The sequence below is a fragment of the Bufo bufo genome, chromosome 4 (assembly GCF_905171765.1).
Source record: "Bufo bufo chromosome 4, aBufBuf1.1, whole genome shotgun sequence".
Classification (NCBI taxonomy): domain Eukaryota; kingdom Metazoa; phylum Chordata; class Amphibia; order Anura; family Bufonidae; genus Bufo; species Bufo bufo.
In genome coordinates, this window is record NC_053392.1 from 528,669,147 (window position 1) to 528,741,235 (window position 72,089).

Here is a 72,089-nt window from a genome sequence, read left to right on the forward strand (position 1 = left end):
CCTGTCCACAGCTCTTGCGCAGTGTGGGGTTTGTCCCCCAAACAGATACGTTTTAAAACTGCCTGCTGTCGTTTACCCCTGGCTGTGCTGAAGTTGGTGGTGAAAGTGTTACGCTGACCGGATGAGGAGCTGGTAGAGGATGAGAAAGCAGAGTAGGAGGAGGAAGCAACAGGAGGCAAACTGAAGCGCCCTGCAATTCTCGGTGGTGGAAGGACATGCGCCAAACTTCTATCCGCCTCAGGCCCAGCCGCCACTGCATTTACCCAGTGTGCTGTTATGGAGATATAACGGCCCTGACCGTGCTTACTGGTCCACGTATCCGTAGTCAGGTGCACCTTGCCACAGATGGCGTTGCGCAGTGCACACCTGATTTTGTCCCCTACTTGGTTGTGCAGGGAAGGGATGGTTCGCCTTGAAAAGTAGTGGTGGCTGGGCACGACGTACTGTGGGACAGCCACCACCATAAGGCCTTTAAAACTATCAGTCTCCACCAGACAGAATGACAGCATTTCAAAGGCCAGTAATTTAGAAATGCTGGCATTCAGGGCTAGGGATCGCGGGTGGGTAGGGGGGGTACTTCCTCTTCCTCTCCAGCGTTTGGGAGATGGAGAGCTGAACACTTCCATGGGACATTGTGGAGATGCTTGATGACCCAGGTGTTGGTGTTGCTGGCAGATCCTCTGTTTGTGGGGTGGCAGGTGGCACTGTCACTCCAGAGGTGGATGAAGAGGTCGAGACTGCAGCAGAAGAGGGAGCAGGAGGAGCCAGAGACCTTTCTTGGTTTTTGAGGTTTCTACTCTACTGCAGCTCGTGCTTTGCACTTAAATGCCTGGTCATGCAGGTTGTGCTCATGTTGAGAACGTTTATGCCTCGCTTCAGGTTCTGATTGCACAGCGTGCAAACCACTCGTGTCTTGTCGTCTGAAGAACTGCCATGCCAGGGAACTCCTTGGAGCTGGCTTTTGTGTGCTCGGTCCCTTGCTGCGGTGGGCAGTAGGAGGCGTACTGTCTAGAGGACGGCCGCTCCGCTTTTGCACCCTGCTCCCTCTTCTGCTGTGCTGGTGGCTCTGTGCGACCTCCGCCTCTTCCTCCGAACTACATAGGTCACTCGCATGACCTTGATTCCATGTGGGGTCGAGGACCTCATTGTCCTCCACATTATCTTCCACCCAGTGTTCACCCCTGCCTTCCTTGTCGGTCTGCTCACTTTCGAAAGCCCCAGCAGTTGGCACCTGTGTTTCGTCATCATCCGAGACGTGCTGGTGGTTGGGCATCGGTGCACTCAATCTCTTCCACTTCTGGGGCAGGGCTAGGTGGATGGCCCTGGGAAACCCTGCTAACAGAGTCATCAAAAAGCAGAAGAGACTGCTGCATAACTTGGGGCTTAGACTGCTTGGCTGATTTGCAAGGGGGTGAGGTGAAAGACTGATGAACATCGGCTGCAGGTGCCAACTGTGGTCTTTCAGCAGGAGACTGGGTGGGAGACAATGTGAAGGAACTGGATCCACTGTCAGCAACCCAATCTATTATCGCCTGTACTTGTTCAGGCCTCACCATTCGTAGAGCAGCATTAGGTCCGACCAAATACCGCTGCAGCTTTTGTCGCCTACTCGCACCTGAGGAAGGTGTTTCACCTGTGCATGTAGCTGGCACAGATCGACCACGTCCTCTCCCTGCAACAGGAGCTCCACCAGCAGCACCACGACTGGGGCCACGTCCCTTATTTGACGCTCTCCTCATATTTCTCAAATTTAGGATCTTGCCCTAAATGGGTGTTTAATTAATAGAAGAATAGAACGACAGTATGTACAGGGTGTATCTCACACAGCCTGAACCAGACTAGGCCTCAATAAAAGATTTGTTTGCCCAAAATGGCTGTATTTCAAATACCTGAATCAAACCCCTGTATTTAAAGGGTGTATCTCACACGGCCTGAACCAGGCTAGGCCTCAATTGAAGATTTGTTTGCCCAAAATGGCTGTATTTAAAATACCTGAATTAAACCCCTGTATTTAAAGGGTGTATCTAACACGGCCTGAACCAGACTAGGCCTCAATTAAAGATTTGTTTGCCCAAAATGGCTGTATTTCAAATACCTGAATCAAACCCCTGTATTTAAAGGGTGTATCTCACACGGCCTGAACCAGACTAGGCCTCAATTAAAGATTTGTGCACCAAATGGCGTTATTTCAAACATCTGAATATAACCTAAATATATAAAGGGTGTATCTCACAATGACATATGCAGCAAAGGCTGCCAAAAAAACTTTTTTTGCCCAAACTGTTGTTTGTTTAATAACTGAATATGGCAGCAGTAAATAACTCTGGAATTTCAAACGTCAAGATGCTGCAAGGCCTGAAATATTGTGTATTTTGCCCCAAAAAGGGTGTTTTATTAATAGAAGAATATAAGCTCTGTATATACAGGGTGTATCTCACTAGGCCTCAATTAAAGATTTGTGCACCAAATGGCGGTATTTCAAACATCTGAATATAACCTAAATATATAAAGGGAGTATCTCACAATGACATATGCAGCAAAGGCTGCCAAATAAACTTTTTTTGCCCAAATGGGTGTTTGTTTAATAACTGAATATGGCAGCAGTATATAATCCTGGCATTTCAAACGTCTTGATGCTGCAAGGCCTGAAAAATTGTGTATTTTGCACAAAAAAAGGTGTTTTATTAATAAAAGAATCAAACCCCTGTATTTAAACTGTGTATCTCACACGCCCTGAACCAGACTAAACTTTTAATTTTGTTTGCCCAAAATGGCTGTATTTCAAATACCTGATTAGAACCCCTGTATATACAGGGTGTATCTCACACGGCCTGATCCACACTAGGCCACAATTAAATTTGTTGGCCCAAAATGGCTGTATTTCAAATACCTGAATAGAACCCCTGTATTTAAAGGGTGTATCTCACACGCCCTGATCCACACTAGGACGCTATCAAAGAATTGTGCCCAAAATGGCTTTGTTCAGGGGAGGGCTGGCAGCCTTAGTCCTGGGGGGCAAATCCAGTCAAGTGGCCCATAGCACCACTTAATCAGCTCGCCGTCCACGCCCACCTTTTCCTTGTTTTATCAGTGCTCTGGGCAGCTGGGCTCAGGGATGGAAGTGGGCACCGCTCTGCAGTTCAGGACGGAGACCGGGGCTCACCCTAGCGTTGCAGTGCCTCCTTGTGATGTCACGGCGCACGGTGTACACAAAGGGCGGGGGAGATCGTGAGGAGGAGCAAGGAAGTACCGTATTTTTCGCCCTATAAGACGCTCTAGGTTTTAGAGTGGGACAATGAGAAAAACATATTTTTTATTATACCTCGGGTCAGACCACCAATCAGACCCCCAATGTTAACCATACCTCAGCTAACAGCCCCAATAAGATCCCCAATGTTAATAAGACCCCAATAAGACCTCAAATCAGACCCCCAATCAGACCTCAGCTCAGACCCAAATATTAATGACACCCAATCAGACCTCAGAGCCCCATGCCTCTCATCAGCCCCCAGCAGCCTTTCATGATCATCAGCCGCTCATCTGCCCCCAGCAGCCACTCCATCTGCCCCTAATACCTCCCATCTCCCCCAGTGCCTCCCATCTCCCCCAGCAGCCTCTTCATCAGCCGTCAGTGCCTCTAATCTGCCCCAGCAGCCTCTCATCTGCCCCCAGTGCCTCTCATCTGCCCCCAGTGCCTCTCATCTGCCCCCAGCAGCCACTCATCCGCCCCCAGCAGCCACTCATCTGCCCCCAGCAACCACTCCATCTGCCCCCAGTGCCTCTCATTTGCCCTCAGCAGCGTTTCATCTGCCCCAGTGCCTCTCATCAGCCCCCAGCAGCCTCTCATGATCATCAGCCCCTCATCTGCCCCCAGAAGCCACTCCATCTGCCCCAATGCCTCTCATCTCCCCCCCCCCAGAGCCTCCATCTGCCCCCAATGCCTCTCATCTCCCCCCCAGTGCCTCTATCTGCCCCAGCAGCCTCCATCTGTCCCCAATGCCTCTCATCTCCCCCCCCCCAGTGCCTCTATCTGCCCCAGCAGCCTCCATCTGCCCTCAATGCCTCTCATCTGCCCCCCCCAGTGCCTCTATATGCCCCAGCAGCCTCCATCTGCCCCCAATGCCTCTCATCTCCCCCCAGTGCCTCTATCTGCCCCAGCAGCCTCCATCTGCCCCCAATGCCTCTCATCTCCCCCCCAGTGCCTCTATCTGCCCCAGCAGCCTTTATATGCCCCCAATGCCTCTCATCTCCCCCAGTGCCTCCATCTGCCCCCAGCAGCCACTCAATCTGCCCCCCAGTGCCTCTCATGATCTCATCAGCCTCCCAGTCCCAGTGCGGCAGTGCCTCAGTCTCATCAGCCCCTGCCCCCCCCCCTCACCAAAGCAACCTCTCCTCTCCACAGTCATCAATTCATCAGCCCCCCCCCAAGTAACCTCTCCTCTCCACAGTCATCAATTCATCATCATATGAACAAAGGATCCCAGCAGTCGCGTCTTTGTGAATCAAATGTCTTTTATTCCATAGACCAGGACCAGGTTTCGGCAATGTGCCTTCATCAACAGGTAATCCAAATACAAACTTAACAGACTATATATGCTCTACAGTCACCGCCCACAGGAGCAAAAGTCCATCCCATAAAGGGAATGGCCAGAAAGTAACAGGTGTAATCAATTTAATAATAAACAAACCAAAGCAGAGAAAAAAGCATCTAGATAGATATTTCATCTTACATTTGTAGATAATACTCTTGTATAACTTTCAAATTTTCAATACCTGAGAAATAAACAGCAAAATATTATAAATATATAACAAAATTATTATATTACAGATACATAACCTCATATTCCCTATTGAGGCCTCTAGGGTGCAATGTGTCCAGTGTATGGATCCAAAAGGCTTCCCTCCGTAGCAACATCTTATTAATGTCACCCCCCCCCTCCGTGGTCTAATCACCTGCTCTATAACCTGGAATTTCAGTTGGGCAATAGAATGTCTGCACTTTTCAAAGTGGCTTGGAATGGGTAATAATAAATTTTTAGTTCTAATGGTCGATTTGTGTTTGTTAATTCTGTCCCTCACTGCCTGCATTGTCTGACCAATGTACAACAGACCACAAGGGCATTTAATCAGATAAACAACATTTGAAGACTCGCATGTAAAAAAACCTTTTACTTCAAACGGATTCCCGGTGTGTGGATGATAAAATGTAGGGCCCTTTATGATGTGTGAACACTGGAGACAATGCAGGCAGGGGAACGTCCCTTTACGCGGTGTTGATAATACACTTTGACGTAACCGATGTTTAGTGCCCCCTAAATCCGCTTTCACTAGCATATCCCTGTAACTGGGGTTCTTCCTATTACAAATCAGGGGTAAACTTTTAAATTCTGAGACCTCTGGATAGGCCTTACCCAATAAATGCCAGTGTTTTCTTACAATATTGTCAATATATGCATTAAAGGGGTGAAATTTATGGACAAATGCTATCCTGGCATCATCCTTTTTCTTATGTTTAACCCTCACTTGACAAGCACCACTGTTCGTTAATACATCTAAGGGATATCCTCTTTCTCTGAATCTAATAGTCATTTCCCCCAGCCTCTGATCCTGTAAGAGCGGATCCGTAACAATCCGCCTTACCCGCTGATATTGAGATTTAGGTATAGACCTTTTTAAGGAAGGGGGGTGTGCACTCGAATAATGCAAAATACTGTTTCGATCCGTTTCCTTCCTATAGAGGTCAGTGGATAATTCACCTTCCTTGTTTTTTTTAACCAATGTATCCAAAAAACTGACTTTATCTCTATCGCATGTCATTGTAAACTGTAGACCTTCACATGCTGAATTCAGATGATCCATAAACGCCACCAGGGTCTCACGTGGCCCCGCCCATATGCAAAAAATATCATCAATAAACCTTTTCCAAATCAAAATGTTCTCAATATATAATTCATTGGTATATACATATGTTTCCTCAAATGAAGCCATGAATATATTTGCATAGGGCGGGGCCACGTTTGACCCCATCGCGGTCCCACGCTTCTGGAGATAATAATTATCCCCAAATAAAAAATAATTCTCTATCAGAACAATGTTCAACAGATGCAGAAAAAAATCACGTAAAGATGCAGTGTATTCACTAGTCTCCAAAATCTTAGATACCGCCTGGATCCCCTCCCTGTGGCTAATCGACGTGTAAAGACTCACAACGTCGATAGTCACAAGGAGGCTATCCTCAGGAATATGGCCCAAATCATTAATCAGTCGTAGAAAATGAGAAGTATCTAATAGAAAAGATTTAGTATTCCTAACAAATGGTGTCAGGGCTTTTTCTAATACTATGGCCAATGGACTAAGAATAGAATCTACTGAGGACACAATAGGGCGTCCAGGGGGATCTATAAGGGTCTTGTGCACTTTAGGTAAAATGTATAATACCGGGGTGATGGGGGATTGCTTAATCAAGAATCTACTCATGTCTGAGTCGATCGTACCGGCTGTTTCAATATGCTTAACCATAGTGACAATTTTCTCTTTAATTCTCCAAACTGGATCTCTATCAAGTAGTTGGTATGTTTGAACATCAGACAGCTGTCTCAAGACTTCATTAATATATTTCTCCCTATCCATCACCACAATCGAACCCCCCTTATCAGCAGGTTTTATCATAAGAGTATTGTCCTCCATAAGAGCCCTGATCGCTCTTTTTTCTTCCATAGTAATGTTTGGAGTCATGAATAGTCCACCATGCTTTACCTTGTCACAATGCTCTCTTATTTCTTTAAGTATTAATTGTGCATATGTCTCCACCGGATGGTACGTCTTCGGCGGCATGAATGTGGACTTATTACTGAGTCCCAGATCTTTCAAATGCAGGCATGTATCAGCTGGTACAATGTCAGTGCGTTGAACAGGCAGAGACGATTGCGCAAAATGTGCTTTCAGCCTCACTTTTCGAAGAAATTGTTGTACATCTATGTCCATTTGAAAACTGTCAAATCTGGGTGAGGGACTAAACGACAGGCCTTTTTGCAATGCCTCTACTTGCTGGCTATTGAGACATCGGGACGATAAATTTATAATCAAAGATTGACTCTTACCTGAGACCGAGTCTGTACTTGATGCGGTCCCGTCTCCGATACGATGCCGACGGTGTTTGCGGCCTGCTCGCCTGTGTCTCCTCCGCCGCGCGGACGCCGTCTGCCTTTCTGAAAAGGGCGCATCTCGCGTGCGCCTGTTGATTCGTTGCCAGAACTTGACGTGAAAGATCCTGATCTCGCGGGTCTTCTGAAACCTGATCGCTGACGAAATGACGTGTCCTGCCATCTGTAAACCTTGTTCAGGTGATAATCCTCGCAATCTCGTAGGAACTTGGATCGTTTCCTATCTTCTGTCTCTCTTTTATAAGTTGCAATGTGAGTGTCGACAGTTTCTTTTAATTTATTAAATTCCTCAGAGGTTAATGAATCTCGCAACTGTTGCTCCGTAGTTGCTACTTGCTCAGTGATGTCACCAATCGCCTTTTGAATGCGATTAATCGCGAGTAAGATCAAGTCATATGAACATTTATTAATGATACGTTCAAAGTCCTTGCAATATTCACTGTCCTCAGCAAAGAAGGTTGGACACAAATGCACTCTGAGACCTCTTGGAATTCTATTCACTTTATAGTATTCGGCTAGTGTGGCCGCATAAAGTTCATAAGAGGTCAATCTTCTAAGTTCTCTCTCTAAATGACGTTTTTTCAATTCGCTTGTAGGAATATTAAGAAAATCCGATGTTGATGTTACCTGTGAGAGGATCCTGTCTGCTTCAGCAGTATCAAAGCTCAATGTAGAAGCTGTAGAACTCATTTGGAAATGGTGGTGCACGGTTCCAAAAAATTCAAATTTAGATGTGGGGAAACCAGCACTCACTCAAATGCACGCTGCACGGGAGAGGACGTCAATCCACAGTAATATGAACAAAGGATCCCAGCAGTCGCGTCTTTGTGAATCAAATGTCTTTTATTCCATAGACCAGGACCAGGTTTCGGCAATGTGCCTTCATCAACAGGTAATCCAAATACAAACTTAACAGACTATATATGCTCTACAGTCACCGCCCACAGGAGCAAAAGTCCATCCCATAAAGGGAATGGCCAGAAAGTAACAGGTGTAATCAATTTAATAATAAACAAACCAAAGCAGAGAAAAAAGCATCTAGATAGATATTTCATCTTACATTTGTAGATAATACTCTTGTATAACTTTCAAATTTTCAATACCTGAGAAATAAACAGCAAAATATTATAAATATATAACAAAATTATTATATTACAGATACATAACCTCATATTCCCTATTGAGGCCTCTAGGGTGCAATGTGTCCAGTGTATGGATCCAAAAGGCTTCCCTCCGTAGCAACATCTTATTAATGTCACCCCCCCCTCCGTGGTCTAATCACCTGCTCTATAACCTGGAATTTCAGTTGGGCAATAGAATGTCTGCACTTTTCAAAGTGGCTTGGAATGGGTAATAATAAATTTTTAGTTCTAATGGTCGATTTGTGTTTGTTAATTCTGTCCCTCACTGCCTGCATTGTCTGACCAATGTACAACAGACCACAAGGGCATTTAATCAGATAAACAACATTTGAAGACTCGCATGTAAAAAAACCTTTTACTTCAAACGGATTCCCGGTGTGTGGATGATAAAATGTAGGGCCCTTTATGATGTGTGAACACTGGAGACAATGCAGGCAGGGGAACGTCCCTTTACGCGGTGTTGATAATACACTTTGATCTTTGATTATAAATTTATCGTCCCGATGTCTCAATAGCCAGCAAGTAGAGGCATTGCAAAAAGGCCTGTCGTTTAGTCCCTCACCCAGATTTGACAGTTTTCAAATGGACATAGATGTACAACAATTTCTTCGAAAAGTGAGGATGAAAGCACATTTTGCGCAATCGTCTCTGCCTGTTCAACGCACTGACATTGTACCAGCTGATACATGCCTGCATTTGAAAGATCTGGGACTCAGTAATAAGTCCACATTCATGCCGCCGAAGACGTACCATCCGGTGGAGACATATGCACAATTAATACTTAAAGAAATAAGAGAGCATTGTGACAAGGTAAAGCATGGTGGACTATTCATGACTCCAAACATTACTATGGAAGAAAAAAGAGCGATCAGGGCTCTTATGGAGGACAATACTCTTATGATAAAACCTGCTGATAAGGGGGGTTCGATTGTGGTGATGGATAGGGAGAAATATATTAATGAAGTCTTGAGACAGCTGTCTGATGTTCAAACATACCAACTACTTGATAGAGATCCAGTTTGGAGAATTAAAGAGAAAATTGTCACTATGGTTAAGCATTTTGAAACAGCCGGTACGATCGACTCAGACATGAGTAGATTCTTGATTAAGCAATCCCCCATCACCCCGGTATTATACATTTTACCTAAAGTGCACAAGACCCTTATAGATCCCCCTGGACGCCCTATTGTGTCCTCAGTAGATTCTATTCTTAGTCCATTGGCCATAGTATTAGAAAAAGCCCTGACACCATTTGTTAGGAATACTAAATCTTTTCTATTAGATACTTCTCATTTTCTACGACTGATTAATGATTTGGGCCATATTCCTGAGGATAGCCTCCTTGTGACTATCGACGTTGTGAGTCTTTACACGTCGATTAGCCACAGGGAGGGGATCCAGGCGGTATCTAAGATTTTGGAGACTAGTGAATACACTGCATCTTTACGTGATTTTTTTCTGCATCTGTTGAACATTGTTCTGATAGAGAATTATTTTTTATTTGGGGATAATTATTATCTCCAGAAGCGTGGGACCGCGATGGGGTCAAACGTGGCCCCGCCCTATGCAAATATATTCATGGCTTCATTTGAGGAAACATATGTATATACCAATGAATTATATATTGAGAACATTTTGATTTGGAAAAGGTTTATTGATGATATTTTTTGCATATGGGCGGGGCCACGTGAGACCCTGGTGGCGTTTATGGATCATCTGAATTCAGCATGTGAAGGTCTACAGTTTACAATGACATGCGATAGAGATAAAGTCAGTTTTTTGGATACATTGGTTAAAAAAAACAAGGAAGGTGAATTATCCACTGACCTCTATAGGAAGGAAACGGATCGAAACAGTATTTTGCATTATTCGAGTGCACACCCCCCTTCCTTAAAAAGGTCTATACCTAAATCTCAATATCAGCGGGTAAGGCGGATTGTTACGGATCCGCTCTTACAGGATCAGAGGCTGGGGGAAATGACTATTAGATTCAGAGAAAGAGGATATCCCTTAGATGTATTAACGAACAGTGGTGCTTGTCAAGTGAGGGTTAAACATAAGAAAAAGGATGATGCCAGGATAGCATTTGTCCATAAATTTCACCCCTTTAATGCATATATTGACAATATTGTAAGAAAACACTGGCATTTATTGGGTAAGGCCTATCCAGAGGTCTCAGAATTTAAAAGTTTACCCCTGATTTGTAATAGGAAGAACCCCAGTTACAGGGATATGCTAGTGAAAGCGGATTTAGGGGGCACTAAACATCGGTTACGTCAAAGTGTATTATCAACACCGCGTAAAGGGACGTTCCCCTGCCTGCATTGTCTCCAGTGTTCACACATCATAAAGGGCCCTACATTTTATCATCCACACACCGGGAATCCGTTTGAAGTAAAAGGTTTTTTTACATGCGAGTCTTCAAATGTTGTTTATCTGATTAAATGCCCTTGTGGTCTGTTGTACATTGGTCAGACAATGCAGGCAGTGAGGGACAGAATTAACAAACACAAATCGACCATTAGAACTAAAAATTTATTATTACCCATTCCAAGCCACTTTGAAAAGTGCAGACATTCTATTGCCCAACTGAAATTCCAGGTTATAGAGCAGGTGATTAGACCACGGAGGGGGGGTGACATTAATAAGATGTTGCTACGGAGGGAAGCCTTTTGGATCCATACACTGGACACATTGCACCCTAGAGGCCTCAATAGGGAATATGAGGTTATGTATCTGTAATATAATAATTTTGTTATATATTTATAATATTTTGCTGTTTATTTCTCAGGTATTGAAAATTTGAAAGTTATACAAGAGTATTATCTACAAATGTAAGATGAAATATCTATCTAGATGCTTTTTTCTCTGCTTTGGTTTGTTTATTATTAAATTGATTACACCTGTTACTTTCTGGCCATTCCCTTTATGGGATGGACTTTTGCTCCTGTGGGCGGTGACTGTAGAGCATATATAGTCTGTTAAGTTTGTATTTGGATTACCTGTTGATGAAGGCACATTGCCGAAACCTGGTCCTGGTCTATGGAATAAAAGACATTTGATTCACAAAGACGCGACTGCTGGGATCCTTTGTTCATATTACTGTGGATTGACGTCCTCTCCCGTGCAGCGTGCATTTGAGTGAGTGCTGGTTTCCCCACATCTAAATATCAATTCATCATCAGCCCTCCCCAAGCAACCTCTCCTCTCCACAGTCATCAATTCATCAGCCCCCCCCCCCCCAAACCTCTCCTCTCCACAGTCATCAATTCATCAGCCCCCCCCCCCCCAAAGCAACCTCTCCTCCCCTGGCTCCAGTCTCCTGTAGTGATCAATTCATCAGACAGCCAGACAGCCCCCACCCCACCATTGAGTCTGTCTTCCCAACAAAACATCCTACAAAAACCCACTTTTCCTTCTGCAGAAGTTCTGCTCCTGGGCTGGAAGTTCTGGAACTGGGAAGAACGCTGCCTGGCCGGGCTCCGCCTCCTCCACTCTGTCTGTCTGCTCCTCGGTCCTCTCTCCAGCTATCTGCTGTCGGCAGCAAGGCTGCGCACAGCTGTGTGACGTCACTCACACAGAGAGCAGCTCTGCCCTGCACACACAGCCGAGGACCAGGAAGTGCCGGTGAGTAAACTTTAAAGCCTTCACCGCGGCTTCCTGGTCCCGGCCGGACCGGTGCCTGCGCTCTGTGCTGCTCAGATAGCGCAGCGGCAGCGGCCGTTTTAAGTGCGGCCGTCCGTCCCTGCCCGCCCCTGATGTCTGTTGAAAAAATAAATAAAAATAATAATAATAATTTGTTGAAGACGGCCCAGCGGCCGTTTTTTTAGGGCAGCCTGCCGGCCTGGGGGGCAATTGCCTCTCTGCCCCCCGACCCAGCCCGCCCCTGGCTTTGTTTCAAATAACTGAATAGAAGGACAGTATGTAAAGGCGGTATCTCACAATGACATCTGCAGCAAAGGCTACCAACAATTTTTTTTTTGCCCAAACGGGTGTTTGTTTAATAACTGAATTTGACAGCAGTATATAACCCTGGAATTTCACACGTGCTGATGCCGCAAGGCCAGAGAAATAGTGGAATCTGGCAAAAAAATTTGCTTTTAAAAATCAAGAAAATGATGGCTGTATTTCTAGCTTAAATTGCACACTGACTAATCCAGATGTCGTATATTGCCAAAACAGTGTTTTTTTGGTAACAGACTATGAAAGCTGTATATATTAAACTTGAATTTAACACTTGCAGATCAGGAAAATAGTGTTTTTTGGCAAAAAAGGGTTTTTAAAAATCAAGAAAATAATGGCTGTATTTCTAGCTTAAATTGCACACTGACTAATCCAGATGTTGTATATTGCCCAAAATAGTTATTTTTTAGTAACAGAATATGAAAGCTGTATACATTAACCCCTTCACGACTGCAATCCGTTTAAATACATGCTATTTGCACATGCCCCGTGCAGCTAGCACTTGTATAAACGTTGAGCCAGCTCTTTAATCCAAGCGCTGCAAAACGATTGGATTAAAGCTTCTGCCCCTGCACTGCTGCTGTCACGTACAGCATACAGTGCAGTAATACCGGCAAGGGACCAATCAGAGTGGTCCCTTGCCGGCAATCGATCCGATTGGTTAGTCTGTGCAGACTTAACAATCAGATCGCGGCAGTGTTAAAATGCCGGTTTCAGGCTCTGAACTGCACTCTGCAGATCAGAGCCTGAAATCAGGTAGTGTCCTGAAGCCCCCCGATCTGTGCCCCCTTCCTGTGCGCCTCCAACCCCCCACCACCACCGTGAGCCCTGCCTCTGCCTGCCCCTGATGCGGTCCCCGCCTCCCCATCCATGTATCGTGCCCCTGATGCGGTCCGCCCCCTCCCCGCCCAATACATTCATCCTGCCCCGATCTGTGCCCCCTCCATGCTGGCCGTACCCCCGTTTCCAGCCCTGCCCCATTTGTGCCTCCTGCCCCATTCCTGAGCCGCCGGCATCAGCAGCGAGTGTCAACTCTATGCTGACACTCTGCTGTAACCCCTTAGATGCCACAACAACGGCATCCATAGGGTTAATAGAGGGAGGAGGCTCCCTCTCTCCACCATCGGGGCTGCTGCGCTGCGATTGCAGGGCCCGATGGTTGCCATGGCAAACGGACGCTTTGCAAAGGCGTCTGGTGTTGCCACCTACAGGAAATCTGGTAGTATTATACGTTGCAATGCAAGAGCATTGCAAAGTATAGTACAGCCATCAGCCTGACTGGATCTTCAAGAAAATAATAAAAGTATAAATAAATAAAAAAGTTAATTAAAAAAATTAATTGCCTTTTCCTATAAAAAATGGGAAAAAAACACACATATTAGGTATCACCGCGTCCGTAACAACCGTCTATATATATATATATTACAATATCACAAATATATCACAAAAAATAAAAATAAAAACTGTGTAAAAAAAAGTCACGTTACATCACAAAAAGTGCAACACCAAGTACCAAAATAGTACCAATCAAACCGTCACCTCATCCCACAAAAAATGATACCCTATTTAAGACAATCGCCCAAAAAATAAAAAAGCTATGGCTCTCAGACTTTGGAGACACTAAAACATAATTTTATTGGTTTCAGAAATGCTATTATTGTGTAAAACTTAAATAAATAAGAAAAAGTATACATATTGGGTATTACCACGTCCGTTACGATCTGCTCTATAAAACTGTCACATAACCTAACCCCTCAGATGAACGCTGTAAAAATAAATAAATAAAAACTGTTCCAAAACAGCGAATTTTTTGGTCACCTTGCCCCATAAAGTGTAATAATGAATGATCAAAAAATCATGTGTACCCAAAAATGGTACCAATAAAAACCTCAACTCTTTCTGCAAAAAACGAGCCCCTGCACAAGACGATCGGCAGAAAAAAAAAAAACATATGGCGTTCAGAATATGGACACACAAAAACATAATTTATTTTTCTAAAATGCTTTATTATGTAAAACTGAAACAAACAAAGTAGGCATATTTGATATCACTGCGTCCGTAACAACCTGCTCTATAAAAATAGCACATGATCTACCCTGTCAGATGAAAGTTGTAAAAATCTAAACAAAACGGTGCCAAAACAGCAATTTTTTTGTTACCTTGCCTCACAAAAAACGTAATATAGAGCAATTAAAAATCATATGTACCCCAAAATAGTATCAATAAAACTGACACCTTGTCCCCTAGTTTCCAAAATGGGGTCACTTTTTGTGAGTTTCTACTGTAAGGGTGCATCGGGGGGCTTTAAATGGGACATGACATCTACAAACCAGTCCAGCAAAATCTGCCTTCCAAAAACCATGCTGCAGTCCTTTCCTTCTGCTCCGTGCCGTGTGTCCTTACATCAGTTTACGACAACATGTGGGGTGTTTATGTAAACCGCAGAATCAGGGTAATAAATATTGAGTTTTGTTTGGCTGTTAACCCTCAATGTGTTAAAAAAAAATGAATAAAATAGAAAATCTGCCAAAAAAGTGAAATTTTATCTCCATTTCCCTTTAATTCTTGTGGAACACCTAAAGGGTTAACAACGTTTGTAAAATCAGTTTTGAGTAACTTGAGGGGTGTAGTTTCTACTATGTACCCACTATGTAAGCCCCACAAAGTGACTTCAGACCTGAACTGGTCTTTAAAAAGTGGGTTTTGGAAATTTTCTTAAAAATTTTAAGAATTGCTTCTAAACTTCTAAGCCTTGTAACGTCCTAAAAAAATAAAATGAAATTTTCAAAATTATGCAAACATAAAGTATACATATGGGAAATGTTAAGTAATAAATATTTTATGAGGTATCACTTTCTGTTTTAGAAGCAGAGAAATTGAAATTTAGAAAATTTAGAATTTTGAAAATTTTGGGGTAAATTTGGGATTTTTTCATAAATAAAGGGGAAATATATTGACTCAAATTTATGACTGTCATGAAGTACAATGTGTCACGAGAAAACAATCTCAGAATGGCTTGGATAAATAAAAGTGTTCCAAAGCTATTACCACATAAAGTGACGCATGTCAGATTTGTAAATTTTGACCTGGACACTGGGGCATCAATGACCTTTGGTCATGAAAGGGTTAAACTTGAATTTAACACTTGCAGATGAGGAAAATATGTGGTTTTTGGCAAAAAAAAGTGTGTTTTTAAAAACCCAGAAAATGATGGCTGTATTTCTAGCTTAAATTGCACACTGACTAATCCAGATGTTGTATATTGCCAAAAAAGTGTTTTTTTGGTAACAGAATATGAAAGCTGTATATATTAAACTTGAATTTAACACTTGCATATCTGGAAAATAGTGTTTTTTGGCAAAAAATGTGTTTTTTAAAACCCAGAAAATGATGGCTATATTTCTAGCTTAAATTGCACACTGATTAATCCAGATGTTGTATATTGCCAAAAAAGTGTTTTTTTGGTAACAGAATATGAAAGCTGTATATATTAAACTTGAATTTAACATTTGCAGATCTGGAAAATAGTGTTTTTTGGCAAAAAATGTGTTTTAAAAAACCCAGAAAATGATGGCTGTATTTCTAGCTTAAATTGCACACTAAGCCTGCAAATGCACCAGATGTTGTAAATTGCCCAAAAATTTTGATTTTCAATATCCCAAAAGCTCAGATGCAGTGCTAGTGCATTGAGCTTGCATAAAATGGCCACCGCCCACCTAACTGACTTAGGCTACTTTCACACTAGCGTTCGGAGCGGATCCGTTTGATGTTTCAACTTTACATTGAAAGTCAATGGGGAACGGATCCGCTTGAAGATTGAGCCATATGGTGTCATCTTCAAGCGGATCCGTCCCCATTGACTTACATTGTAAGTCTGGACGGATCCGCTCGCCTCCGCACGGCCAGGCGGACACCCGAACGCTGCAAGCAGCGTTCAGGTGTCCGCTCACTGAGCGGAGCGGAGGCTGAGCGCTGGCAGGCGGATGCATTCTCAGTGGATCCGCCTCCACTGAGAATGCATTGGGGCCAGATGGATGCGTTCGGGGCCGCTCGTGAGCCCCTTCAAACGGAGCGCACGAGCGGACACCCGAACGCTAGTGTGAAAGTAGCCTTATAAAAGTTATTTGTTTTCGGTCACTGGGCTCAGGGCAGGATAAAAAAAATTGTGCCCTGCACCCACAAAACACAATGTATGTAGATCGCTGAGTTAGATTCAGGTTTTGAGCAAAGATTCAGTCCTATTCTTTCCCTAAAATCACCAGCAGCATCCTCTCCCTAAGGTCAGACAGTTAAACGCTTGTTGATTGGCTGCTCTGCAGCCTTTCAAAAAGTGCCAAGAAAGTGCCGAACACCGAACCCAAACTTTTACTGAAATGTTCGGGTTCGGGGTCCAAAAATCCTAAAGTTCGGTACGAACCCGAACTTTACAGTTCAGGTTTGCTCAACCCTAATTGGGACTGAACAGCTGTGTAGCCGTAGGAAAACCACTAATCAGTGAGGCAAACCAGAAAAAAAGGCTTCAATTTGCTAGGGAGCATAAAGATTGGACTCTGGAGCAATGGACGAAGGTCATGTGGTCTGATGAGTCCAGATTTACCCTGTTCCAGAGTGATGGGCGCATCAGGGTAGGAAGAGAGGCAGATGAAGTGCCTACTGTACAAGCCTGTGGGGGCAGTGCTATGATCTGGGGTTGCTGCAGTTGGTCAGGTCTAGGTTCAGCAACAGTATATGCTCCAAGAATGAGGTCAGCTGACTACCTGAACATACTGAATGACCAGGTTATTCCATCAATGGATTTGTTCTTCCCTGATGGCACGGGCATATTCCAAGATGACAATGCCAGGATTAATCGGGCTCAAATTGTAAAAGAGTGGTTCAGGCATGAGCATGAGACATCATTTTCACACATGGATTGGCCACCACAGAGTCCAGAACTTAACCTCATTGAGAATCTTTGGGATGTGCTGGAGAAGGCTTTGCACAGCAGTCAGACTCTACCATCATCAATGCACGATCTTGCTGAAAAATGAATGCAACACTGGATGGAAATAAATCTTGTGACATTGCATAAGCTTATGCGTGCCGTAATCAAAGCTAAAGGCGGTCAAACAAAATATTAGAGTGTGTGACTTTTTTTTGGGTGACAACTTTTTTTTTGGGCAGGCAGTGTATAATATATCTCAATTATTTAAGATGTTACTATGTAATATAATATATTTGGAAAATAGTAGGAGGCAGTAGAAATCCTCAAATATTCTAAGGTCAGTGTCTTACTACCCCATTTAAATCGTTTCTTTAATTCACCAGAGTAATATGATGGACTATTTTACCATTAGTCCAATACAAATAACTGCATTGTATCAAATTATAACTTTTCAGCTCTGCTACATTGACAGACTCTTCCGTGTTATATCTAGCAATGAATCCATAATTTAGATCACAAGGATGTAGAGTTATATAATATTATATAATTTATAGTTGATTCATTTTGACTGCCTCTTGTGCCATGGAAAAACTAAGTCAAGGCTGCAGGGGTGGTGATGTTTAATTTTTTTGTTAAAGGAAATTCAGAGGTCAGTTGACTTGGGAGTTGAGAGGCAATTGCCTAGATATCTTTCATGTTTTTACAGATGTGATGTGACTCACACTCTGACACCAATAACTGCTATGCAAGATTGGAATAGCTGAACGTATTCTGACCATTTAGAAGAATTATGACTCTTATGAAGAATTTAGAGTCTGCCCAATTTTCAAAAAGCACCTTGCAAGGCGAGCGGTCCATGATTATTAAAAAGCCAGCATTTTCTCCCATAAATAGCGCCACTACTGTTCATAGGATGTGTCTGGTATTGCCACCATGTACAAAGTAGTGCTATTTTTAGGTAGCGTCTATCATACAAAGTATACATTTTACCTAGCCTTGTATTATCTCTAGCCCAGTTGGTGAAGGTTGATTTCTTTTGTGAAGAATACATTTACACCTGGCTGCTATTGGTATAGCCAGCATTGAATTTATTTAGGTTCTGGCGACATGTATCAGATAATATATCAATTATGCTCCCCCCCCCCTTCCCGAGTCATTTGTGCAGGTAAGGATTAAGTACAGTAATATACTTTATTATACATGTACCTCTAATTTCCCCCATGCTGTTTACAGTATACCGTACTGTGCACCTGCGTCTTGTCAAGAGTACATTATAAACTCCTGCTGATTACTGCTGCATTTGTTATGAACTAAGCCAGACATACCAGAGGACACATTCTTCCCAGAAATGAAAAGGATTCCAGGTCCAAGCTTGATGAGTCCTCCGAAACATACCGCCGTATGATGTTATGATTTCTCATTCTTTGCACGCTCCCAGTCGCCACTCAGAAATAGCTCCATTATTTGGACTATAATTCTCCACTGGTACATTCCTAGAGATTTTAGACATGAACATGTCATAAAGAATTAAAGTTTGTTACAATGATAATTTTTTTTTGTAGAAGTTCAGGTCCCTTGACTATGGAATAGATGATTCTGGAGCTTCTATATTTTATGAGACTGAGGAGGGGTAGGTGAGGGGTAGGCAGAAGAGGCATTTGCCTAGGGCGCTACTAAGGGAAGGTGATGCAATTTATGGAATTTAAACAAAAACAGGAACCATGTTCTTCTTTTTGAAATATTCACCAATCAGTGGGTCGCAGTCTTGGAGGAGTGGAGTGGAGGATAGGAATGATAGTGGCTCTGGCTGCAACAATTATTCAAATAAATCACTGTGGCTGTCCCCACACAGATGCTCACTAAGGCCGGGCAGTGAAAGGAGGGTGCAGTCTTTCTTCTCTCAGGACACACCCTGATGTTGAGGCTCCTGCATGATGGTAGTTGCAGTATCCTTGGTGTTATATGTTTGGTAGTTGTGCAAGGAAGGAGATTCAGGTGCAATGCCCAGCCAATGGTGCTGAAGTCAGTAACCAGTGTGAGGGATTACCTCTATCTCCAGGGTCTCAGTCGCAATATTCTCGCTGACAACCGTGTGGAAAGTCCAAACTGTGGATTTATTTTAACACAAGCACACACAAAACAATAAAAATGAACACCTGCCAGTCTAGGCTGTAGCTAAACATAAACAAAGTATCCCTGACTCACCTATAAGACATAGTTCATACATGGAGCCAGATGCACCTTTCCCAGCCAGTCAGTCCAAAAGCCTCCTTGCTGTAACAAGCTCAATGTCTCTTGTGGGGGATTGATGCTCAGTAGTCTGCCTGACTATGGCCCTGCAACCCACTTCTCAGGCGTAGTTTTGTCCCCCAACTCCAGGCTATCTCCCAGCCTCGTGGTCTCTCAGCCAAGCCCGGCTGAAATCACACATCCAGAGCCTCACCCGGCATCTGTTTGCAACCACGCCCCCGACTGACAGTCTGGGATGGGCTTTTACTTGCCAGTAATGATCCCAGGTGACTACACCTGGGGATCCCTCATGCTAGGGAAAATCTGCCCTGGAATGGGAGGGGTGGATTGGGAGATCCCATTACCAACCTAGCTACCAATCCAAGTAAAATCCAGCCCTAAAATACTAAACAAAATAGTTCCAGCAACTATGCCTTGCTGAAGACAGCACCACTCTGGAACTTTACTTATCTCACCCAGTTGAGGAACCTGGGTGAGATATACCCCTCTTCCGGGATCCTTTTACACTTTAGCGTTCACATCACCACACCAGGCTTAAAAAACACTTAAGAACAGAATAGGAGTTGTAGTACGTCCAGCGGTATCAAAACACAGTTTCAAACAATTCACAGTTCAAATCTTGCCTGATAGCAATGTATAAATGTAAGCATGGATAGGGGTTGTAGTACTACTCCCTTTATCTCTTCACTGTCTCTATCTTTTTCTCTGAAGAATCTAAGGCTGGAAATACAGTACTTGAACGCTTGTCTGTAATTTACAGCTGAGGGGTTCACGGTTACGATACGACTGGCCAGCACTCTGTCAAAATGTGAAGGGTGTTTTAGCAATGTTCCTCTCACTGCAGTAGTCTTTTTTAGCCTTAAACAGTGAATACCTTACTGACTGACTCCAATGCTCAGTCAGCCATGCAGATTCTGGACCCCCTAGTTCTTTCTTTCAATCTCTTTCTGGAGTATTGTAAAGAAGAGATGGCTTTGTTGATTAAAAGCTCCAAGGAATGTATAGCACCTATCACTTCCTCAGCTAACAAAGACTTCACCGAACTAGGGGTGGACCTAAGTCTATCTCCTTAGCTTCCTACAAGGCCAGAGTCAGGATTATTATTGACTGATCCATACACAGCTATAGTGACACCGAAATAAGTATCTATAAGATAAAATAATGCAGCTCCCATTGCACAGCTTCCAAGTCCAAAATTTGTTGTGGCTTGTATCCAGCTGGAAAGGACATTTGAGATAATAATCACAGACGAGTCAGTTTACTATTGTACTGTTTCCTAGTTGCTAAATTTCAGTTTGCTCAGGCTACACGGTCATGTCTGGATTACAGACCCATATTTTTTTTTCCATGTGGTGCTATTTCCTAGCATGTCACTAATGTTACTAAATACTTTTATGTGTCCATTTCATGTTATAATTTTACACAAAGTGTTTGTGGTGTAGTTTAAGCACCTATACTTTACCTATTGTCATATGGTACAATATTGTTCATACCTATCTGTATATGACATTATGTTTAATTTTATCTTCTATAAAAATGTTTATAATAATCAAGTTTAAATAAAAAATCATATAAAAATGAAATAGTAATATTAATAGAAAAATTTACTTTATAAAAATATTACGCAAATAATATAAGAAAGTTATAGTATTTCCAAAAGAAAATCACATTTCCATTTAATGTTACAAGAGAACTGAAAACAAGTGATAATGTAGGCTATTAACACCGCAATGCTTACTACAAGATACTACTGTCTATGCTCCTGAAGAAGGGGATTTTATATACATTCCCCGAAACGCGTTGAGCTTGTTTCTAATAAAGCACCTTATGTTTGGAAGTACCCCGGGTCATCATCCTTGTGGGCGTGGTGTTTTTAACATGCTACAGGCGATCTTGACGAGGGAGGAGAGGGTGTCAAGTGTCTTGAGTTTATCTTGTACACCCCCCTCCCTAGTGATGTAAGTGACAAATTCAATTTAACTGACCTATTATGATTTTTAGCGTATGTTTTAGGGTTGTAATTCTAATTATTGTGTATACCTCCTATGTGTATACTTTTTATGAGCGAAAAGATAAGATTGCTCTTTTTTACACCAATTGTGCCGTTTGATTCTATTCACTTGGAAAACATACTGTGGCTGCCCCATACACTTGTTGTTTTTAATGTTCAGACAAACAGTCCACCATACCTGGTGAGTCCGTGCCACTCTTTTAGTTCTGTGGGTTGCAGCTCAACATCTTCCTGATCTCTGATTGCCTCTTTTAGGTGTTCCATTGGCGCCCTTCCTTATCCTCTATCACCACTTGTCTTTCTATTCCAACACTATTCCCTTCCTATTTTTTTATTTTTTTATTTATTTTTTTCATTCCTCTCCTTTTGTGTCTCACTCCGTTTTTTGCTCTCTGGTCTTACTCCGAGATAAGCTTGTGAATCTATGAGAACAGATGTCACACTGATAGATTTATTTTTCCAAAATGTTCATATAAATTGTCCGGCAAATATAGTAATTCATTTTTTAAAGCTTTTAATTAAATCCACTCTTGTAAACAAAGTTTGTTCTCTGTACACGTAGCTCTCACGTAGATGAATAAAAGTAATTTACTTAATGCCAGAGAAGGAGAATGGATTAGAGAGCTTTTGTGGCTATGATTTGTTGCCAGACACAATTTACTTATTATATGCCACAATTTTATCACTTGGTAGAACATTTTCATTACAGGAAAGTATAGACTGATTAGTGTGAGTACAAATGTTACAAATCAGCAGAGCGCACAGGAAAACAGAAGTTCAAGGATTTCTGATGAGCTAAAAAGGGAAAGCTGGAGATATCTGCTACTGATAGGATTACAAGTTTCACTTGAAGTGACCTTCCAGTTAAAAAAAAAAAATATTACATTAACTGGAGAACGAGCAGAACACTTACATGGTGACCTCCTTTTCATCTTTTCAACTTCAGATCCACTGATTCCCAGACTCCTCTTCTGCCATGCAAGATAATGGCACTACTTCTCAGACTATATGATGCACACTGTGCATTGGTAGCACAAGACATTGCCTACTTGTCCAGCCCTGCTCTTGGATTACCACACCGCTGGCTACACGTGCAGAAGCGCTACCACAGGAGGACACTCACGTCCGCATCACTAAGCAGTGCGGACCGCCATACACCCCCTAAAAAGGGATCTCCAACAAGAGTGACCTCCAATTAGCCTACGGTGACAAGGATACAGACTTGATAAAGGGGTCTGCGTACCCCGAAACGCGCCGTCTTTGCTAACCAGAAAAATTAATAAAAAATAATTTGTATCCTCAACTGGGTTGTGAATTGCGCCTTGTGTCCATCCGCTCACTGCACGAACCCAGTGCAGACGAGCTCCCCCCCATATACCACAATTCGCACCAAAGTGGCGGCTTGGCTCCCGCCCATGGTCAACTTGGACGATAATTGGCTGCACCAACCCATATCACCCCTACGATTTTACCTCCACCCGAAGTGTACTACCAAAAGTACAACCAAACCAAGGTGAGTAGAACCCACTCACCCTGGCTAGGAGCAAACAACAACATAACTTGTCAACCACCACCTATGAGCGCCTTCTCCCCTTTTCTCTTTGGCCATTTAATCACTGCTCTTGGATTAGTCAGCACCAGGGGCGGCGGGGGGCCGCAAGTGCTTTCAGCCAATCCCCTCTGCTTTGCCTTATAAAAGCCAGTGCGACTGTGCATAACCCCATACCCTCTCCTGCGCCACCGCCACATTATCATGTCATGCCGGCGAGACCCGGTGCTGGAGTTCATGGATCTCGCGGGATGACGTGATGATGCGGCACAGCAGAGGGTATAACGGGATGTGTTCGCAACTGATTGTGCAAGCAGAGACGGAGCGGCACAGAACAGAGGTAAGTATTTTTTTTATGTATGCCCACCCCATTCTGGGGGGGCACCCGGCATTATGAACTTTTTAGAATTTAGAAAGGGCTGGCTATATATATAGCAGAGGGGGCAAAAAAATCAAATATATAAAGAGTGAGAGGGGGAAAAATCAAATATATACAGAGTATAAGGGGCAAAATCAAATATATATACAGAGTGAAAAGGGGTAAAATCAAATATATACAGAGTGAGAGGGGGCAATTATTCAACTATATACAGAGCTGGCAAAATGATATATATAGAGTCAGGTGGCAAAAAGAAATATATACACTGTTGAAGGGGGCAAAATTCAAACCTATAATGGGGGGCCCAATCCAAAGTTTGCCCTGGGGCAGAAGAATTCTAATTACGCAACTGGTGAGCACTGCTCATGTAAAGGCAGAAGATGAGCCTGGGAACTTCTGAATCAGCAGCTAAAAAGATGAAAATAAGGAAAGTAAGTGATGTTTTCATACACCAGTTAATGTGATTTTTTTTTTCTTGAATTGAAGAGTTACCTTAACATAGTTTATAAAACATCCAGTTCGGCCTGTCATCCTGCATGTTTATTCAGAGGAAGGCAAAAAACCTCTGTGAGGTAGATGCCAATTTTCCCCACTTAAAAGGGAAAAAATTCCTTCCCAACTCCAATCAGACTAACTCCCTGGATCAACGACCCCTCTCTAGTAGCTATAGCCTGTAATATTATTACACTCCAGAAATACATCCAAGCCCCTCTTGAACTCTTTTAGTTTACTCACCATCACCACCTCCTCAGGCAGAGAGTTCCATAGTCTCACTGCTCTTACCGTAAAGAATCCTCTTCTATGTTTGTACTGTCTTCTCTTCACTAACTATTGCATAGTTTGTTCATGTGTGTGCCTTCAGCACCATCTAGTGACCTTTAGCTGTAAGTGCATCTTTTGCCTTGTTAAGTTATGCATATTCATTAGGTCACCTGACTTCCTGCTCACAGTGCTTTCTGGGAAAGAGACAGGCACCTTCTTCCTTTTCCCTTCACCTCATGGAAGGAGCAGCTGCACATTGTGTGTCTCTTACTAAAGCATCGTCGGTAAGGGATTAATTAATGTTTTTGCATAAGTTTTGTGTACATTGTGTTGTATATATTTAGTTCTTGTATGTTCATTTTCTTATAGTTTACCTTATCTATTGCCGGTTAATAAAAAACACAGACTACAGAAACAAGTCTTATCTTATTAACTAGTAGAATGGTGATATCTGCCTGTTGAACTGCATATAGACCCTGGGGGTACATGTTGTGAGAACAGGACAGTAAACGACGACTTCCAGTGAGAGAGACGCACCTGACTACACAGAAGCCTGTTACGGTCCACGCAATATCTGCAAACTGACACCACAGCGACTTCTATACAGTCCAGTGCTGCAAGGAGATAGCCGCTTCAAGCAATGTAGAAACATTTGATTGCATACTGTGACCGGCATTCCACAGCACAGTAGTCTCCACGCAGTTAAGTGTCTTCACCAACAACATGTCACGTAGCACAGTATCAAGCTACAAGACAAGATCAGGGAAGGATGGTTCCACCAAGTCGTCTTCCGTTAGCAATGAAGTTGTCATTGCCCGCGCAAAGGCAGAAGCCGCGAAGGTCAAAGCAGCCTTTGCCGAACAAGAAATGAAGATGAAAGAAGAAAAGGCGCAGCTGGAAATGAAGATGAAAGAAGAAAAGGCACAGCTAGAGTCTTCAATAGACATGCAAAAGGTCCTCTTAGATGTGAAGCTAGAGAAACTCGCTGTAGAGAAAGAAACGGCAGCCTCCATAGCTGAAGCAGAGTTCTTGGAAGCAATGGAATAACCGAAAACCGGAAGTCACCGCAGTGTGCTTAGCCCAGAACTCGGCCAGCAAGATCCTGTACAACGCACTTCAGAGTACGTCCGTCAACACTCTAGACCAAACAGCAATGCTGATCCATTCCCAGGAACCGAAGACGTCACCTATGCCACAGAAGAATCATACCGTACAAAAGAAAGAGTCACGCTCGGAACCCAGTCCTACAATCAAGAGAGCCCAGAGCCACGTGACAAAACTCCAGCTAACTACCCTGCACACCGAGGAAGCCAGCTTCCAGTCCAGCCTGCAGAGCCACCTTATCCCACATGACGGTATGACATGGGCTGGCCTAAGTCAGAGACTCCATACAGGTATGATCACCCACCGCACTGTCACCGTGACTTTCCACCTCCAACTAACCTTAGTAGTAACCATAGCACAATAGACTTTGCCAGGTTCTTTACTAAACGAGAGCTAGTTACAAAGGGACTGGCGAAGTTCAGTGATCGCCCTGAAAACTATAGAGCATGGCGGGCCTCCTTTTTAACATTACAAAAGACTTGGGTCTGTCATACAGTGAGGAGATAGACTTCCTTGTAGATCGGCTTGGAAAAGACTCTGTAAAACATGCTAAGAGAATCAGGTATATTAATATAAACTACCCAGAGATTGGCCTAAAAATGATCTGGGATAGACTTGATGAATGTTATGGTTCTGCAGAGGTCATAGAGGATGCGTTGTTTAAAAGAATTTACGAATTCCCTAAAATATCTAGCAAAGGGTTCCAGAAACTTAGGGATTTAAGTGATCTACTGATGGAATTACAGGTTGCCAAAGCTGAAGGGGATTTACCGGGGCTTGCCTTCCTCGACACTGCCAGAGGTGTCAAACCTATTGTATTAAAGCTTCCCCACAACCTGCAGGAGAAATGGGTCTCCCACGGGTCAACGTGCAAACATACCTACAATGTTCCATTCCCTTCCTTCAGTGTGTTTGTTGACTTTGTAAGGCTAGAAGCTAATATTCGTAATGACCCTAGCTTTGATCTATCACAGTCTTGAGCCACTCTCTGCTCATCAATATCACAAGTGCTGCTCATCAACATCACATATTGACAAAGACTGTCAGGTTAGTGTAAAATGCACAGAATGCAACAACTCAGATCACAACACGGCCCTACATCCTGGGCCTTTCCCATGGACCTCATCACAGAGTAACAGTGCCAGAGAGCATGGTTGGGAGGAAAGTACCTCTGAAGCTAACCCACCAGCAGTTTCTTCACAATGCACTGAAGTCTGTAAAGGACTCATAGGCGGCAGGTCCTGCTCAGAAATCTGCCTAACAAAAGTATACCCAAAGGGCTGCCGAGACAAAGCTATCAATGTTTACGCCATCCTAGATGACCAAAGTAATGCGTCCCTAGCCAAATCTACTTTCTTTGACATTTTCAACATCAAAGGGCCCAACACTCCTTATTCTCTAAAGACTTGTGCAGGTACTGTAGAAACAGCGGGGAGGAGAGCTAGTGGCTACCTAATTGAATCCATAGATGGTAAAACGTGTCTTTCCTTACCAACTATTACTGAATGTAACCAAATCCCTGATAATAGACACGAGATCCCTACACCAGAGGTAGCCATACATCACCCCCATTTACAGCGTATAGCCCGTCTCTTACCAAAACTCGATCCTAACGCTCAGATAATCCTACTCCTAGGGAGAGATATCTTACAAGTTCATAAAACTAGAGAACATATTAATGGCCCACATCATGCTCCTTATGCCCAAAGGCATGACCTAGGATGGGTCATAGTAGGAGATGTCTGCTTAGGAAGCATACACAAACCAACCTCCATTAATAGCATGCATACAAGCACATTAGATAATAGACGTCCCTCTATCTTCCAACCATGTAAAAACAGCTTCCTCATAAAGGAATTGCCACATAGTACTCAACTACCTTGTTCTTTCGTAGACTCTGTAGACCACGACATAGCTTGTGACAGTGACAAAGACCACTTAGGTTGCTCAGTGTTCCAAAGGACCAAGTAGGACAATCAGGTAGCAATGTCCCACGAAGACAGATTGTTTTTAGAAACCATGCAAAAGGAAATCACTAAGGATGAAACAAATAGTTGGGTCGCACCCCTTTCCTTCAGGCCTCAAAGGCAACGTTTGCCTAACAACAGAGAGCAAGTCTACAGACGTTTTGTCTCTCTAAGACGTAGCTTCCACAAGAAACCAGAAATGAAAGACCACTTCTTTACTTTCATGAGGAAAATATTTGAAAATGGTCATGCTGAGGTAGCTCCCACCCTTACAAACTCGGAAGAATGTTGGTATTTACCCATATTCAGGGTTTACCATCCAAAGAAACCAGGTCAAATTAAAGTAGTATCTGTTACGACTAAGGGTCAAGTACCCGAAACGCGTCAACTTGTCTCGTGTACCAAGTGGCTGTGTCTGCTGTAAATTAATTTATTAATAAAGAAGAAGTTTTAAGAGGATCTCCATCTGAATCCGAAACCGTTCTTTTTCTCAAGTTTCATGCTGATTGCAACGGGGAGACACCCCTAAGGTTTCAGGAGTCGGGAGCATACATTGACCAGGAAGGTGAGCTGGATAAAGTGTGTCTGTTATAAGAGTGGAGAAACTCCCTAAAGACTTTATCTAACCTGCATGTTCCATGTTCTTACGCTCCTGTGCCATCCACAGAAGTAAAAACACAAAGACTTTATGTATTCTCTGACGCGTCCGTCAAAGCAATTGCCGCTGTAGCTTACCTTAAAACTATAGACAACAAAGGTCAGTGCCACACAGGGTTTGTCATGGGCAAAGCAAAACTCGCACCACTTCTCGAACATACAATACCCAAGTTAGAACTCTGTGCCGCTGTACTAGCCGTTGAACTAGCTGAATTAATTACATCAGGGATAAACCTAGAGATTCGAGACACCGAGTTTTATACAGACAGTAAAGTGGTCCTGGGCTACATTTACAACCAAACTAGGCATTTTTACGTTTACGTTAACAACCGAGTGTTAAGAATCAGGAGGTCCACTTTCCCAAAGCAATGGCACTTTGTACCTACTGACCATAACCCAGCAGACTTAGCAACCAGGTCAGTTGCTGCCAGTCACCTTAAGGACACAGTTTGGTTCAGGGGTCCTGCTTTTCTATGCAACTCAGAACATTCTTCTGCCTGTTACTCATATAAGCTGTTAGATGCAGATTCTGACAAAGAAATCCGCCCCCAGGTATCTGTGCTACTTACTGTAAATTCGTACAATCAGCTCGGTAGCCACCGTTTCATCAGGTTTTCCACCTGGAAGTCACTTGTGCGAGCTATCACCTGCTTAGCACACGTAGCCCGTTCCTTCAAGCATGCCCCATTTGTTATTGAATGTAACTGCAAAGGTTGGCACCATTGTAAGAATGGAAACTCAGTAAGTGAGCTAGAACAATCGAAAAATCTAATTATTTGTTCCATGCAACAAGAGACACTTACCAAGGAACTCTACTGCATCAACGACAAAAAACCTGTGTCAAAAGACAGTGTGTTAGTGAAGCTCGATCCAGTCCTTGATGAGAATGATCTGCTAAGAGTGGGAGGGCGGCTTAAAGAGGCCAAATTAGGGTTTAATGAGAAACATCCTATCATAATACCTGGTCATCATCATTTAGCTTCCTTGCTTGTAGAGCACTACCACAGTAAGATAAAACACCAGGGCCGACTATTCACCGAAGGGGCGTTATGTGCTGCTGGGCTGTGGGTCGTTGGTGCAAAAAGGTGTATTAACAAATGTATATTCAAATGTATCACTTGCCGCAAGCTACGCAGGGGTTTACAAACGCAAAAAATGGCCAATCTCCCATCCGACAGGGTTAGCATGGACCCTCCATTTACTAATGTGGGCCTTGACGTGTTTGGTCCCTGGTCCGTTATCACACGCCAAACAAGAAGTAGCCACGCTAGCTCCAAGCGATGGGCAGTCATTTTCAGTTGTATGTCAATTCGAGCCGTCCACATTGAAGTTATTGAGTCTATAGACACTTCTAGCTTCATAAATGCCCTCAGGCGCTTTATAGCAATCAGAGGTCCTGTAAAAAAAATCCGCTCTGACAGAGGCACAAACTTTGTTGGAGCTGCTAATGAGCTAAAGATTCTCTCCAACTTGGATAATAACAGTGTAAAAAGATTCCTTAGTGAGCAAGGATGCACTTGGATTTTCAATTTCCCTCATTCTTCTCACATGGGAGGAGCCTGGGAAAGAATGATTGGCATAGCCCGCAGAATCTTGAACTCTATTTTCTTACAAGTAGGCAATGCTAGACTCTCTCATGAATGCCTTACAACCTTTATGGCTGAAGTTATAAAGCTCCGATATCAAATGACCCAGGAGATCCAATACTGCTTACGCCTGCCTCTCTACTTACCCAAAAGACTGGTATAGTGAGTGCTCCTTCTGGAGAGTTTGGCACCAAAGATCTCTACAAACGCGAATGGAGACAAGTGCAAAGCCTTGCCGATACCTTCTGGAATAGGTGGAAGAAGCAATATCTTCCCACCTTACAGACAAGAACCAAATGGCACACAGTTAAACCCAACCTGAAACCCGATGATATTGTTCTTGTTAAAGACTCTCAGGCTCAAAGAAATCATTGGCCTTTGGGCCTCATTACTAAAGTGTTCCCAAGTGAAGACGGACATGTCCGTAAAGTTGAGGTCAAGATTTTCAAACAAAAGGAGACCAAGCTGTTTATCAGACCTACTTCCGAACTAATCCTACTGTTATCTGTTCAGGACTCTAATAGTGACATCGGCTGATGTCAAGCGGGGAGTGTACTGTCTTCTCTTCACTAACTATTGCATAGTTTGTTCATGTGTGTGCCTTCAGCACCATCTAGTGACCTTTAGCTGTAAGTGCATCTTTTGCCTTGTTAAGTTATGCATATTCATTAGGTCACCTGACTTCCTGCTCACAGTGCTTTCTGGGAAAGAGACAGGCTCCTGCTTCCTTTTCTCCTCACCTCTTGCAAGGAGCAGCTGCACATTGTGTGTCTCTTACTAAAGCATCGTCGGTAAGGGATTAATTCATGTTTTTGTATTGGTTTTGTGTACATTGTGCTGTATATTCAGTTCTTGTATGTTCATTTTCTTATAGTTTACCTTATCTACTGCCGGTTAATAAAAACCACAGAGTACAGAAACAAGTCTCATCTTATTAACTAGTAGAATGGTGATATCTGCCTGTTGAACTGCATACAGACCCCGGGGGTACATGTTGTGAGAACAGGACAATGTTTGTGTACAAACCTTTTTTCCTCCAGACGCAGAGGATGTCCCCTCATCACAGTCACAGTCCTAGGGAAAAATAGATGATGGGAGAGATCTCTGTACTGACCCCTGATATATTTATACATAGTTATTAGATCTCCCCTCAGTCATCTTTTTTCTAAAGTTAATTACCCTAATTTTGATAATCTTTCAGGGTACTGTAGTTGCCCCATTCCAGTTATTACTTTATTTGCCCTCCTCTGAACCCTCTCCAGCTCTGCTATGTCTGTCTTGTTCACAGGAGCCGAGAACTGTACACAGTACTCCATGTGTGGTCTGACTAGTGATTTGTAAAGTGGCAGGACTATGTTCTCATCACTGGCATCTATTCCCCTTTTGATGCAACCCATTATCTCATTGGCCTTGGCAGCAGCTGCATGACACTGGTTTCTACAGCTTAGTTTGAGGTTCACAAAAATTCCTATGTCCTTTTCCATGTCAGTGTTACCCAGTGTTTTACCATTTAGTATGTACGAATGACTTGCATTATTCCTTTCCATGTGCATAACCTTACATTTGTCAGTGTTAAAGCTCATCTGCCACTTCTCTGCCAAAGCCACAAGTCTACCTAGATCCATCTGCAGCAGTATACTGTCCTCTTCAGTGTCCATTACTTTACACAGTTTAGTGTCTGCAAAAATTAATATTTTACTGTGCAAGCCTTCTACAAGATCATTAATAAATATATTGAAGAGAATAGGGCCCAATACTGACCCCTGAGGTACTTCACTAGTGACGGTGACCCAATCTGAGTGAGTTAATAACCACCCTCTGTTTTTTTTTATCACTGAGCCAGTTACTTACCCACATACAGACATTTTCTCCCAGTCCAAGCATTTTCATTTTATATACTAACCTTTTATGAGGTACAAAGTTAAATGCTTTGGAGAAGTCCAGATATACGACATCCATTGATTTGCCGCTGTCAAGTCTAGAACTTACCTCCTCATAGAAATTGATTACATTAGTTTGACATAAACGATCCCTCATGAAGCCATGCTGATATGGCGTTATTTGCTTATTTTCATTGACATACTCCAAGATAGCATCCATTGGAAAACCTTCAAACTGTTTACCCATGAGAGATGTTAAACTTACCGGCCTATAGTTTCAGGGCTCTGTTTTTGGACACTTTTTGAATATTGGCACCACATTTGCAATGCGCCAATCCTGAGAAACAGGGTCTGGCTATGACATTACTTAATTCTCTTAGAATACAGGGGTGTATGCCATCTGGTCCTGGCGATTTGTCTATTGTACTGTACTTCTTCCTGGGTCAGACAGGGCACTTTTAATGGGAAATTTACTTTTACATTCTGCATTTCAGTTTATTTTCCTTCATGAATACAGTAGAGAAAAAAATATTTAATAGCTTTGCTTTCCCTCATCTCTGCAACTCCCCCCTCATTAATCTGTAAAGGGCCGACACCTTCAGATTTATACTTTTTACCATTTATATAACTGAAAAACATTTTAGGGTTAGTTTTGCTCTCTTTGGCAATTAATCTCTTGGTCTCTAGTTTGGCTGCTTTGATTTGTTTTTTACATATTCTATTTTTTCCTTATATTTTTTCAGTGTTTCCTCGCTACCCTCCTGTTTTAGTGATTGAAATGCTTTCTTTTTGTCATTTATTGCTTTCTTTACAGTTCTACTTATCCACATAGTTTTTTTCTTGTTCATTAAACTTTTATTCCCATAAGGTATGTACCTCTCACAATTAGATTTTAGGGTGCTTTTAAAAATATCCTATTTTGTGGCTGTATTTTTATTTTTGAGGACTTTGTCCCAGTTAGTTAGGCCTATGGCCTCTCTTAGTTTGCTAAATTTTGTTTTTTTTTTGAAGTTTGTTATTTTTGTTCCTCCCTGAAGAAACACTCTTGAATTAAAATTGAAAGGTTATTACTTTATGATCACTATTTTCCAGGTGTCCCCCAACCTGCACATCTGTTGTTCTGTTAGGTCTATTGGTTATTATTAAGTCCAGTATGGCCATCCCTCTAGTTGGGTCCTGAACCAGTTGGGAAAGGTAATTGTTTATGGTTATTGGCAGGAACCTGTTTCCTTTATGAGATATCCAGGTTTCAGTTTCCCAGTCTAGATCTGGGTAGTTGAGGTCCCCCATAATAACGACCTCGTTATGATCTGCCGCCTCGTCTATCTTGTTTAGTAGTAGATTTTCTGTTGACACTGGTATATTAGGTGGTTTAAAATAAACCCTTATTAGTATTTTATTATTGTTTTTGCCTCCATGTATTTCTATCCACAGTGACTCGACACGTTCATGTCCCTCACTTATATATTCTCGGACTGTGGGCTTTAGACAGGACTTTACATAAAGGCAGACCCCTCCCCCTCTCCGGTTTTTGAGATCCTTTCTAAACAGACTGTAACCCTGTACATTAACTGCCCAGTCATAGCTATCATCCAGCCATGCCTCAGTCATTCCCACTATGTCATAGTCCTCCTTACACATCACTAATTCCAGTTCACCTGTTTTATTAGTCAGGCTTTGGCATGAGTATACATACAATATTTTATATCCTACACCTTTCCTTCTGAACTGTTCTAGTCCCTCCTTCCATTCCTCCCCCAGTCCCATTACCTTGCCCCTGGTCTCTATCTGCACTATCTTCCCATCCTATAACGTAATTACCCTCCCCCCCCAGTCCCTAGTTTAAACACTCCTCCAACCTTCTATCCATCTACTCCCCCAACACAGCTCCCCCTTCCCCATTGAGGTGCAGCCCATCCCTACGATAGAGACTGTAGCCGACACAGAAAACGGCCCAGTTCTCCAGGAACCCAAACCCCTCCTTCCTACACCAGTTCTTGAGCCACTTGTTAACCTCCCTAATTTCCCGCTGCCTTTTTTGTGTTGCTCATGGTATAGGTAGTATTTTGGAAAACACTACCTTTGAGGTCCTTGCCCTAAGCTTTTGACCTAAATCCCTAAAATAATTTTTAAGGACGCTCCACCTACATCTAACTTTGTCATTGGTTCCGATATGGACCATGGCTACTGGATCTTCTCCAGCCCCTCCCAGTAATCTGTCAACCAGTTCTGCGATGTGTCGAACTCGAGCGCCAGGAAAACAACAGACCATTAGACGATCCCTGTCTTTGTGACAGATCGCCTTATCTGTACACACTTTAACTCAAACACGCGAACGCTCACAAACTCGCGTTTTTTGTCTGCTTTTATAAACAACAGACCATTAGATGATCCCTGTCTTTGTGACAGATCGCCTTATCTGTACACACTTTAACTCAAACACGCGAACGCTCACAAACTCGCGTTTTTTGTCTGCTTTTATAACTGCAGCTCTCAAACCAGACTGCTTTTTTTCCTCTGGATTTAAAGGACTGATCTGCCCTCAAGACTGGCTATTTAACTTCTCCTAATTAGATAGTCACACCCTAAAAAAAAAAATGTAATTACAGTATACTCACAGCTGCTATGAAATAAACCTAGCAGCAAAAGCAAGTCACAGTGTATAAACTAGACTACACTGCTCTTACTTAGTGTAGAGTACAGTAAAGTCAGGCACAGCCACTCTTCAATGCACACAAATAATTTAGCTCTCACAGATACTCCCTCACGTAATCTAAAGTCACACACTTAATACAAAAACACACTTGAACTCAAACATGCGAATTCTCACAAACTCGCGTTGTTTGTCTGATTGTATAAGTGCAGATCTCAAACCAGACTGCTTTTTTTCTTCTGGATTTAAAGGGCATCTGTCAGCAGATTTGTACCCATGAAACTGACTGATCTGTGGGATGTGCGCTTGGCAGCTGAAGGCTTCTGTGTTGGTCCCATGTTCACATGTGCTGCATTGCTGACAAAAATTATGTTTTAATTTATTCCAATGAGTCTCTAAGAGCAACGGGGGCGTAGCTGTTACACCAGGAGGCTCTGCTCTCTTTGCAACTGCCGCACCCTCTGCACTCTGATTGACAGGACCAGGCAGTGAAAACATCATCATGTCTGGTCCTGTCAAAGAGCAATAGGTGTGACAGTTGCAGACAGAGCAGAACCTCTAGGTGTAATGGCAACGCCTCTGTTGCTCTTAGAGGCTCATTTACATACATTAAAACATAATTGTTCTCAGCAATGCTTTCATCTGCCAAGTGCACATATAACAGGTCAGCCAGTTTTATAGGTACAAATCTGCTGACAGATGCCCTTTAATGGCTAGATGGTTAATCTGATGCATGGCTACACACTTTTGTCTAACTTTGTAGCAACTATTGGTTGGCTTAAAAAAAGCATCCAAATGGCCGATTCACCATTTTTAATCACTTCATTTTCTACAAAAAAATAAATAAAAAGTGATAAAAAAGTCATACACACCCCAGAATGGTGTCAATGAAAAGATCAGATCGCTCCACAAAAAATGAGCCCCCATACAGCTCCGTACATGTAATTACAAAAAAATTATAGGAGTAAAAATATGGCAACAAAAAATAAAACTGATTTTTTTCCACACTTTTAAAAAATATTATCACGCAAAACGCAAGAAATACTATACATGTAAGGTATCGCCGGATTTATACTGACCTGCAGAATAAAAATACCCAGTCAGTTTTATCGCACATCGAATGTCGTGAATAAAAAATACTAAGTGAACTCGATAAAGAGTTGGACTATTGCAATAGGTTCATTAAATTTTTAGACACTACCTACTATCAAATGGATACTTGCAGAAATTGCTGATCTAGACAATAACATTTTATTGTGGTCCCATACTATAAGGATTCAACTAATAAGCTGCTGATTGAATTACTGACCTATCTGGATCTTGAGACTTTATATTTATTATGCTGCTTACTTGAATATTCTGATATAAGAAACTTGAAGAATATATGCTGCTATTTGAAATCTAAATGCTGCTTAACAATTGCTAATCTCTACGTTCCCTACGTTGTGCATGTTAATTTTAATTTTAATTGTATTTTATCTATTTCATTATTCCATATGTGTGAGTTATTTTAATTAATTAATATGTTAAATACTACGCTACTCCAATTGAAAGTGTGCATGCTATCATTTTTATTTGCATTTTTATCTATTGGACTGGGTGTACCATTAGCAGTTGCACCTTTACCACACTACCCTCGGTTGAGCAACTCCACTACTCCAAAATTATTTGTTTTTGCACTCGTTAAAAGTGTAATATCTTCCTTCTTCTGAGTGCCAGAAATCAGCTATGGTTCTTAAATGAAGCCGTGTTGCTTTTTTAATCTGGCTTGTGTTCCTCCCTCTGCTACTATTACCTTTGATGGGTCAAGATATTTTAAAATTTGGTATGGTAAACCATAACTTTTCGTGCTATCTTCTATGTCATAATGGTGTCCCTAAGCAGGAGATTAGAGTTGAGCAAACACCTGGATGTTCGGGTTCGAGAAGTTCAGCCGAACTTCCCGAAAATGTTCGGGTTCGGGATCCGAACTCGACCCGAACTTCGCCCCAAACCCGAACCCCATTGAAGTCAATGGGGACCTGAACTTTTCGGCACTAAAAAGGCTGTAAAATAGCCCAGGAAAGGGCTAGAGGGCTGCAAAAGGCAGCAAAATGTAGGTAAATCCCCTGCAAACAAATCCAGGTCCCATAGCAGAGAATCAGGCTTCATGTCATAGCAGAGAATCAGGCTTCATGTCACCCACCACTGGAACAGGCCACTGTCAGATATTTAGGCCCCGGCACCCAGACAGAGGAGAGAGGTCCCATAGCAGAGAATCAGGCTTCATGTCATAGCAGAAAATCAGGCTTCATGTCACCCACCACTGGAACAGGCCACTGTCAGATATTTAGGCCCCGGCACCCAGACAGAGGAGAGAGGTCCCATAGCAGAGAATCAGGCTTCATGTCATAGCAGAGAATCAGGCTTCATGTCACCCACCACTGGAACAGGCCACTGTCAGATATTTAGGCCCCGGCGCCCAGACAGAGGAGAGAGGTCCCATAGCAGAGAATCAGGCTTCATGTCATAGCAGAGAATCAGGCTTCATGTCACCCACCACTGGAACAGGCCACTGTCAGATATTTAGGCCCCGGCACCCAGACAGAGGAGAGAGGTCCCATAGCAGAGAATCAGGCTTCATGTCACCCACCACTGGAACAGGCCACTGTCAGATATTTAGGCCCCGGCACCCAGACAGAGGAGAGAGGTCCCATAGCAGAGAATCAGGCTTCATGTCATAGCAGAGAATCAGGCTTCATGTCACCCACCACTGGAACAGGCCACTGTCAGATATTTAGGCCCCGGCACCCAGACAGAGGAGAGAGGTCCCATAGCAGAGAATCAGGCTTCATGTCACCCACCACTGGAACAGGCCACTGTCAGATATTTAGGCCCCGGCACCCAGACAGAGGAGAGAGGTCCCATAGCAGAGAATCAGGCTTTATGTCACCCATTACTGGAACAGGCCACTGTCAGATATTTAGGCCCCGGCTCCCAGACAGAGGTGAGAGGTCCCATAGCAGAGAATCAGGCTTCATGTCATAGCAGAGAATCAGGCTTCATGTCACCCACCACTGGAACAGGCCACTGTCAGATATTTAGGCCCCGGCACCCAGACAGAGGAGAGAGGTCCCATAGCAGAGAATCAGGCTTCATGTCACCCACCATTGGAACAGGCCAGTTTACGATATTTAGGCCCCTGGCACCCAGACGGAGGAGAGGTTCATTCGACTTTGGGTTGCTCCGCAATATAATGGTAAAATTAAAAAAAGAGGATTGAATGAAGAAGTGCCCTGGAGTACAAGAATATATTGTTAAGGGGAGGTAGTTATAAATGTCTAATCTGCACAAGGGATGGACAGGTCCTGTGGGATCCATGCCTGGTTTACTTTTATGAACGTCAGCTTGTCCACATTTGTCTTTAATGACGCCCCCTGCCGTGCTAAATACACGTTCAGACAAAACGCTGGCCGCCGGGCAGGCTAGTACCTCCAAGGCAGAAAAGGCTAGCTCTGGCCACGTGGACAATTTGGAGACCCAGAAGTTGAATAGGGCCGAACCATCAGTCAGTACGTAGAGGGGTGTGCACACGTACTGTTCCACCATGTTAGTGAAATGCTGCCTCCTGCTAACACGTTCCGTATCAGGTGGTGGTGCAGTTAGCTGTGGCGTGGTGACAAAACTTTTCCACATCTCTGCCATGCTAACCCTGCCCTCAGAGGAGCTGGCCGTGACACAGCTGCGTTGGCGACCTCTTGCTCCTCCTCTGCCTTCGCCTTGGGCTTCCACTTGTTCCCCTGTGACATTTGGGAATGCTCTCAGTAGCGCATCTACCAATGCGCGCTTGTACTCGCGCACCTTCCTATCACGCTCCAGTCCAGGAAGTAAGGTGGGCACATTGTATTTGTACCGGGGATCCAGCAGAGTGGCAACCCAGTAGTCCGCACATGTTAAAATGTGGGCAACTCTGCTGTCATTGTGCAGGCACTGCAGCATGTAGTCGCTCATGTGTGCCAGGCTGCCCAGAGGTAAGGACAAGCTGTCCTCTGTGGGAGGCGTATCGTCATCGTCCTCCGTTCCCCCCAGCCACGCACCAGTGATGGGCCCGAGCTGCGTTGGGTGCCACCCCGCTGTGAACATGCTTCATCCTCATCCTCCTCCATCTCCTCCTCCTCCTCGTCCTCCAGTAGTGGGCCCTGTCTGGCCACATTTGTACCTGGCCTCTGCTGTTGCATAAAACCTCCCTCTGAGTCACTTCTAAGAGACTGGCCTGAAAGTGCTAAGAATGACCCCTCTTCCTCCTCCTCCTCCTCCTGGGCCACATCTTCTTCCATCATCGCCCTAAGTGTTTTCTCAAGGAGACATAGAAGTGGTATTGTAACGCTGATAACTGCGTCATCGCCACTGGCCATGTTGGTGGAGTACTCGAAACAGCGCAACAGGGCACACAGGTCTCGCATGGGGGCCCAGTCATTGCTGGTGAAGTGGTGCTGTTCCGTAGTGCGACTCACCCGTGCGTGCTGCAGCTGAAACTCCACTATGGCCTGCTGCTGCTCGCACAGTCTGTCCAGCATGTGCAAGGTGGAGTTCCACCTGGTGGCCACGTCGCATATCAGGCGGTGAGTGGGAAGGCCGAAGTTACGCTGTAGCGCAGACAGGCGAGCAGAGGCAGGATGTGAACGCCGGAAGCGCGCACAGATGGCCCGCACTTTATGCAGCAGCTCTAATATGTCGGGGTAGTTGTGAATGATGTTCTGCACCACCAAATTCAGCACATGCGCCAGGCAAGGGATGTGCGTCAAACCGGCTAGTCCCAGAGCTGCGACGAGATTTCGCCCATTATCGCACACCACCAGGCTGGGCTTGAGGCTCACCGGCAGCAACCACTCGTCGGTCTGTTGTTCAATACCCCGCCACAACTCCCCCGCGGTGTGGGGCCTGTCCCCCAAACATATGAGTTTCAGAATGGCCTGCTGACGTTTACCCCGGGCAATGCTTAAGTTGGTGATGAAGGTGTGTGGCTGACTGGATGAGCAGGTGGAAGAAGAGGAGGAGGAAGCTGAGTAGGAGGAGGAGGCTACAGGAGGCAAAGAATGTTGCCCTGCGATCCTTGGCGGCGGAAGGACGTGCGCCAAACAGCTCTCCGCCTGGGGCCCAGCCGCCACTACATTTACCCAGTGTGCAGTTAGGAAGATATAGATTCCCTGGCCGTGCTTACTGGTCCACGTATCTGTGGTTAGGTGAACCTTGCCACAGATGGCGTTGCGCAGTGCACACTTGATTTTATCGGATACTTGGTTGTGTCGAGAAGGCACGGCTCTCTTGGAGAAGTGAACAACATACTGTGGGACAGCAAGCGACATGAGCTGTTTGAAGCTGTCTGTGTCCACCAGCCTGAATGACAGCATTTCATAGGCCAGTAGTTTAGAAATGCTGGCATTCAGGGCCAGGGATCGGGGGTGGCTAGGTGGGAATTTACGCTTTCTCTCAAATGTTTGTGAGATGGAAAGCTGAACGCTGCCGTGTGACATGGTGGAGATGCTTGGTGAGGGAGGTGGTGGTGTTGGTGGTACATCCTCTGTTTGCTGGGCGGCAAGTGCCAACGTTCCTCCAGAGGCGGAGGAGGAGGCCCGATTCAGCAGCAGAAGAGGTAGCAGGGGGAGCCTGAGTGAGTTCCTTGTTTTTAAGGTGTTTACTCCACTGCAGTTGAAGCTGCCTTTGGGGTGCTCGGTCCCAGATGGCGGCGGTCAGTAGCAGGCGGAGTCTCTTGGCGGCGGGTGTTCTGCTTTTGCCCACTGCTCCCTCTTTTGCTACGCTGTTGGCTCGGTCTCACCACTGCCTCTTCCTCCGAACTGTGAAAGTCTGTGGCACGACCTTCATTCCATGTGGGGTCTAGGACCTCATCGTCCCCTGAATCGTCTTCCACTCAGTCTTGATCCCTGACCTCCTGTTCAGTCTGCACACTGCAGAAAGACGCAGCAGTTGGCACCTGTGTTTCGTCATCATCAGAGACGTGCTGAGGTAGTATTCCCATGTCCTCATCATCAGGAAACATAAGTGGTTGTGCGTTAGTGCATTCTATGTCTTCCACCGCTGGGGAAGGGCTAGGTGGATGCCCTTGGGAAACCCTGCCAGCAGAGTCTTCAAACAGCATAAGAGACTGCTGCATAACTTGAGGCTCAGATAGTTTCCCTGATATGCATGGGGGTGATGAGACAGACTAATGGGCTTGGTTTTCATGCGCCATCTGTGCGCTTTCTGCAGAAGACTGGGTGGGAGATAATGTGAACGTGCTGGATGCACTGTCGGCCACCCAATTGACTAATGCCTGTACCTGCTCAGGCCTTACCATCCTTAGAACGGCATTGGGCCCCACCAAATATGGCTGTAAATTCTGGCGGCTACTGGGACCTGAGGTAGTTGGTACACTAGGACGTGTGGCTGTGGCAGAACGGCCACGTCCTCTCCCAGCACCAGAGGGTCCACTAACACCACCACGACCATGTCCGCGTCCGCGTCCCTTACTAGATGTTTTCCTCATTGTTACCGTTCACCACAATAAGAAAAATATTATTCGGGCCAATGTATTGAATTCAAATTCAGGCCTTTTTTTTCAGACACCTAACACTGTCTGGCTATCTATTTAGGTACCGTATTACACTAATACAGGCACACCAGTAATGACAATTTTATCTGAATATAAATTTGAGGCCTATTATTTAGGCGCTGGGTGACAGGTATACGTTTACGGACAGAATTAGACTTGGATCTGCACAGTAGCGTGTGTGTGAAGTTCTTGAGAATTACCCTATCAGCACCTTGAATCTAATATACCCTTTTAGGGATAGATTTAAAGTAGTCCTGATACAGCAGAAACCACTAATTTTGAGAATTGCAAAATTGGGAATTGTATTTCAACCCAGAACAAAAACTGTGCTTTGACGGACACTAAATAACTTGACCAGCTAAAGCAGTAATGACAGATTTGGATGAATATAAATGTGAGGCCTATTTTTTAGGCGCTGGGTGACAGGTATATGTTTAATCACAGAATTAGACTTGGATCTGCACTGTAGCGTGTGTGTGAAGTTCTTGAGAATTACCCTATCAGCACCTTGAATCTAATATACCCTTTTAGGGATAGATTTAAAGTAGGCCTGATACAGCAGAAACCACTAATTTAGAGAATTGCAAAATTGGGAATTGTATTTCAACCCAGAACAAAAACTGTGCTTTGACGGACACTAAATAACTTGACCAGCTAAAGCAGTAATGACAGATTTGGATGAATATAAATGTGAGGCCTATTTTTTAGGCGCTGGGTGACAGGTATACATTTAATCACAGAATTAGACTTGGATCTGCACTATAGCGGGTGTGTGAAGTTCTTGAGAATTACCCTATCAGCACCTTGAATCTAATATACCCTTTTAGGGATAGATTTAAAGTAGGCCTGATACAGCAGAAACCACTAATTTTGAGAATTGCAAAATTGGGAATTGTATTTCAACCCATAACAAAAACTGTGCTTTGACGGACACTAAATAACCTGACCAGCTAAAGCAGTAATGACAGATTTGGATGAATATAAATGTGAGGCCTATTTTTTAGGCGCTGGGTGACAGGTATACGTTTAATCACAGAATTAGACTTGGATCTGCACTGTAGCGTGTGTGTGAAGTTCTTGAGAATTACCCTATCAGCACCTTGAATCTAATATACCCTTTTAGGGATAGATTTAAAGTAGGCCTGATACAGCAGAAACCACTAATTTTGAGAATTGCAAAATTGGGAATTGTATTTCAACCCAGAACAAAAACTGTGCTTTGACGGACACTAAATAACTTGACCAGCTAAAGCAGTAATGACAGATTTGGATGAATATAAATGTGAGGCCTATTTTTTAGGCGCTGGGTGACAGGTATACATTTAATCACAGAATTAGACTTGGATCTGCACTGTAGCGGGTGTGTGAAGTTCTTGAGAATTACCCTATCAGCACCTTGAATCTAATATACCCTTTTAGGGATAGATTTAAAGTAGGCCTGATACAGCAGAAACCACTAATTTTGAGAATTGCAAAATTGGGAATTGTATTTCAACCCAGAACAAAAACTGTGCTTTGACGGACACTAAATAACTTGACCAGCTAAAGCAGTAATGACAGATTTGGATGAATATAAATGTGAGGCCTATTTTTTAGGCGCTGGGTGACAGGTATACGTTTAATCACAGAATTAGACTTGGATCTGCACTGTAGCGTGTGTGTGAAGTTCTTGAGAATTACCCTATCAGCACCTTGAATCTAATATACCCTTTTAGGGATAGATTTAAAGTAGGCCTGATACAGCAGAAACCACTAATTTTCAGAATTGCAAAATTGGGAATTGTATTTCAACCCAGAACAAAAACTGTGCTTTGACGGACACTAAATAACTTGACCAGCTAAAGCAGTAATGACAGATTTGGATGAATATAAATGTGAGGCCTATTTTTTAGGCGCTGGGTGACAGGCTCAACTTGCCCCTGATGTAGTATATGGCCAAAAAATAACCACACTATTGATGGTTAAATGCACTTGATGACAGCTTGACCCTGATGTAGTATATGGCCAAAAAATAACCACACTATTGATGGTTAAATGCACTTGATGACAGCTTGACCCTGATGTAGGATATAGCAAAAAATAACCACACTATTGATGGTTAAATGCACTTCATGACAGCTTGACCCTGATGTAGGATATAGCAAAAAATAACCACACTATTGATGGTTAAATGTACTTGGTGGCAGCTTGTGCTGGCGCACCACAAGCCACAAAATGGCCGCCGATCACCCCAGAAAAAAGTGACTGAAAAACGCTCTGGGCAGCCTAAAAACAGTGAGCAATTGAATAGCAGCAGTTCAATGATCCACAGCTGTAGATCGATCACTGAATGAAGTCTTTTGGAGGAGTTAATCACTGCCTAATCTCGCCCTAACGTCGCAGCTGCAGCCTCTCCCTACACTTGTATCACCAGAGTGACGTGCAGCGCTACGTGACCTAAGCTTATATAGAGGCTGGGTCACATGCTGCACTGGCCAATCACAGCCATGCCAATAGTAGGCATGGCTGTGATGGCCTCTTGGGGCACGTAGTATGATGCTTGTTGATTGGCTGCTTTGCAGCCTTTCAAAAAGCGCCAAGAAAGCGCCGAACACCGAACCCGGACTTTTACGAAAATGTTCGGGTTCGGGTCCGTGTCACGGACACCCCAAAATTTGGTACGAACCCGAACTATATAGTTCGGGTTCGCTCATCCCTAGTGATGTCTATGCGTTCCAGACTTCAGGCTGTAATTGACGGCAAAGGATTTGCAACCAAGTATTAAAAAGTAAAAGTTTGATTTATGATTATTATTCTGTCCCATTACTTTTGGTCCCTTAACAAGTGGGAGGCAGATATGCAAACTGTTGTATTTTCTACACCATTCACCTGATTTGGATGTAAATACCCTCAAATTAAGGCTGACAGTCTGCAGTTAAAGCACATCTTGTTTGTTTCATATCAAATCCATTGTGGTGGTGTATAGAGCCAAATTTTAGAATTGTGTCGATGTCCCAATATTTATGGACCTGACTGTAGCACTGAAAATCTGATATATAACTGAGCTAAGCAAGTTTTATGCAAAAAAAATATATATATTTCCTCATTTCCCTGGTTCTTTTCTGGCCCTTTGTTTACATGCAATAAAAACAATCTCTGCCCCTCCCCCTGCACTGCTAAGGGAGTGGATACAAGAGCTGCCCTGAGTGACATGTCTGCCTGCTGGGAGACTCTGCAGCATGTTGTATGCGTAGTACTACAAGTCCCAGCTGTATAATGACACTGCTAAGGGAGTGGATACAAGAGCTGCCCTGAGTGACATGTCTGCCTGCTGGGAGACTGTGCAGCATGTTGTATGTGTAGGACTACAAGTCCCAGCTGTATAATGACACTGCTAAGGGAGTGGATACAAGAGCTGCCCTGAGTGACATGTCTGACTGCTGGGAGACTCTGCAGCATGTTGTATGTGTAGGACTACAAGTCCCAGCTTTATAATGACACTGCTAAGGGAGTGGATACAAGAGCTGCCCTGAGTGGTGGGAGACTCTGCAGCATGTTGTATGTGTAAGACTACAAGTCCCAGCTGTATAATGACACTGCTAATACACACAGGATCTTCCCCCTACCTTCTTGTGCAATGCTCTCTCTAGTAAGTCAGCTCCAGTGCCCAGCATTGTCTCCTCACTGCCTGCAGAGCTGTGCAGCTGAAGGGGTTAAGAATCCTAGCAGAGACTAGACGGCAGTGAAGGGGGGCGTGGCCAGCACAGTGACGTCTCGTTTACAGGCTTGTAAACGACCTTTATCAGAGCAGGGAGAGGAGCTGACATCACAGGTCATGTGACCCTCAGTGAAATCTGAGAAACCAGCCACTGGAGATAAAGTGAGTGAATTGGAAAGCTGTGACATTTGCTTAGTTAGGAACATAGAAAGAACAAAAAAATAACTCAGATAACCCCTTTAATAATATGCACTCAGACCGGAGCTATCTGGGGATATGTTAAATGTCTATGTTTTATGCAATAGCTGCACAGTTAAATATTCTTATGTCTTTTATTGTCTTTTGCTACCATGTGGCTAATGAAGTTTTGCCTCTGCCCTTGGAGTTAAATTGGATTACTTCCCAATTGTCTGCAGGACAGAAGACATTGTGTAAAACTGTGTATTCTCCTGCCTGTGATAATTACATTAACCCATTGTGTAAGCGAATTGTATCACAGGCAGAGGGGATGATTTCGTGTGGGAGTGTCTGAGTGTATTGTACGGGGTTACTGGTTGTTTTACAAAACCCTGTGGGTGGTACTAATGTGTAAGAATGTGTATATAACACATAAACAATAAACACAGCTCTGGCTGTCCACTGCTTTACCCTCAACACAGAGCTTGGTCTCGTTCTTGGGGGGATTGTATGCTGCCCAAGTTTGACTGCTAGGAGTATAAACCTTTCATATGGTTTTTCCTATTCGGCTGTATGCCGCATTCATATGGTTTCCAGTTCGGGAGATTGGCGTCTTTAGTAGCTGCCTGTGCATCTGGAAAGGGAATATCGCATTAATGGCTTTTACCCCCTTTTATGCTTGGGGTGCCATTACAATGTCTCTTTAAAGTAGTCCTCCTTACTCTGCACTTCACTAGCTGACATACGCATCCAGATGTGGGGTATATATTTTAAATAATACAATGCAACCAGAGGGCAGTCCCCTCAACGGCAGGCAAACACTTCTGCTCCATTCCTTGAACAGTGCACAGCCACAAAATCCACATTGGGATATGGTGATTAATCTGCTTAAATGGTTATCCAGGCACCGTAGGATAACTCCTGGACATATGTGCCGTAGAACCAATAAGTCCTTTTCTGATGAATTATATCTAATGGACTTTTTTTTACACCTCTGCCTTCATCTGGCTTGCTTTTTGTAGTTGTTCTTGCCCTGTCCTGGATGGTACCTGGTCCAGGATAGGCTGAGCTAGCTGTCAGCATTACGTCTTTGCATCTGTTGTCTTTGCTGTCCAGTTTTATTTTCCGCCACCATTTTAGTAAAAATTGATTCATTACCATGAAGTCCAAGGAAATTCAGATTTGTGGCAAATTCAATTTTTTCTAAACTTCGGATGCTTCGATTCATTCAACACTAGCTATGAGCATAACCAACATCATATTTTCCTACTGCTATGGAGGTCATGCTTTACAGAATCACTAGTACATGCAGCAAGTTCCCCATCTTTATGCTGGTATTGGATACCAACAGATGTTTCAAAACTTCATTCAGTAGTTTTCAACTGTATCGCCATCCTGTTCCCTAACAGTGGCACCACTGCTTCGGGACTCAGTTGCCAGAGTGCTTGTTGCACCATTTGCCTCATGGTTAAAACGTCCTGAATGGACTTATATACAAATATACTGAAAAAGTAAGGGTAAAAATAAATCTCCACATTGGAATGCTTCCATTACACAGAATGAATCGTGTAAACCAGGGATTGATGATATCTGTCAAATGACTTTTCTATCAAACTGCAATTTATAGCTGAATATAAAACATTGACCTATGCTGCACTTCTTTCACATTACATTCACTAGAGAGATATTATCAGATAAGCTACATCAACAACTCCAAATAGTTTACAGAAAAGCCAATAATTATCAAGTCAGGCCCAGATATAGTACATAAACCATAAATGCATCTCCCATAAACTATATAACATAGACTCAATACAGTTTAAACTACAGTATAATTCCTTTAATCTGGCAAACATCAATTGGGAATGTGCGGTTCTGGCACAACATGAAAACTTTGTATTTCACAAGATCAAAAGACTGAACTGAGATAATCACACGGAAATGGTCACCTTCGATATTACAGGGGCTTTTATTTAATACACTATCCATTGGATTTTCTATAGAAGTCTTATCATTCAGAATCAAATGCCTGGAGACCCTGAAAAATCCAGAAAACAGGGCTACCTGATCCCAGTGGAGAAACAGGGATCTGATATACTAGGATATTACATTCATAGCCAAGGGGCAGACTTTACCACCAAACAAACTAAACAAACAGACACAGTTGGCTGAGAAAAAACACTAAAGCGGAGGACGTACTGCCTGTGCAGTCAGTTCAGCTACACTAAGGTCTAGGTGCAAAGGGAGCTCTTCCCAGCTCTACAGCAGTAGCAGAAGTGCCCAGGCTTCACTTCTAAGCTTAGCATGGGGCTTAGTAGACAAATAGTGGCAGAGTTTAAGAGTACAGTACAATGGGAAAGAGTGTCCTTTCTGCTGCAGCTCTCTCCCTGTAACTGTCACAGCTTCTAACAGTAGACCTAGCTGATGACAGTTGAAGGATAGAACTGAGCACATGCGAACACCTAAGTAGCTGGACGTGACCAGTACTATACAGGGAAAGTCATTATAATAAAAAGAATATCTCACAACTGCAGAATTTTCTGTCAAAAATGAATTTACAAAAGCAGTAGTTTTTCATGCTGCAGTATATAAAAATAACATATATTTTTGGTACAATCCCAAACCTTCAAATATATCATAGTATGTATTAAGTCTATTAAAGAAGCACTCACACAAACATTTTTATTCTCTGACTTGTTAGAAAGGTACATGATGTAAACTGTAGTGAAGATAATCTAACCAGTGACCGTATTTGTGTTATAACCTCCCTTCTGATCCTTAGCTGTATCATGTGACCAACACTCTGATTACCTACTGACACAGGACAGGAAGTCAGTTACTACTCTATTCATAAGATGCTGGGTTATTTGGAAAGTCAGAGTGCTGATCACATGACACAGCTAAGGATCAGAAGGGAGTGGATAACTCACAAATAAAGTTACTGGTAAGAAGATTACCTTCAATACAGTTTACATAATGTGCCTTTCTAACAGGTCAGAGAATACAAATTTTTGTGGGAATGCTTCTTTAATTATTATACTAGTTAAGCCACACAAGTTGCTGAAGCTTACACATGAATTTTTTTTATCTTAATTTTCCTGTGATTTGCGCTATGCTACAGTATATTCTTAGATGGATGCTGTTTATATTAATGTCATTATATAGGATTAATTCTTTTACTAGATAAGTAACTCTTCATTCAGAGTAAAAATGAACAGGTTCCAGGATGCTTGCCAATGACACAGAGGTGCTGGAGATAAAACCTCTACCTTTCTCATACTTATCCGTTTGCGTAATAAATCAGTGTGTGAGGGAGGGAAGGATTTCAATGTGAAAGGTAAGACTGGAATCTCAAAGGGTCTTATGTGGTGTGGAAGCACTGGGTGGTGCAAAAAAAGCGAACTGCTAAGTGCTTGGCAGAGATTTCCCCCTAGGAATTCACTTTGCCATGATAATTTAACCTTTTCAACATCACATAAAAATAAAAAGAGTAAATAACAAGTATGAAGCAACTGAATGAACAATAATTAGGTGCCTCAGTAGGAATATTTTGCAGGAGGCCATATTGTACCTTAAGAGAAAAGCTGAGATTTACAAATAACCTAATTTCCTCAATAATAATAAATAGTAAAACTGAATTGTAACTTATTTAGATGTGCTTAACCCCTTCCTATTCTGCACTATAACAGTTCATTTTGAAGGGGCAGGTAGGGTGGCCATCCAGGCCACCCTCAAAAGACAGACTTAAAAACCCTGCCCCCAGGTCCCGCTAAGCCATGCCTCTGATCCAGTTAGGCCACGCCTATCCCACTTGATTGAAAAATGAAGGTAAAAATCAACTTCTGTCAGCTGCAGGAGTGGGAGGGAGGGCAACTTTCTCCCTGCAGCTCACGCTTAGACAGCACTATGCTGCTGTCTGACAGGGAGCTTTTCAAAAGGACATCCCTGTATCCGTCCAGGCGATGTGCCGGTCACAGTTAAGGGGACGATCCGCTATGGAGGTCAGTGTTAAGGGGCAGATTGCTGTAGAGGCCACTGTTAAGGGGATGGGGTGTTGTGGAAATCACTGTTAAGGAGATGGTGTACTGTGGAGGTCACTAATATAGGGGCAGCCGCTGTGGAGGTCACTGTTAAAGGGGCAGGCCTCTGTGGAGGTCATTGTTAAGGGCAGGATGCTGAGGAGATCACTGTTAAAGAGGCGGGCTGCAGTGGAGGTCAGTGTTAAGGGGGAGGGTGCTGTGGAGGTCTCTGTTAAGGTGGCAGGGAACAGTGGAGGTCACAGTTAAGGGGACGATTCGCTATGGAGGTCAGTGATAAGGGCCGGGGTGCTGTCGAGGTCACTGTTAAGGGGTCGGGGTGTTGTGGAGGTCACATTTTAAGGAAACAAAGCTTTGCGGAGGTCACTGTTAAGGGGGCAGGTTATTGTGGAAATCACTGTTACTGAGGTACTGTGGAGGTCATTAATAAAAGGACGAGCGCTGTGGAGGTCACTGTTAAAGAAGAGGGCACTGTGAATGTTACTGTTAAGGGGACAGACCGCTGTGGAGGTCACTGTTAAAGGGGTGGGGTACTGTAAATATCACTGTTATAGTGGATACTGTCGGTATCTTTTAACGACACACACAAACATTAAATGAAATAGATGAAATATACCTGTGAAAATCCGGATCCTTCTGCTAGTTTATAATTTTTCTCACCCAGTAACTGTCCTCTGTATACAGTATGTAGTTTCTAGGGGAATTCTTTTGTGTTGAGTCCTTGTCTTCTTTTTATTCAGTAGTTCAGTTCGCTCTACGCCCCTCATTGTAATAAGATGTGAATTTAGAACACATTTAAGAAAACCTTGTTCAATAAAGGACTTCACTGTTTTATTAACTGTCTGGTCTAATTGTGTACCATCACTAACTATACGTTTGGCATGTAAAAATTTACTTAATGGCAATGACTTAAATATCTATCTATCTATCTATCTATCTATCTATCTATCTATCTATCTATCTATCTATCTATCTATCTATCTATCATAGACTTCTACTGAGCCTGTCTCCTCCAGCAAGGAGAGAGAGCATGAGAGAGCAGAGCTTCTCTCTGCGTATTCCACGGATTGGTAGGGGTCTCAGCACTCAGACCCCCACCAATTAAAACCTTTGATATGTCTCTATGCCATAATTTGCATTTTTTTGAGCTTCTTGCCACTTTAGAAAAGGGGTGAAGCTTAGCAGGAGGGGAGGGTCTTTGTGCTGCCCACAGGATTTACTATAGCTCATGCCAGAAGCTGGCGTAAGTTATAGCTGAAGTCTACGCCAACCACTAGCTGGCGTAGGATTCAGTTATTGATGCACAGAGTGCCAGAGATTGCATTTGCAGTACCCCAGAACAGAGGTATCTGTAAATGGTTTGCTATTTAATGTTATGTAATGTTATTCCATGTATTGTATTGCTATGTATTGTGCCCAATAAAGCTATGTGTGAATGGCACAGCCAGGGTTAACAGTCCTGGCTTAGCCCTTGCAGGAGGTTGGGTCAGGATCTAGGATCCACCCTCAGCTCAGTTAGACTAGTGTGGAGACTAGAGTTCATATAAAGAAGTAGCTGTTGCCTCAAGCTCTCTCCTTAGGCCCAAAAAGCTAAAGAGATCTGATCACTTCATGAGAAGATAAGGAGATAAGGAGTAGGACAAATGAGAGAACTAGGGAACCTAGAGTCAACATAGCCGAGCATGGAGACAGTTAAGTAACCGGCTACCAAAAGCTGTTAAGAGTTTACTGCTGTGAGGGACACTGTTAAGATGCCTTTCACACCAGGACACATATGTTCAGTCGTATCACTAAAACCCTAAATCCCACAGTGCACCCATATGAACACTTAACATCACGGACACCACAGCTACCATCAAGCAGTAGCCTCAGAACCAGGGTGTTCCCCTGAGGGAAGACAGGGTGCACCCTCCTTTCACTGCATGTCCTTAAGGGGCAACGGTGTAAGGAAAGCCGCTGTGATTGACTGTTACAATTAGAGCCAATATCACTCCAATCTTCTACTCTAGGTCCTTCTGAGCCGCTGCACATCTGCCTCTTAAAAAATTAGGCGCATCTAACTTTGACACACAGGGATCAAAACTGGTGTATAGGAACATCAGTCTTGATAAAAGTACCTCAGTGACTCTGCAAAGTCACAAAATCACCCAAAATGATTTAAAAATATGCTATGATTTAAAAAACATAAAAGCTTGAGTTAAACAATAAGCCATTTTCTGATTTCCCTTTAAGCAGAACAGAATTTTGAACTAGATAATGAGAAGTATTTTAAAAGTCAGAAAAAACAAAAAAATCACAAACAAAAGGAGTTACAGCTAGGGAAGGGATGGAATAGATGATGGGGATGTGAGGATGAGGGAAAGAGATTGAGGCAAATAGATGCCCCAATTGACTACCAAAAAAGGTAAAAAAGTGAAATGAATGAGTGCAAGACGTGCAGTTAGATGCTGAAGGATGTTTCAAGGCAGCACCCCAAACAAGAAACAGTGCACCGAGAAGTACACCAGGTCAATTGCAGGATTTTGCTAAAGAGGTGAAAAAGATAAACGATAAATTGGTTATTTTTATGCGGACACAAAACTGGAGGCGAAGTCGCTCTCACTTACGGTACTTTCAATTGAACACACCATCTGCAATTGGTCAAAGGCTGTAAGCTATCTCTATTTATATGTAATTGTATATGCCTTTATTTATGATCTTGAAAAAGGGGATTCACCCCGAAACATGTCGAGCTCTTTGGTCCTTGAATAAAAGACTTGTGCACATTCTTTGAAGCACTGGTGAAATTCTTGGGATAACAGAAGCCATACAAACATCTGATAACCAACCGCGGCCGGGGAAGAGAAGTTACAGGTTAGAGATGAGTGAATTTCTCAAAAATTTGATTCGGCCGGTTCGCCGAATTTTTCTAAACAATTTGGTTCGATCCAAATTTATTTGTGGTGTATCACTTTAAAAAACGGCTATTTCCTGGCTACAGAGAGCCTTTATAGTGGTGTAGAACACTGTGCCTTGCAGTAACACACATAGGGAGTCTGCTGTGGTAGTGAAACAATACTGTGAGTCAGTATGACATGCAGATGACAGGAGTCGCTCTTAGAATCACTGCACACTTCACTTATTTGGGCAGTTATGGGGCCAAAACTGACCAAATAACTCAAGTGTGAACTCAGCCTTACAGGTCAATGTTAGCGTCAAGAAGCAGCGCACTCTTTTAACACCATTGGCAGCTGATTCCACATAGATGTCTACAGAACCTGTTCTATTAAACGCTTATACAAGTAGAACAACCCCGACAGAGTGGAGAGGGTGTCAGCAGTAACTTTGTGTTGACGTCACTGATTATTTTGCTCTTCCTCTGATCCGTCAGAACATCAGGAGGAGGCCACAGAGTGGCACAATAACAGTGTGAAGGTGGCAGCAGCATCAGGAAGCCAGAGTGGCACAATGACAGAATGTGGAGGTGGTGGCAGCAGCTGCATCAGGAGGAGGCCACAGGGTGGCACAATGACAGAGCATTGAGGTAGCAGCAGCATCATCAGGAGGCCACAGAGTGGCACAATGATAGAGTAGAGGTGGCAGCAGCAGCATCAGGAGGAGAACACAGGGTGGCACAATGACAGTGTGGAGGTGGCAGCAGCAGCATCAGGAGACCACAGAGTGGCACAATGACAGAATGTGGAGGTAGCAACAGCAGCAGTATCAGGAGGAGGCCACAGGTTGGCACAATGACAGAGTGTGGAGGGGCAGCAGCATCAGGAGGCCACATAGTGGCAAGGTGACAGAGTGTGGAGGTGGCAGCAGCATCAGGAGGCCAAATAGTGGCAAGGTGACAGTGTGGAGTTGGCAGCAGCATCAGGAGGCCACAGAGTGGCAAGGTGACATAGTGTGGAGGTGTCACGGTCATATTGTTGTTTGACCGTGACGCAGTTGCCATGCAGACTGGTTGCCAGTGGCAATGTGTTGTTGTCGGTTTGCACGTGCATTTCCCCTTTAAGGTGTGTCTCCCTGCGGTTTGGTGAGAGAGGGGTTAATCATCTAGCTAGTGGGGATTTAGACTTGTCCTGAGTGTGGCCACTAGCTTGACTTTATCTGTGGCTTCCTGGCTGGGGGTAGTTGTACTCCAGCCTTGTTTGATGATGGAGTTTTGCTCCTTTCCTGGGTGATTCTGCCCAGTCCTTGAGGGCAACCTTGTTGGACATAAATTGTTTTCCTTTTGTATGCTCCTTTTACCCTACCTCACTTGTTGTATGTTTGGTGTGGGTTGATGTAATGGGTGTGTTGTACGTCTTGATTGTTGTTACATGTCTGGGCTGTTGTTGGTGTTTGTCCCTGCATCTATGTAAGACGTTTTCCCTGTGTGTTGTGTCCTCCGGAAGGGGGTTGAACCACTAGCCTGTATGCAGCGCTGCCTGGGGCTGCCATGCACCTTGCGGCATGGGGGTCCTGGCGGATTCTGGTGTGTTGGATACCTGTGTGAGTTGCTGGTACGGCGTCCTGTTTGGTGTTAGGGCTCCTGTACGTATGCACGGGTTCCAGTCGTGGAGACTTCGGCAGGAAAGTGTGTTGTCTTCTGTTCTTACATGCCGATCCTCTTGCTGTGTATGGTCTCTCCTTTTCCCAGCTATTAGGTCTTTAGATACTCTTGTTCTTCCGTGTATTGGATGAACAGGATGTCTCTCCCCTACTCCTATATGAGGGATTATCAGGGCGACTCAGGGTCCCAGGTTTCCAGGGTATGAGCCGTCCTACTATCAGGGTCCGCTCATACGGTGAGGAGTTAGGGAGAGGATTAGGGACGCTATAGGAGGTGACCTGCTTCCCTTTTCCTGGCTTCTTGGCCTAGCAGCTATCTTTTATCCTTTTACATTGTATGGTGGGGGGTTTCCCTCACTCCCCACCATGACAGGAGGGGGCAGCAGCATCAGAAGACCACAGAGTGGCAAGGTGACATAGTGTGGAGGTGGCAGCAGCATCAGGAGACCACAGAGTTACCAGGTGACAGAGTGGGGAGGTGGGTGGCAATTACCAGTACCAGCTGAAGATGGTGGGTGAAAGAAGGAGCAAATGGCATCAGATATGTGGCATCAGGTGGGTGGCAGCATCAGAATAGTAGCTGAGGCAAGTAGCCAGAAGAAAACGGTCTCTTTTGTCAAAGTGTTGGTGTGGCATCATGGTTGATATAGTCTGATGCATCAGGCACTGGTGGGTGGAAATCCTGGCTGATCCACGCCTGATTCACCTTGACAAAGGTCAGTCTCTCCACATTTTGGGTGGACAGGCGAGTTCTTCTTGGGGTAACTATGGCCCTCGCCGCACTAAAAACCTACTCTGATGCTACACTATTGGCCGGGCAGGACAGCTTTTCCAGTTTGGCTGCCGAGTCGTCCAGCGGATCTTCAATGTGGGGTGGCAGGGTGCTGTCCAAGTATGCCACTACCTGCTGGTTCAGGTCCTGCTCCAGGTCTAGCTGCTGCTGGTGAGTAGTTTCTTCACTAGGCGGGTGAAGAAAGCTGCTAATCAGCGACTCTAGACTCAAGTTGCTGCTGATGGAGCTGGAATTGCTCCTACCCCCCACCCTGCCACACCAGCCATGGCAGAGGAACGTTAGTGCAGAGGACCCCCCCGGTCGGACCTGCGAGAGGATGGACGATGGTGCAGATATGCAGCGGCCAAGTGACAACATAGGATGTCTCTATAGTAGTTTGGTTTGTGCTCCCTCTCAGCGGGTGTAAAAAAGGCCCTATTTTGGACTGGTAGCAAGGGTCCAACAAGGTGGAGAGCCAGAAGTCATCCCTCTGCCGAATGTTGATAATTCGGTTGTCACCACGCAAGCAAGTGAGCATGCATTGGGCCATTTGTGCAAGTGACTCAGAGGGACTCCCTGTCTCCATCTCCACTGCATACCGGCACAGTGTGTCTGGGTCCTTGCCTCTTCCTCATCACCCTGTAGCTCCACTGGCTGCTCCTGCTCCTCCTCTCCTGTCCCCTGTGTAGAAAAACCACCCATTTCACTACACATTGCTTGTGCTCTAATGTCCTCATCCTCCTTCAGTTCAGCCTCCACAGATCTCATGTGGCCGTGAGATCTAGGCGCTACATCTCCAGTCCCCTGACCAGCCAGATTTTCCAGCATCTGTTCCAGGACATGAAGCAGTCGAATGATGTTGTTCATCCTGTAGTCCTGGCGACTGACAAATAATGTGGCCTCCTCAAAGGGCCTGAGCAAACGACAGGTGTCACGCATTAGCTGTCAATGGCTGACATCGAAGTTACACAGGGGAGTATTCCTGTCCATTTGGATCATCAAGAAATCGTTTATGGCCTTTCTCTGTTCATATAGTCAGTCCAACATATGGATGGTGGAATTCCAACGAGTGGAAACTTCGCATATCAGCCTATGTTGGGGGATGCCGTTTTGCCACTGCAGCTCAAGGATGGAACTGCTTGACAACCAGATTGAACACATGTGCAATGCAGGGCGCATGGCTCAGCCCTCCTTGACACAGCGCCGACACCATGTTCTTCCAGTTATCGGTCACCATGGTTCCGATTTTTAGTTGTCGCAGAGAAAGCCAGGATTCGATTTCTTAATGAAGGACACGGAGCAGTTCCCCCTCTGTGTGACTCTGTTTACCCAGGCAAGGTGCAGAGCAGCGTGACACTGTCGTGCCCGGCACATGTGGTATGCTGGAGGGGCACTGTGAATTGTCCCTGCAGTGGAGGCTGAGAACACGGTGGAGGATGAGGAGGCAGAGGCGGACATTGTCACAGGACCAACAGCGTGATAACGTGGAGGCGAAAGTGGCGTCACCTGGCCAAGTTGCTGGTGTGGCATTGTCCCTGACCGTAGTTACAGCTCCACATGTCGGAGCTGCCGTGCACTTTGGCAGACACCGACAGGCTCAAGGAGGGGCCCACCTTCTGTTCTGCATACGTGTGCAGGGCTGTTACTGCCTTTTTGGCAAAGAAATGACTGCTTTGGAATCTCCACCTCGGCTCGTCACAAGCCATCAGTTGACTGAAAGGTGTAGAGTTCACCACTTGGAAAGGGAGGGACTGCAGCACAAGCAACTTGGCCAGAAGCATATTCAGCTTCTGCGCCATTGGATGAGTGCATGCATACTGTTGTCTCTTGGCAATCGCTTCAGTGATCGATTGCTGACAAAATGACTGATGAGGAGTAGAAGGAGGAGCAGAAGCATCAGGACCACCATATGATGGAAAGGACAGACAGCTCCCTACGGCTGAGGTGGTGGAGCCTTGACTGCCTGAAATCGGGTGCGTGCCACTGGGTAAGTCAGTGGTTGCTGCGGCATGCTGGACACCACATCCGAGCCTTGGTTCTCTCGGGCCACTTTATGGTGATGCTGCATATGTTGACGCAGGGCCGTGGTGCCAACATTGTCACCCTAGCCACGCTTCACCTTCTGCCCACAGATTCTACAAATGGCCATGTTCACCTCCTCCGGCGGCTTAGCAAAAAACTGCCACACCGCCGAGTAGGTGATTTTACCCCCAACACTCCGCACTGACTGAACGCTTCTGCCGCTGCTTCCGTGAACCCCTGCACCACTACTTTCCGGGCAGGTAGACACCTGCGAAGCGGGTGGTCTACCCCGGGCATGTTTGGCTCCCGACCTCCCACTGCTGCCACCCGGCTGACTCCCGGCCACGCTAGCGACTTGCTGGCTTCGCCGCTGCCTCACGGGCAAGCTTCCACCCTTTTCTCCTGATGATGATGATGATGATGAAGCTCCTAATTCACCCGGCTCCCAAGTGCGATCAGCTGCTTCATCATCATCGAGTACTGTCTGCACATCACTTATGTTCTCCTCAACGGTCTCTGGGTCAGGAGCCTCCCTGCTCACAAGACCAGCTCCCACGCCACTCTCCTCATCACTACTTGCCCGCATACCGGAGGAAGCGGTGGATGTCTCCTCCACATCTTGGCTGGCCAGTAGCTGCTGACTGTCCTCTAGCGCAGGGCCTGGCACTTCTGTCTGACATAATGTTAGATCAAATACATAAATAAAAAGGAAATTAAAACACCCCAAAAAAGTCTGTAATTTTTTCACGTCCCCACACAATGGCTAATAAGCCATTTTTTCCACTAATACATGCCAAAGGGGCTTTAGAACATATAACTGCACAGCTGAATGGCAAATAGGCCCTTACTTTTTTCCACTTATACACACCACAAAAGGCTTTAGAACATATAACTGCACCGCTGAACGGCAAATAATATGATTTTTTTTTGCCACTAATACGTGCCACAAAAGGCTTTAGAACATACAGTCAGGTCCATAAATATTGGGACATCAACACAATTCTAAAATTTTTGGCTCTGTGCACCACCACAATGCATTTGAAATTAAACTAACAAGGTGTGCTTTAACTGCAGACTGTCAGCTTTAATTTGAGTGTATTTACATCCAAATCAGGTGAACGGTGTAGGAATTACAACAGTTTGCATATGTGCCTCCTACTTGTAAATGTAATGGGACAGAATAAATGTAATGGGACAGAATAATAATTAAAAATCAAACTTTCACTTTTTAATACTTGGTTGCTAATCCTTTGCCGTCAATTACAGCCTGAAGTCTGGAATGCATAGACATCACCAGACGCTGGGTTTCATCCCTGGTGATGCTCTGCCAGGCCTCTACTGCAACTGTTCAGTTCCTGCTTCTTCTTGGGGCCTTTTCTCTTCAGTTTTGACTTCAGCAAGTGAAATGCATGCTCAATCAGATTCAGGTCAGGTGATTGACTTGTCCATTGCATAACATTCCACTTCTTTCCCTTAAAAAACTCTTTGGTTGCTTTTGCAGTATGCTTTGGGTCATTGGCCATCTGCACTGTCCAATGAGTTCTGAAGCATTTGGCTGAATATAAGCAGATAATATTGCCTGAAACACTTCAGAATTCATCCTGCTGCTTTTGTCAGCAGTCACATCATCAATAAATACAAGAGAACCAGTTCCATTGGCAGCCATACATGCCCACGCCATGACACTACCACCACCATGCTTCACTGATGAGGTGGTATGCTTAGGATCATGAGCATTTCCTTTCCTTCTCCATACTCTTCTCTTCCCATCACTCTGGTACAAGTTGATCTTGGTCTCATCTGTCCATAGGATGTTGTTCCAGAACCGTGAAGGCTTTTTTAGATGTCGTTTGGCAAACTCTAATCTGGCCTTCCTGTTTTTGAGGCTCACCAATGGTTTACATCTTGTGGTGAACCCTCTGTATTCACTCTGGTGAAGTCTTCTCTTGATTGTTGACTTTGGCACACATACACCTACCTCCTGGAGAGTGTTCTTGATCTAGCCAACTGTTGCGAAGGGTGTTTTCTTCACCAGGGAAATAATTATTCGGTCAACCACCACAGTTGTTTTCCATTGTCTTCCGGGTCTTTTGGTATTGCTGAGCTTACCGGTGTGTTCCTTCTTTTTAAGAATGTTCCAAACAGTTGTTTTGGCCACGCCTAATGTTTTTGCTATCTCTCTGATGGGTTTGTTTGTTTTTTAAGCCTAATGATGGCTTGCTTCACTGATAGTGACAGCTCTTTGGATTTCATCTTGAGAGTTGACAGCAACAGATTCCAAATGCAAATAGCACACTTGAAATGAACTCTTGACCTTTTATCTGCTCATTGTAATTGGGATAATGAGGGAATAACACACACCTGGCCATGGAACAGCTGAGAAGCCAATTGTTTCATTACTTTTGTTCCCTTAACAAGTGGGAGGCATATATGCAAACTGTTGTAATTCCTACACCGTTCACCTGATTTGGATGTAAATACCCTCAAATTAAAGCTGACAGTCTGCAGTTAAATCACATCTTGTTTGTTTCATTTCAAATCCATTGTGGTGGTGTACAGAGCCAAAAATGTTAGAATTGTGTCGATGTCCCAATATTTATGGACCTGACTGTATAACTGCACCGCTGAACGGCAAATAGGCCCTTATTTTTTCTACTTATACATGCCACAAAAGGCTTTAGAACGTGTATTAGTGGCAAAAAAGTATGTATTATTTTCCGTTCAGTGGTGCAGTTATATGTTGTAAAGCCCTTTTTGGTGTGTATTAGCAAAAAATATATATTATTTGCCGTTTGTGGTGTGTATAAGTGGAAAAAAGTATGAGTCACTAGCGCCTTCTGACGTTTCTCCCTGCACTAAGTACACTGGAAAATGGCTGAATTATTAATATCTGTACATTATCACCATTTTACTTTTATCCTTTTATTATATACCACCATAATACACTAACTGACCGGTCCATTGGCGTCCTCACGACACTCCCTGTACCACACTGGAGTAGTTTCGTCACTTTTGTTTATCTTTTTCACCTCTTTGGTAAACTGCTATAAGGCAGATTTGAGTCTCATATTCTTCCAGCCTATAATACGGCATTAAATCAGCATCCCGGAGCATGATTTAAAATGCATCTGCAGTTACTTCCTGAATTTTACAAGATCATCAAGTACATTTTTCCTCATTGTCATTTTACAGATACATTAAATAAAACTTTGAAGCAATTTTGTGTTTTATGAGGACAATATATTTTCCATGTAAGGTTCCTACACCAACGAACTACATCCAATACTTTATCTCAGTAAAATCCAGTACTCTACTTATTACATGACATGGAATCAATATGCAGCATGTATTCCATTGTGTCATGTTCCTAGTACTCAGTTGGAAATCTTGGCCTTGTTGTTGTTAAAATTTTTCAAACACGACATAGAACATAAATTGTGATACAGTTTTCAGTTTATTGCAATACTTTAGTTTATTAACATGTATAGATATAGAATCCTGTTGCTTATTACCTGCAGTCCATCTTGAAAATCATATAAGTAGAATGTGTTAGGAATAAGAACACTTTAAGGCATTTTAGTCAGTGCTGGGAAAATTTGTATTTCACATACACGGAATAGTAATATCTATCGGTCTCAAATTAAGCCATACAAAAAATTTTCACCAGTCATTAAACTGGATATGAGAGTGGTCTCATCATAAGGCCTCATGCACACGACAGTATTTTTTCACGGTCCGCAAAACAGGGTTCCGTTGGTCCGTGATCCGTGACCGTTTTTTCGTCCATGGGTCTTCCTTGATTTTTGGAGGATCCACGGACATGAAAAAAAAGTCATTTTGGTGTCCGCCTGGCCGTGCGGAGCCAAACGGATCCGTCCTGATTTACAATGCAAGTCAATGTGAACGGATCCGTTTGACGTTGACACAATATGGTGCAATTACAAACGGATCCGTCCCCCATTGACTTTCAATGTAAAGTCAGGAGTTAATATACCATAGGATCGGAGTTTTCTCCAATCCGATGGTATATTTTAACTTTTAGCGTCCCCATCACCATGGGAACGCCTCTATGTTAGAATATACCATCGGATTTGAATTACATCGTGAAAACTCATATCCGACACTATATTCTAACACAGAGGCGTTCCCATGGTGATGGGGACGCTTCAAGTTAGAATATACTACGAACTGTGTACATGACTGCCCCCTGCTGCCTGGCAGCACCCGATCTCTTACAGGGGCTGTGATACGCATAATTAACCCCTCAGGTGCCGCACCTGAAGGGGTTAATTGTGCGTATCATAGCCCCCTGTAAGAGATCAGGGGCTGCCAGGCAGCAGGGGGCAGACCCCCCTCCCTCCCCAGTTTGAATATCATTGGTGGCCAGTGTGCAACCCCCCCTCGCCCCCCCCTCCCTTTCTTTATTGTATTATCATTGGTAGCCAGTGTGCGCCCCCGCACCCCCTCCCTCCCTCTATTGTATTATCATTGGTAGCCAGTGTGCGGCCCCCACCGGCCCCCCCTCCCTCCCTTTATTGTATTATCATTGGTAGCCAGTGTGCGCCCCCCGGCCCCCCCTCTATTGTATTAATATCATTGGTGGCCAGTGTGCGGCCTCCCCTCTCCCCCCCCCCTCCGATCATTGGTGGCAGCGGAGAGTTCCGATCGGAGTCCCAGTTAATTGCTGGGGCTCCGATCGGTAACCATGGCAACCAGGACGCTACTGCAGTCCTGGTTGCCATGGTTACTTAGCAATATTAGAAGCATCATACTTACCTGCTGCGCTGTCTGTGACCGGCCGGGAGCTCCTCCTACTGGTAAGTGACAGGTCTGTGCGGCGCATTGCTTAATAATCTGTCACTTAGGGCTCATTCAGACGGCCGTATGCTGTCCGCAAAAATACTGAATGCTATCCGTTTTTTTGCGGATCCGCAAAAAAACGGATCTGCAAAAAAACGGATAGCATTCAGTATTTTTGCGGACCCATAGACTTCAATGGGGCCATGTCCTGATTTTCACGGACAAGTATAGGACATGTTTCATTTTTTTTGCGGATCCGCAAAAAAACGGATAGCATTCAGTATTTTTGCGGACAGCATACGGCCGTCTGAATGAGCCCTTACCAGTAGGAGGAGCTCCCGGCCAGTCACAAACAGCGCAGCAGGTAAGTATGATGCTTCTAATATTGCTAAGTATTAGGGGGGGGAGAGGGGAGGCCGCACACTGGCCACCAATGATATTAATACAATAGAGGGGGGGCCGGGGGGGCGCACACTGGCCACCAATGATAATACAATAGAGGGAGGGGGGCAGGGGGGGCTGCACACTGGCTACCAATAATAATACAATAAAGGGAGGGAGGGGGGCCCGGAGGGGGCCACACACTGTGCCACCAATGATATTAATACAATAAAGGGAGGGGGGCCGGGGGGGGCCGCACTGGCCACCAATGAAATTAAAACTGGGGAGGGAGGGGGGTCTGCCCCCTGCTGCCTGGCAGCCCCTGATCTCTTACAGGGGGCTAAGATATGCACAATTAACGCCTTCAGGTGCGGCACCTGAGGGGTTAATTGTGCGTATCACAGCCCCCTGTAAGAGATCGGGTGCTGCCAGGCAGCAGGGGGCAGTCATGTACACAGTTCGTAGTATATTCTAACTAGAAGCGTCCCCATAACTATGGGAACGCCTCTGTGTTAGAATATACTGTTGGATTTGAGTTTTCACGAAGTGAAAACTCAGCTATGAAAAAGCTTTTATGCAGACGGATCTTCGGATCCGTCTGTATGAAAGTAGCCTACGGACACGGATTACGGACACGGATGCAGAAAATCACGGAAAACGGAACAACGGCCACGGGTGCACACAATGGTCGTGTGCATGAGGCCTAAGCCTGCAGCTGCATCCAGTGTTTACCAGTAGAAGCCATCAGTTACTAGGTAAATAAACTTTAGGTGGGTTTGTGGGCAAAAATCAAATGTTACTTGCAGCAACAACAAAAAAAGCTTCACTTAGGTCCTAATGCACAGTACCTTTGTGGAGCCATGGGTTTCAAAGATCAGCCATCTGTGCTCTGTTTCTTCCAATCTCTGTTTCTTCCAAGAGGAAGCTTTTGTGAATGTTTGCCATGGTGCAGATATAGTGAGGCTGCAGCCCGGTCACAGCCATTGTATCTAAAAGCTGACTAGCTCACATTAATTTTACCATTCCTCCCTGCTCCCCTCCTCAGCAGTTAGCACACCCCTATATTTACACCTCTCTTAACCTTGCTATACACTTTAGATAGCTGTCAACAAAACACAAATTTGACTGACACCTATTCCTCGTGACCTCTTCCCTCTCATACACACATACAGTTGCAAGAAAAAGTATGTGAACCCTTTGGAATGATATGGATTTCTGCACAAATTGGTCTTAAAATGTGATCTGATCTTCAAGTCACAACAATAGACAATCACAGTCTGCTTAAACTAATAACACACAAAGAATTAAATGTTACCATGTTTTTATTGAACACACCATGTAAACATTCACAGTGCAGGTGGAAAAAGTATGTGAACCCCTAGACTAATGACATCTCCAAGAGCTAATTGGAGGGAGGTGTCAGCCAACTGGAGTCCAATCAATGAGATGAGATTGGAGGTGTTGGTTACAGCTGCCCTGCCCTATAAAAAACACACACCAGTTCTGGGTTTGCTTTTCACAAGAAGCATTGCCTGATGTGAATGATGCCTCGCACAAAAAAGCTCTCAGAAGACCTACGATTAAGAATTGTTGACTTGCATAAAGCTGGAAAGGGTTATAAAAGTATCTCCAAAAGCCTTGCTGTTCATCAGTACACGGTAAGACAAATTTTCTATAAATGGAGAAAGTTCAGCACTGCTGCTACTCTCCCTAGAAGTGGCCATCCTGTAAAGATGACTGCAAGAGCACAGCGCAGACTGCTCAATGAGGTGAAGAAGAATCATATAGTGTCAGCTAAAGACTTACAAAAGTCTCTGGCATATGCTAACATCCCTGTTAGCGAATCTACGATACGTAAAACACTAAACAAGAATGGATTTCATGGGAGGATACCACAGAGGAAGCCACTGCTGTCCAAAAAAAACATTGCTGCACGTTTACAGTTTGCACAAGAGCACCTGGATGTTCCAAAGCAGTACTGGCAAAATATTCTGTGGACAGATGAAACCAAAGTTGAGTTGTTTGGAAGAGACACACAACACTATGTGTGGAGAAAAAAAGGCACAGCACACCAACATCAAAAGCTCATCCCAACTGTGAAGTGTGGTGGTGGGGGCATCATGGTTTGGGGCTGCTTTGCTGCATCAGGGCCTGGAAGGATTGCTATCATTGAAGGAAAAATGAATTCCCAAGTTTATCAAGACATTTTGCAGGAGAACTTAAGGCCACCTGTCCACCAGCTGAAGCTCAACAGAAGATGGGTGTTGCAACAGGACAACGAGCCAAAGCATAGAAGTAAATCAACAACAGAATGGCTTAAACAGAAGAAAATATGCCTTCTGGAGTGGCCCAGTCAGAGTCTTGACCTCAACCCGATTGAGATGCTGTGGCATGACCTCAAGAAAGCGGACATCCCAAGAATATTGCTGAACTGAAACAGTTCTGTAAAGAGGAATGGTCAAGAATTACTCCTGACCATTGTGCACGTCTGATCTGCAACTACAGGAAACGTTTGGTTGAAGTTCTTGCTGCCAAAGGAGGTTCAACCAGTTATTAAATCCAAGGGGTCACATACTTTTTCCACCTGCACTGTGAATGTTTACATGGTGTGTTCAATAAAAACATGGTAACATTTAATTCTTTGTGTGTTATTAGTTTAAGCAGACTGTGATTGTCTATTGTTGTGACTTAGATGAAGATCAGATCACATTTTATGACCAATTTGTGCAGAAATCCATATCATTCCAAAGGGTTCACATACTTTTTATTGCAACTGTATGTATGCTCAGCTGAGCATGTATGTGTTATAAATAGAGAGTAGGGAAAAGGTTGCTGCAAGACAACATACCATAACTTCTTTAGAACAAAAGGATTGGATATGTAGAATTAGCCTGATCCTTTGAGAAGTTCTATGTACAGTCGTGGCTAAAAGTTTTGAGAATTACATAAATATTGGAAATTGGAAAAGTTGCTGCTTAAGTTTTTATAATAGCAATTTGCATATACTCCAGAATGTTATGAAGAGTGATCAGATGAATTGCATAGTCCTTCTTTGTCATGAAAATTAAATTAATCCCAAAAAAACCTTTCCACTGCATTTCATTGCTGTCATTAAAGGACCTGCTGAGATCATTTCAGTAATCGTCTTGTTAACTCAGGTGAGAATGTTGACGAGCACAAGGCTGGAGATTGGGTTAAAATGGCAGGGCTGATTGGGTTAAAATGGCAGACTTGACATGTTAAAAGGAGAGTGATGCTTGAAATCATTGTTCCTCCATTGTTAACCATGGTGACCTGCAAAGAAACGCGTGCAGCCATCATTGCGTTGCATAAAAATGGCTTCACAGGGAAGGATATTGTGGCTACTAAGATTGCACCTCAATCAACAATTTATAGGATCATCAAGAACTTCAAGGAAAGAGGTTCAATTCTTGTTAAGAAGGCTTCAGCGCGTCCAAGAAAGTCCAGCAAGCGCCAGGATCGTCTCCTAAATAGGATTCAGCTGCGGGATCGGAGTGCCACCAGTGCAGAGCTTGCTCAGGAATGGCAGGTGTGAGCGCATCTGCACGCACAGTGAGGCGAAGACTTTTGGAAGATGGCCTGGTGTCAAGAAGGGCAGCAAAGAAGCCACTTCTCTCCAAAAAAAACATCAGGGACAGATTGATCTTCTGCAGAAAGTATGGTGAATGGACTGCTGAGGACTGGGGCAAAGTCATATTCTCCGATGAAGCTTCTTTCCGATTGTTTAGGGCATCTGGAAAAAGGCTTGTCCGGAGAAGAAAAGGTGAGAGCTACCATCAGTCCTGTGTCATGCCAACAGTAAAGCATCCTGAGACCATTCATGTGTGGGGTTGCTTCTCATCCAAGGGAGTGGGCTCACTTACAATTTTGCCCAAAAACACAGCCATGAATAAAGAATGGTACCAAAACACCCTCCAACAGCAACTTCTTCCAACAATCCAACAACAGTTTGGTGAAGAACAATGCATTTTCCAGCACGATGGAGCACCGTGCCATAAGGCAAAAGTGATAACTAAGTGGCTCGGGGACCAAAACGTTGACATTTTGGGTCCATGGCCTGGAAACTCCCCAGATCTTAATCCCATTGAGAACTTGTGGTCAATCCTCAAGAGGCGGGTGGACAAACAAAAACCCACTAATTCTGACAAACTCCAAGAAGTGATTATGAAAGAATGGGTTGCTATCAGTCAGGAATTGGCCCAGAAGTTGATTGAGAGCATGCCCAGTCAAATTGCAGAGGTCCTGAAAAAGAAGGGCCAACACTGCAAATACTGACTTTCTGCATAAATGTCATGTAATTGTCGATAAAAGCCTTTGAAACGTATGAAGTGCGTGTAATTATATTTCACTACATCACAGAAACAACTGAAACAAAGATCTAAAAGCAGTTTAGCAGCAAACTGTGAAAACTAATATTTGTGTCATTCTCAAAACTTTTGGCCACGACTGTACAGTACATGAAATGCTCAACTGCTACTGACCAAATCAGTGGGTTTGGCCAATCTTAATGTGTATGTCCAGCTAGCTTTACACAGAATATGCATGCTTGGATCAGTACTGATGCTGCTGTAATCACAGGACAAATTTTTCAGGATTTTATCTATCAATGCACTGATTACGTTCAGCAATCAATCTCATTCTCACTATCTATCTATCTATCTATCTATCTATCTATCTATCTATTTATCTATTGTGACAAAGTGAATAGTGATGGGTGCAGTAAAGTCCCGGGGAAGCATGAAAAAGGGGTGTTTTCACCAGGAGAGTGTCACCAAGGGGCCCGGCCTTGGTGGAGTAAAGGACCTAGATGTAGGTGGCCACTAAGCTAGTTGGTGGACACCAAGCTACTTAGCTTAGCTGGCTCCAGCTAGTCCGGGGCGGGCTTTTACTGGGAACAGGCAATGTGTTGGGTGGGTGCCTGTTGACCATGCTCCAGTCCGGGATTTTGGAATATGCCCATGTCTAGGGATGGTATTTAATCCTGTTGCTGGTCTTGGGTGTGGCTCCCAGTCTGGGGAAGGAGAGTGTGTTTTCCAGAAACAGAGGCCTGTTGAGGCTCTGTGTGTGTGTGGTCTCAGACGGGCTAGGCTGAGGGACCACGAGGCTAAGTGACAGTCTGTAATTTGGGGGACGCAGTGACGCCTGCGGCACAAGGGCCACAAGGTCAGAGTCGGGAGGACTGCTGGACCACAATCCCCCAAAGGGACTTGCATTTGCTACAGCCTGGAGGCTGCTGGACTATTGGGCTGAGAAAGTCACATGTTATGATCGAGTGTGAACGGTCCTTTAGGTGAGTCAGGTTATTATATGTTTGGTTAGAGCCCAGCCGGGCAGGTGTTTATTTTGTATCATTTATGTTTGGTTTGCTGAGGTGCCAAATAAAGCGAATTTTGGACCTGAAACTTGGTGTCTGGCGACGATACTTGTGTGAATGACCCCCGGAGAAGAGCTAACTATCTATCTATCTATCTATCTATCTATCTATCGTCTATCTAATTCTAAAGCTGACAACAGGAAGAAAGTAAAGGTTTGCATTTATTCAAGTCTCCTGTTACAGTACCCATTAATAAATCAATGGATTGTGCGGCTGACAAGTTACAAACCTGCATACAGTGCTCAATTTTAATTCTAGATTAGGCAATTACATCTACAAATTGATGTGCATATTAGAAGTTTTTAAGCTGTGCTTTTTTCTCTTTCTTGTTCCTAGTTAGACCGGCAGCAAACTAGAAACAGCAGCAAATGGCGGTATACAGTGATATCCTTCTCAGTACTCCGTGCCATGGAGCCAAACCAAGGCAATAACTGTATCATCTGAGATAAAACTGCAGTTTTCTATGAAGACAGCAACAGAAGTTCTAAGGCCAGGGGAGAGCAATTTATCTGACTTCCAGAACAGTAAACCTTGATCTGCTGGAATTCTTTTACTCACTAAGATATGTTTATTACTGAAAATGTCAGTAATGTAACGTATTCATATACGATATAATTATCAAGTAGAATGGTAAAGAACATATGCTCCAATGGTGCACCGTAAATCACAGGGTGATATCTGCACATTGGATCCATGAGGCTGTTAGACAGTACCTCATTGCTCTGCAGATGATTTACTATGCCGCTGGAATCATTTCTATATTTACAGGACTTGATAATAGTACACAAACAATACTTTGCATATTGGATGTATGTACAAGTTTCATGCAAACAATGAACAGTAGATATACATCTGTGAAGTTTTTTCCGTAATGTAAATACAATATGAGTTTTTAAAGGGATATTCCAGGATTTGCTGTTGACGGCCAATCCTCAGACAAGGCATCAATATCTGATCAGTGGCAACACAACACCCTATAGCCCCACAGACCATCTGTTCCCAAGTAGCTCCAGTGATGGAAATCTCCGTCCATTGTGTAGTGGATTTACCTGGCTACTGCAGCACTGCTCCCATTCACTATAGTGAGAGCAGTGATGCAGTAAGCAGCTCCATTCACTACACAGTGAATCCGGCAGTGTAGTGGAATGCAGAACAGCTAGTCGGTAGAGGGTGTCAGACCTTTGCCGATCAGATATTAATCCTGAAGATAGGCTATCAATAATAAAATCCTGGAACACTCCTTTAAAAGGCATCTGTCAGATTTGTACCTATGAAACAGGCTGACCTATTGCATGTGTGCCTGGCAGCTGAAGACATTATTTTTATGTAATATCATATGCAATATCATATGCGGGCTGGTGGGGTTTATGTGCCGGGGCTGTTTTGTAATCCCAATGTTAACCCTTATGGCACACTATATAACATGCAGCAGCAAGCACAGTTCATGGAGCAAGGACAGAGGCCAGGAATGGGTAGTGGGAAGGGATATAAATGAGGAATAAGGGGGCCCAATTTACCGCATTTATCGCCCTATAAGATGCACCAGCCCATAAGGCGCACCTAGATATTAGAGGGGGTGTCACTGCCTGCCCTGTGAGAGATCTGAGAAGATCGGATAGACTTGCAGCATGTGAGTCTATCTGACAGGTCTTTCTGTTTCATTTCTGCTTGTTGATGTGGTCTGGATCCCACCTCTCCACAGGTTCTGCTTGTTAGCTGTTTAAGAGGCTCTATTTAAGTCCGCCTCGTACTGCTGACTTTGCGGTTGACATTTTCCTTCTGGAGTTCTATACTGGTTGTTTGTGGATCCTCTACTTCCTGGTGGAAGGTACCGGCTGTCTCATTCCCCTCTCCCTAAGTTAGGGTTTGCTACAGTGTCAGCAGTTTGTTCACCATCAGGACTTGCTCATACTGTCAGCAGTCAGGGAGAGGGCTCAGGGATTGTTAGGATGTTACCATTCCCTCCTCCCTAGCTTTGGGGCCTAGTCTGTTTACCTGTAGCTGTTTGTTTACTTGGTGTTCCTCTTATCCCCACTTGTCGTGACATTATCAACCACCACTACCGTTATTATTTTCCTTTCTTTGTGCAGATAGGGATACTGTTAATGCACTGGTGGATCGCATGCAGGGATTATCTTTGGAGGTAGCTGACCTCCGTAATTCAGTTGCACAGCTTCGGAATTCTCAGGCGTCTGGTTCCGTCAGTGGGAACCAGGGCAGCCTTGAACCTAAAGTTGCCCTTCCAGATAGTTTTCTGGGGGGAGTGATAATTTTGTTCGGTTCCGAGAATCTTGTAAACTGTATTTTCGACTGTGTCCATTCTCCTCTGGGGACAAAAGTCAAAGAGCGGGGATTATTATTTCTCTGCTGAAAGGTGATGCTCTGTCCTGGGCCTTTTCTCTACCGATCAGTTCCCAATTCCTCCGATCGGTGGATTAATTTTTCAGAGCCCTGGGCCTTATTTATGAATACCCAGACTGGGTTTCTCTGGCCGAATGTAAGCTGAATAGTTTGAGTGAGGGAGAACGTTCTGCAGAGTCATATTGCTCGGAATTTAGGAGATGGACAACTGCTTCGGAGTGGAATGACCCAGCACTCCGTAGTCAATCCTGTCAAGGGCTGTCTGAGAGATTAAAAGACGCCCTGGCATTCCACGAAAACCCTGATTCTTTGGAGGCGGCTATGTCCATGGCCGTACGGATTGATAGACGCCTGAGAAAGAGGTGCAAGGTTCCCTTTACTCGGGATGCACTACCATATGGGGAAACAGCCTCTTCTGTCCTGCGGGGTGCAGAAACACTCAAGCTCATGTCTGGTGATGAGCCTATGCAATTGTGACAGGTCTCTTCATGCCCTGGTAATAGGAATTTCAGTGTTCAGAGAAGACTTTGTTTCTTCTGTGGTAAAGAAGGACATTTTATTAATGTATGTCCTTATATTAAACCTTAAGGTGAAAAAGCAAAAAAAAAAGTTGTAACTAATGGGTCTAGTTCTCTTACTCTTGGCAGTGTAGGTGAGGAGTCGGAGAAGGTATTTTTGTCTTTTACAGGTAGTACCCGATTTCTCCTGACTTCAAAAATATTGAATTGGAAGTATTTGTCAACAGTGGGCAGGGGTTAACCTTGTGGACTATCAGTTTGTTCAGAGTCTTGGTTTCAAAACAAGCGCATTAAACAAGGGGATATCTGTGTTTGCTATTGATTTTGCCCCTCTCTCGCAAAAGTGTCTCATATGGTTCATGATATTCCATTTCTTGTTTTGTACAGAAGGGTTTACCTGCCCATCTAGTGCTAGATCTACCATGGTTGAACAGACATAATCCTACCATAGATTGGCAAGCAAGACAGATCAGTAATTGGAGTGATTTCTGCATATCTTGGCGCGTCACTTTATGTGGTATCCACTAAGGTGTTACCCCCATTTCTTTCAGATTTTTCAGATGTATTCTCTGATGGTGGAGATCAAGAGTTACCCCCTCACCGAGAGTATGATTGTCTGGTCAACCTTATTACCGGAGCTAAATTGCCAAAGTCTTGGTTGTATAATCTTTCCCAAACCGAAAAAGTAGCTATGCGAAAGTATATTACCGAGAGTTTGGCAAACAGACACATTAGACCATCTAAGTCACCGGTGGCTGCCGACTTCTTTTTTTGTTAAAAAAAAAGATGGGACCCTTAGACCGTGTTTAGACTTCTGGGAGCTAAATCGGATCACTGTCCGTGATCCTTATCCCCTTCCCTTGATCCCGGATTTATTCAATCAGATTGTCAGAGCCAAGGTGTTTTCCAAGTTAGATTTAAGAGGGGTTTATAATCTGATAAGAATCAGGAAGGGGGACGAATGGAAGATGGCATTTAATACCCCTGAGGGCCATTTCGAGAACTTGGTCATGCCCTATGGGTTAACTAATGGCCTGGCGGTCTTCAAGCACTTTATCAATGGCATTTTTCATCATTTGGTGGGAGGGTTTGTTGTTATTTACCTTGATGACATACTAATTTACTCGCCCGATATGGAAACTCATCAGGATCATTTAAGACAAGTATTACTGATCCTCCGGGCGAATAAGTTATATGCTAAGTTACAAAAATGTGTGTTTGCTGTTCAGGAGCTGCAGTTCCTGTGTTACTTGCTTTCTTCCTTAGGTTTTCGTATGGATCCCGAAAATGTCCGTGCAGTATTGGACTGGAATCGACCTGAGAATCAGAAAGCGCTGATGTGATTTTTGGGGTTTACTAATTACTACAGAAAATGTATAGTGAATTATTCTACTGTTGTCAAGCCTTTGACCGATATGACTAAGAAAGGTGTGCCCCCCAAAAAAACGTGCCCCCCCCCCCAAAAAAAAAGAAAGGTGTGGATTTCTCCGTCTGGTCTGAAGAGGCTTTTTCTGCAATAAAGAAATGTTTCGCTTCTGCTCCCATTCTGGTGCAACCTGATGTGTCTCAGCCTTTCATCGTGGAGGTTGACGAGTCAGAAGTGGAAGTCGGAGCAGTTTTGTCGAGGGGTCCTTCTCCTCGCAAATGGCGCCCTTGTGTTTTGTTTTTTTAAAAACTCTCTTCTGTTGAAAGAAATTATGATGTTGGTAATAGAGAGTTGCTGGCCATTAAATTGGCCTTTGAAGAATGGCATCATTGGTTAGAAGGAGCGATTCATCCCATTACGGTAATTACTGATCATAGGAATCTGGCTTACCTGCAATCGGTGAAGCGTCTGAACCCAAGGCAGGCCAGATGGTCATTGTTTTTTTACCAGATTAAATTTTATGGTCACTTATCGCCCTGGGATCAAAAAAGCCAAGGCGGATGCTTTGTCGCGTAGCTTTCCTGGGGGGAGGGAGATTCGGAGTGTAACGGACCGTTTCCGCAGACAAGGGGTTAAAATCCGTTTAGGCGATAAGCCCCTTTCCGAGAGATAGGCACAGCTACTGCAGAACACCAAACTCCCGAACTGGATACAAAATAGCACTCCAAACTGGAACCTCACGAATAGCTGCTAGCAGACGAACAGGGATCAGCTTACACGTCTGGCAATCGGTCCTCTAACAGCATACAGCGAATCCCCCCAATAACGAGACAAGGCTCCGTGTTGAGGGTCAAACAGTGGTCTGACTGTACTTGAAGTACAGCCTCTTTTATTCACAAAAAACAAACATATTACTGCCCACAGGGGTTTGAAATACAACCAATCAGTAATTAACAAGACATACAATGTAACTACAGCAACCAATCGTTCACGCCCCCAGAGGACCAGAATGAAGACTGTAACATAGGACAACATATCCCCACAATGCATCATGGTTTCCTCCTCTCTGTCCAGACAACCTGAAGAGCAATCCAATTATCTCTGAGGACAAAAGGAGATCGCCAATACGCATGTGAGGACAACAGAACAGACATCACCATTTTAAACACACAATGGCACAATAGAAACACACCCAGCATATTCCCTCCCCTTATCCTGAGAGGAGACTCAATTATACATACAGTTAAACATACTTTCTACCCAACTTTCATAACTCTAAAACCATACATCACATTCACATAAAAATTACATATTCACAATCAATCCATTCAGGGGAACAACATATTAAAAAATGGCATGAATCAGACCAGGGGTTCAAAAGTTAGTAAAATATCTTTTGGGCCCTGGCTGGCACATGGCTATCTGGCTCAAACCAGTTTTACAGAGCC